The following is a 72,089-nucleotide window of genomic DNA, read 5'->3' as shown; positions in this document are numbered from 1 at the left end:
CCTGGGAGAGAGAGACAATGAGAGAGGGAGAGAGAGAGCGAGGGAGGGAGGGAAGGAGGGATGCATACACAGAAGGGTCTCTATTCGAAACGTTACCCATTCCTTCCCTCTAGTGGTGTTGCCCGCCCCGCTGAGTTCCTCCTGCACTTTTGTCTAACCCCCACAGATCCGCTGAGCTCCTCCAGCATTTTGTTTTCTTGATGAATAAAGGGAGTGTTTTGTACAATCAGCTTTGGGGAACTCTATGATACATTTCCCATCATTTTGTGAAAGAACATTTTCATTTTTAGCACTAAATTTCCTGTTACAACTTCTGTCTACTTCCTCATCTATCAAGAGGTCGTTGGGCCTCTCGAGTCTCTGCCACTTCAAATGTTATAGTGATAACGGTAGTAAAGAGAGGATACTCAATGCTAGCATTTATACAATCAGGCTTGTATACAAAAACAGGGATGTAATGCTGAGGCTCTATCAGGCGCTGGTCAGGCCGTATCTGGAATATGGTGAGCAATTTTGGGCCCAATATCTGAGGAAGGATGTGCTGGCTCTGGAGAGGATCCAGAGGAGGTTTACGAGAATGATCCCAGGAATGAGTAAGTTAACCTGTGATGGGAGTTTGTTGGCACTGGGCCTGTACTCGCTGGAGTTTAGAAGAATGATGGGGGACTGCATTGAAACGTACAGAATAGTGAAAGGCTGAGTTAGAGTGGATGTGGAGAGGATGTTTCCACCAGTGGGAGGTCATAGCCTCACAATTAAAGGACGTTCTTCTCCTCCTATTCCTTCTGACCTTATGATAGGAGCATAATTAGGCCATTTGGCCCATCAAGTCTACACTGCCATTCAATCAATCTTTCCCTCCCAACTCAATTCTCCTGCCTTCCCCCCATAACCCCTGACACCTGTACTAATTAAGAATCTATCTATCTCTACCTCAAAAGTATCCATTGACTTGGCCTTCTGTGGCACAGATTCACCACTGTTTGTCAGGCTCGAACTCTCGTGTGGACCGGACGTTATCTGGGCCGACCAATCACGCGGTCAAGAGGTCGGGCCTTCGTGTGCCGGTTTGAAAAGAGCGCCAAAGGGACGCTAGCAGTCAGTCAGTAAAGGTCGGGAGAGCAAGAGCAAGGACGACTGTTGGCTGAAACCTAAGATGGCGCGGCCGTCGTGGTAGGTCCGTGGAGATTGTGCGTTTTTTTAACTTGTATATTATTTTTCAATTTATTTTTAAGTACTAACACACTAGCACTAGTAATGTACAACTGGAAAACTCTTGTAAAACGAAACCTTAGCGTAACCGAAGATTTATTAGACACTGTATTCACCGATCCAGCGTGGCCGACGGAGATCAAAAGAGCACGCAGCGGCAACATCAATGGGAACGCGGCTCCGAGAAAAAGTCGGAGAAAACATCGAGGAAGGCGGGAGGGGGGGGAGATTCGGAATAGGCTGAGAGCCCAAGCCTTCCGTCCACCTCTGCCCATCATCCTTCAGGAGAACGTCCAGTCCCTGGAGAACAAGCTCAGGGAGAGGATCAGATTCCAGCGGGACAAAAGAGACTGCAACATCTTCTGTCTGACCGAGACATGGCTGACCCCGCTGGTGCTGGATCAGGTGATCTTCCCAACCGAGTCCTTCACTGTTTTCCGTGCGGACAGAATAGAAGAATCGGGGAAATCCAAGGGTGGAGGAGTTTGCTTCATGACCAACAATAACTGGTGCAACCCTAGAAATACCAAGACACTTTCTCGTTCCTGCTGACTATCTCATGCTATCCATTTTACCTTCCCCGGGAGTTCAGCCGTCTATATTCCACCGCATGCGGACGCCGACGTGGCACTATCGGCCCTACATGATGTGTTGTGTCGACAACAAAACAAGAACCCTGATGCGGCTGTGCTGGTGGCTGGAGATTTTAATAGGGCAAATCTCAAAAAGGTCATGCCTAACTTCTGCCAACACCTCACGTGTGTCACCAGGGAGGAAAGAACGTTGGACCACTGGTACACGCCATTCAGGAAAGGCTATAAGGCCGTTCCTCTCCCTCCTTTTGGAAAATCTCACCACGCTGCCATTTTCCTGCTGCCGGAGTATAAACAACGGATAGTATGGGAAACGGCGATGTCGAGGGACGTAAAGTGGTGGTCTGACCATTCAGAGGCTATGCTGCAAGCTGCACTGAGCGATGTCGACTGGAATATATTCCAAGCAAGTTCCAGAGACGTCAATGAGTTTGTGGAAGCGGTTACGGACTTCATTGCCACAATAGCCGATAACATCGTCCCCACGGTAAGGGTCAGTATCTTTCCTATTCAAAAACCCTGGGTGGACAGGTCTATTCGCGTTGCCTTGAATGCTCGCACCGCTGCTTACAACTCCGGCCTGGCATCCGGCAATATGGCCAACTACAAGGTAGAGTCTTACCGACTGCGAAGGGTAGTGAAGGACGCAAAAAGGAGGTACAGGGACAGGATGGAGTCGCTGATGGAGCAGCAGGACACCAGGCGCCTTTGGCAGGGGCTACGGACTATAACTAACTACCGGTGCAGCCCCCCCTCAACCGGAAGTGCCGGCACCTCCTAAGCTGATGACTTGAACTCCTGAGATGGGCAACATTACCCCTAGCTCGCCATCTAAAAACAACGCCGCCAGCGTGCTGGCTAGCGAGGCTGGAGGGGGATCCACCGCGGGGGACGTGCACGCATTCTCGGTGTCTGAGCACGATGTGAGGAGGGCGCTGACGCATATGAATACGAGGAAAGCTGGAGGCCCAGATGGTATATCTGGGCGAGTACTAAAGTCTTGTGTCACTCAGCTTGTTCCAGTCCTCACCACAATATTCAACCTCTCCTTGGCAAAGTCCGTGATCCCTGCATGCTTCAAAGGATCCATCATCGTACCAGTGCCAAAGAATGCCTCTCCAGCTTGTTTGAATGTCTATCGACCGGTAGCCCTCACCTCGGTGGTCATGAAATGCTTCGAGAGACTAATCAAGAACCACATCTGTGCCTTCCTCCCTTGCAATATGGACCCGCTTCAGTTCGCATACCGGTTCGAACAGATTCACAGATGATGCGGTCTCCCAGGTTCTGTACACCGCTCTATCGCATCTGGACAGCCAGAAGAGGGCCTATGTGAGGATGCTGTTCATTGATTTTAGTTCAGCTTTCAACTCAATAGTCCCCACCAGACTGGCTGAGAAGCTGCTGAAACTGGGGCTTAACATTCCCCTGTGTGCCTGGGTCCTGGACTTTCTCACCGCCAGGCCCCAAGTGGTCAGGATGGGGGAACACACATTCAGCCTCCTCACCCTGAACACAGGATCCCCCCAGGGTTGCGTCCTTAGCCCCCTACTGTACTCCCTGTACACACATGACTGTGCGGCCAGGTTCAGCTCCAACTCCATCATCAAGTTTGCTGATGACACTGTGGTGGTGGGCCTGATCTCCGACAACGATGAGAAGGCCTACCGGGGAGGAGGTGGCTGATCTGGCACTCTGGTGTCAGGACAACAGCCTCCTCTTGAATGTCACTAAAACAAAGGAGCTGATTGTAGACTTTAGAAGGGCTCAACATCCGAGGACGTACACGCCACTGGAGTTAAATGGGATTACTGTGGATAGGGTGGGCAGCTTTAAATACCTGGGAGTCACATCACAGAGGATCTGACATGGGCAACACACATTGCCGAACTGGTGAGTAAGACAAGGCAGTGCCTTTACCACCTCAGACAGTTGAGGAAATTTAGTCTCTCTAAGGATCCTTCAGTGCTTCTACTCTGGGGCTGTAGAAAGCATCTTGTCCGGGAACATCACAATCTGGTTTGGGAACAACTCTGCCCAGGACAGGAAGGCCCTGCAGAGAGTAGTGCGTTCGGCTGAACGCACTATGGGAACTACACTCAACCCCCTGCAGGACCTATACATCAGGAGGTGCAGATCCAGAGCCAGCAACATTATGGGGGACCTCTACCACCCCAGCAACGGACTGTTCCAGCTGCTACAGTCAGGCAAACACCTCCGCTGTCACGCTGTGAAAACAGAGAGGATGAGACGGAGTTTCTTCCCACAGGCCATCAGGACTGTTAACTCTCACATCACCAGGGACTAATTTAATTTACTGTATTAATTTATTTTTTGTGATAAAATCATTTTTTAAAATTCTGTTTTGTAGTTTAGCACAATCCGCAGGCATTGCCACTTTCATTTCACTGCACATCTTGTATATGTATGTGACAAATAGACTTGACTGGACTTGACTTGACTTGACTTGAAAGCAAGTAAGTGTTAATTGAAGGTAAAAAGTCAGTTTAAAAAGAGTGCCAAAGGGACGCTAGCAGGCAATCAGTGAAGCGCATACCTCCAAGCTCATCAGGAAGGCAGGAGAGAAGTGAGTACGTGGATTGGCTGCTCAATTAAATTAGATGTTTGGTAAATTGGCCAATTAGGCAATTTAGTGACTGATATAAACAAGGCTTTCACAAGGGGTGCAGCCCGGCCTGGGTGTGGCCCTGTCGAGGGAAGTGCGAGTCTTAAGTGCCCTGTGAGAAAAGTTCGAGTCTTTGGCTGCGAGGTTTTCTTTTGCTGCGAGGTTTTCTTTTGCTGCGAGGTTTTCTTTGGCTGCGAGGTTTTCTTTGGCTGCGAGGTTTTCTTTGGCTGCGAGGGTTTCTTTGGCTGCGAGTCTTCGGCGAGGGGGCTGAGGTGGGGAGGATACACTTGTTTTTGAGCCTGATTTGTTTTTTGACAATAAAGTAATGGCAGACAAGCTGGTGCAGTGTGTTTCCTGCACGATGTGGGAAGGTAGGGACACCGCTGGAGCTTCTGGGAGCTGCACCTGCAAGAACTGTGTCCGGGTGCAGCTCCTGAATGGACGTGTGGTGGAGTTGGAAAAGCAGCTGGATGACCTCAGGGCCATCTGGGAAAGTGAAAGTTTCCTGGACAGGACCTACTGTGAGGCTGTCACTCCAAGGGTACAGGTCGAGTGAAGGTGGGAGCCCATTTCAAGGGGGAGCGAACGTGGACTTCAGGAGACCCCAGTGGCTGTGCCTATTGCAAACAGGTACACCCTCTTGGGAGCTGTCGGGGCAGAAGACGCTTCCAGTCCGAGCGGCGGACAAGTTGGCGGCTCTAATCCAGGCAAGGAGACTTACCGGGGAGACCGAAGTCAGGAAGAGCCATAGTAGTGGGTGACCCCATTGTCTGGGGTACGGACAGGAGATTCTGTGGTGGCAGGCGGGACTTGAGGATGGTCTGTTGCCTCCCTGGTGCCAGGGTTCAAGACATCACGGAGCGGCTTTAGAACATCCTAGTGAGGGAAGGCGATCAACCGGAAGTAGTTGTGCATGTGGGCACGAACGACGTGGGGAGGAAGAGGAAGGAGATACTGCAATGTGAGTTTAGAGAGTTAGAAACAAGACTGAGAAGTAGGACGTCAAGCGTGGTTATCTCTGGACTGTTACCTGTACCTCGTGCTGGTGAGGGCAGGAACAGAGAGATCGGGGATATGAATGTATGGCTGAGGGGCTGGTGTAGGGAGCAGGAATTTAGATTTCTAGACCACTGGGATCTCTTCTGGGGTAGGGGTGACCTGTACAAAAGGGACGGGTTGCACCTTAACAGCAGGGGGACCAATATTCTGGCAGGCAGGTTTGCTAGTGCTACACGTGTGGCTTTAAACTAAGTAGTGGGGGGGAGGGGTTGACAAATTGGGAATAAGAAGATGGAGTTAAAGGGGAAGCGAATACAGGAGAAATTGCAAAGGACTCTCGAATAAATGAGAAGGGAAGTTCTAGATGGGATAAGAGAGTAAGGTCAGGGCCAATTGTGACCGGTGTGAGAGGGGAGGGGAGTTAAAGTGTTGTATTTAAATGCGCAAAGTATGAAAAATAAAGTAGATGAGCTTGAGGCTCAGTTAGACATTGGCAAGTATGATGTTGTGGGAATCACAGGGACATGGCTACAAGAGGACCAGGGCTGGGAACTGAATATTCAGGGGTACACAACATATAGAAAAGACAGACAGGTGGGGAGAGGGGGTGGGGTTGCTCTGTTGGTAAGGAATGATATTCACTCCCTTGCAAGGGGTGACATAGAATCAGGAGATGTAGAATCAGTATGGATAGAAATGAGGAATTGTAAGGGTTAAAAGACCCTAATGGGAGTTATCTACAGGGCCCCAAACAGTAGCCTCGACATAGGGTGCAAGTTGAATCAGGAGCTAAAATTGGCATGTGGCAAATGTAATGCTACGGTGGTTATGGGAGATTTCAACATGCAGGTAGACTGGGAAAATCAGGTTGGTAATGGACGCCAGGAAAGAGAGTTTGTGGAGTGCCTCCGAGATGGATTCTTAGAACAGCTTGTACTGGAGCCTACCAGGGAGAAGGCAATTCTGGATTTAGTGTTGTATAATGAACCTGATCTGATAAGGGGACCCAAGGTGAAAAGCCATTAGGATGCAGTGATCATAATATGATAAGTTTTACTCAACAAATTAAGAGGGAGAAGGGAAAATAGGAAGTGTCAGTATTGCAGTATAGCAAAGGGGATTAGACAATAGGTGCAGGAGGAGGCCATTCGGCCCTTCGAGCCAGCACCGCCATTCAATGTGATCATGGCTGAACATTCTCAATCAGTACCCCGTTCCTTCCTTCTCCCCATACCCCCTGACTCCACTTTCCTTAAGAGCTCTATCCAGCTCTCTCTTAAATGCATTCAGAGAATTGGCCTCCACTGCCTTCTGAGGCACAGAATTCCACAGATTCACAACTGTCTGACTGAAAACGTTTTTCCTCATCTCAGTTCTAAATGGCCTACCCCTTATTCTTAAACTGTGGCCCCTTGTTCTGGACTCCCCCAACATTGGGAACATGTTTCCTGCCTCTAACGTGTCCAACCCCTTAATAATCTTATACGTTTCGATAAGATCTCCTCTCATCCTTCTAAATTCCTGTGTATACAAGCCTAGTCGCTCCAGTCTTTCAACATATGATAGTCCCGCCATTCTGGGAATTAACCTAGTAAACCTACGCTGCACGCCCTCAATAGCAAGAATATCCTTCCTCAAATTTGGAGACACAACTGCACACAGTACTCCAGGTGCGGTCTCACTAGGGCCCTGTACAACTGCAGAAGGACCTCTTTGCTCCTATACTCAACTCCTCTTGTTATGAAGGCCAACATTCCATTGGCTTTCTTCACTGCCTGCTGTACCTGCATACTTCCTTTCAGTGACTGATGCACTAGGACACCCAGATCTCGTTGTACGTCCCCTGTTCCTAACTTGACACCATTCAGATAATACTCTGCCTTCCTATTCTTACCACTAAAGTGGATAACCTCGCACTTATCCACATTAAACTGCATCTGCCATGCATCCGCCCACTCACACAACCTGTCCAAGTCACCCTGCAACCTCATAGCATCTTCCTCACAGTTCACACTACCACCCAGCTTTGTATCATCTGCAAATTGGCTAATGGTACTTTTAATCCCTTCATCCAAGTCATTAATGTATATTGTAAATAGCTGCGGTCCCAGCACCGAGCCTTGCGGTACCCCACGAGTTACTGCCTGCCATTCTGAAAGGGACCCATTTATCCCCACTCTTTGCTTTCTGTCTGTCAATCAATTTTCTACCCATGTCAGTACCCTACCTCCAATACCATGTGCTCTAATTTTGCCCACTAATCTCCTATGTGGAACCTTGTCAAAGGCTTTCTGAAAGTCAAGGTACACCACATCCACCGGCTCTCCCCGTCAATTTTCCTGCTTACATCCTCAAAGAATTCCAGAAGATTAGTCAAGCGTGATTTCCCCTTCGTAAATCCATGCTGACTCGGAACAATCCTGTTACTACTATCCAAATGTTCCGCAATTTCGTCTTTTATAATTGACTCCAGCATCTTCCCCACCACTGATGTCAGACTAACTGGTCTATAATTTCCCGTTTTCTCTCTCCCTCCTTTCTTAAAAAGTGAGACAACATTAGCTACCCTCCAATCCACAGGAACTGATCCTGAATCTATAGAACATTGGAAAATGATCACCAATGCGTCCACAATTTCTAGCGCCACCTCCTTAAGTACTCTGGGAATCAGACCATCAGGCCCTGAGAATTTATCAGCCTTCAGTCCCATCAGTCTACCCAACACCATTTCCTGCCTAATGTGGATTTCCTTCAGTTCCTCTGTCACCCTAGGTTCTCTGCCCACTAGAACATCTGGGAGATTGCTTGTATCTTCCTTAGTGAAGACAGATCCAAAGTACCGGTTCAACTCGTCTGCCATTTCCTTGTTTCCCATAATAAATTCCCCCGCTTCTGTCTTCAAGGGACCCACATTTGCCTTGACTATTTTTTTCCTCTTCACATACCTAAAAAAGCTTTTACTATCCTCCTTTATATTATTGGCTAGTTTACCCTTGTACCTTATCTTTTCTTAGAGGATTACAGAGGCATGAGGCAGGAGCTGGCCAGATTTGACTGGAAGGAGGCCCTAGCAGGGATGACGGTGGAACGGCAATGGCAGGTATTATCATATCATATCATATATCTACAGCCGGAAACAGGCCTTTTCGGCCCTCCAAGTCCGTGCCGCCCAGTGATCCCCGTACATTAACACTATCCTACACCCACTAGGGACAATTTTTACATTTACCCAGCCAATTAACCTACATACCTGTACGTCTTTGGAGTGTGGGAGGAAACCGAAGATCTCGGAGAAAACCCACGCAGGTCACGGGGAGAACGTACAAACTCCTTACAGTGCAGCACCCGTAGTCAGGATCGAACCTGTGTCTCCGGCGCTGCATTCGCTGTAAAGCAGCAACTCTACCGCTGCGCTACCGTGCCTGGGAACAATGCAGAAGTTGCAGGATCAATTTATCCCAAAGAGGAGAAAAAATTCTAAGGGGAGTAAGAGGCACCCATGGCTGACAAGGGCAGTCAAGGACAGCATAAAAATAAAAGAGAAGTATATCATAGCAAAGAAGAGTGGGAAGCCAGAGGATTGTGACTCTTTTAAAGAGCAACAGAAGATAACTAAAAAGGCAATACGGGGAGAAAAGACGGGGATCTTATCGAAACATGTAAGATTATTAAAGGGTTGGACACGTTAGAGGCAGGAAACATGTTCCCAATGTTGGGGGAGTCCAGAACCAGGGACCACAGTTTAAGAATAAAGGCTAGGCCATTTAGTACGGAGATGAGGAAAAACGTTTTCAGTCAGAGAGTTGTAAATCTGTGGAATTCACTGCCGATTCTCTGAATGCATTCAAGAGAGAGCTAGATAGAGCTCTTAAGGATAGTGGAGTCAGGGGTTATGGGGAGAAGGCAGGAACGGGGTACTGATTGAGAATGATCAGCCATGATCACATTGAATGGTGGTGCTGGCTCGAAGGGCCGAATGGCCTACTCCTGCACCTATTGTCTATTGTGCCAGGAGAATAAAGAATTTGGCAATTGGAGATTAAACTCGGGCAGACGTGGGTGAGCGACGGAACTGTATTCGGGTGATGATTAAACAGAGTGTTTACATGACGTGTGGACCTCCTCAGTGGTGACCCCGTTGATCCAAAACGGCTTATTTTGGATTATTGGCATGTTTGCAGCCGGCAACCTAGACCAGCAGAATGCAGTTTTGGTTAAACTCCCCATTTACTGGACATCACAGCCCCAAGTGTGGTTCAAGCAGGCTGAGGCCCAGTTCCACATTCGACAGATCGCTGCCGATGCTACAAAATATTACCACGTGGTCAGTGCACTGGACCAGGACACCACCGGGTGCCTAATCAATTACCTTCGCCAGCCACCAGCTGCAGACACGTACAAGGGCCTCAACGCGCTCCTTTTACGCACTTTTGGTCTCGGCCTCCGCGACAGGGCCGACAAACTTTTGCACATGGACGGCCTCGGCGACCACAAGCCGTCTGTGCTCATGAGCGAAATGTTCGCCTTGCTGAACGGCCACGCGCCCTGCCTCCTGTTCAAACAGATTTTCCTCGAACAAATGCCTGATCACATTCGCCTGCTCCTCGCGGACGAGGATTTCACCGTCCCCCGCCGGGTAGCTGCCCGTGCAGATGTGCTTTGGCAGGTGAAACAGCCGGGTGGCGCCACCATCAACGGGGTGGTGGCGCGGCCTCGGCGGGTCAAGCGGCCGGTCCCAGCCTCCACCGAAGGTGCACCGGAGAAGCTGGACACGAGCGATGCCAGCAAAAGTACGTGGTGCTACGACCACCAAAGGTGGGGTTCCGAGGCACGCAGATGCTGACCACCCTGCGCACATTCTAGGAAACGCCTCGCCGGCCGCCAGTAGTGGCTACTGTGGCCGGCCAGAGGTATCGCCTCCTCTACACCTGGGACCGTCATTCAGGGCGGCGTTTTCTGGTGGACACGGGAGCGGAGGTCAGCGTTTTGCCCCCATCGGGAACCGACACTGTCTCGGGAGCCGTCTCGCTCTCAGATACCTCATCGGGAGCAGCCCCGCTCTCTGATACCTCCGCTGCGAAGTGTCCACGTGCCCTCACTGCCACTGGATCGCCCGCTTTGCTGTGCCAGTGAACATCCCCTCTGACAGAGGTGTGCAGTTCACCTCCGAGTTGTGGTCAGCAGTTGCCCGGCTGTTTGGCGCTCAGCTGCACCACACTACAGCCCACCACCCGCAAGCCAACAGCCTAGTGGAGCGTTTTCACCGGCACCTGAAGACATCCTTAAAGGCACAGGTCGCGGGCCCGGACTGGATGGACGAGTTGCCGTGGGTACTGCTGGGAATACGCACTGCCCCGAAGGAGGATCTGGCAATTTCCTCAGCCGAGCTGTTGTACGGCGCCCCGCTTACTGTCCCAGGGGATTTCATCCCAGCAGCACGTGGACATCAGGAACCATCCTTGACCATGCTGACGTGCCTCCGGGATATGGTGGGCACGCTCTCTGCCTTCCCGATGTCCCGCCACGGACTCGCCCTCAAGTGCGAACCACCGGCCCTCACAAACTGCCAGTATGTTTTCGTTCGCCGCGATTCCCACCGTACGCCGCTGCAAAGGGCTTACGAGGGACCCCATCCAGGTACTGCAGCACGGCACCACGACTTGTGTCATCAACATGGGCGGCAGACACGAGACTGTCTCCGTGGACCGTCTTAAGCCGGCACACTTGGACGTTGACCATCCAGTGCAGGTGGCACAACCCCGCCACGCAGGGCGTCCACCGTCACGACCGCACCCGCCCTCATCTCTGCCAGCAGAGACCCTGAACACAGGAGACGCGTACATGCGACCAGGCCGCCTCACTCGTCAGCCTACCCGCCTCCAGTACTCTGGTTTGGGGGGAGGGGGGTCATGTAGCGGGCCAAGCCAATTTGGTATCGAACCTTCGTTTGTCAGGCAGGACTCTCATGCGGACCGGGCGTGATCTGGGCCGAACAGCCACACGGTCAGAGGGTCGGGCATTCGTGTGCCAGGAGAACAAAGGATTTGGCAATTGGAGTTTGAACTCGGGCACGTGCGGGTGAGCGACGGAACTCGGGCACGTGCGGGTGAGCGACGGAACTCTGGCACGTGCAGGTGTGCGACGGAACGTGGGCACGTGTGGGTGAGCGACGGAACGCGGGCACGTGCAGGTGAGCGACGGAACGTGGGCATGCGCGAGTAAGCGACGGAACTCGGGCATGCGCGGGTGAGCTACGGAACGCGGCATGCACGGGTGAACGACGGAACTATTCGGTTAATGATTAAACAGAGTGTTTACACGACGAGTGGACCTCCTCAACATCTTCGATTTAAACCAGCAACTGCAGTTCTTTCCTACAATTCTTGAATCAGTGCCGTCTTGTCCAAATGAGCAACCTAACCATGGCACAGTGGAACAGGAGACTGTCACACCCGTTAGATTAAATAGCTCCAATTTGCCTGGGAGGGGTGGAGGGGAGGGAGTTACAGAGAGGGGTGTAGAGACCGGAGGGGAGGGGTTTACAGAGACAGGGAGAGGGTTGTAGGGGCCGGCGGGGAGGGTTTGGGGTATAGGGGCCAGAGGGAGGATTATAAAGAGAGGGAGGTGTGTAAAGGCCAGAGGGACGGGGGTTACATAGACTGGTGGGGTGCAGTGGCTGGAGGGGAGGGAAGGAGGTTACAGAAATGGGGGGATGTAGGGGTGGAATGGGAGTGGGTTACAGAGACGGGGAGAGTGGTGTAGGGGCCCGAGGGGAGGGGGTTACAGAGACGGGGAGAGGTGTGAAGGGGAGCCGAGGGGGTTACAGAGACTGGGAGAGTGGTGTAGGGTCCGAAGGGGAGGGGAGGGGGTTACTGAGACGGGGAGAGGGGTGAAGGGGCCGGAGGGGTTACAGAGACTGGGAGAGTGGTGTAGGGGCCGAAGGGGAGGGGAGGGGGTTACTGAGACGGGGAGAGGGGTGAAGGGGTCGGAGGGGAGGGGGTTACAGAGACGGGAAGAGGGGTGAAGGGGCCGGAGGGGAGGGGGTTACAGAGACGGGGAGAGGGGTTACAGAGACGGGGAGAGGGGTGTAGGTGCCGGATGGATGGGAGGGTGTTACAGAGTTTTTTTTTTGTTTTTTTTTTGTTTTTTTTTTTGTTTTTTTTATTTATTAGAGGTTAAATACATCAATGTACTTCACATATATCTTGTTACAGTCATTGTACCCCATAATTTTATGGCTTTTAAAGAAAAATAGTAGAAAGAAAGAGAGAAAGAGAGAGAAAAAAAAAATAAAAATAAAAATAAAAATAAAAATAAATAAAAATAAATAAATAAATAAATTATCACGCAAAAGGAATCCACCAACTCGATAGTTTTCCGTCCCCCCCTACCAAGGCCCGAGGTACTCCTCCACCCTATCTTTGTAATAATTCTATAAATGCAGACCACGTCTGATAGAAGCGTTCTGATTTTCCTTCCAGGCGGAGTCTCATATCTTCCAGATGTAGTGTTTCAAACATAGTTGAAATCCACATATTTAATGTTGGTATAGGAGCATTTTTCCAGAATTTTAAGATTAATTTTTTTCCTATTATTAAACCGTAATCAAATAAATTCTTTTGATACGCATTTAATTCCGAACTACCTTCTGTCATTCCGAAAATAATCCATTCTGGCTTTGGTGTCATTTTTATTTTAAACACTTTTGTGAAAATTTCAAAAATTTCAGTCCAAAACTTTTGAATTTTTGTACAAAAGATGAATGAGCTTCTTGACAATGGCATTTATCACAAATTGGTGAAACGTTAGGGAAAAATTTATTTAATTTAGTTTTTGAGTAGTATAATCTATGTATGATTTTAAATTGTATTAAAGTATGTCTTACGTTAATTGAGCATTTGTGCACATTTAATAAGTATTGTTTCCACCTTTCAGTGGAAATTTTTATGCTTATTTCGTTTTCCCACTCACCTCTAATACCTTCCGTTGTTGGTATTACTGCATTTAGTATAATATTATATATATGTGAAATTAAATTTGGTGATTCCGCCTTTGTATTCATTACTTCATCTAGTAAGTCTGATGGGACGTTGTGAAATTCATGCGCATGTTTTTTCAAATAATCACATATTTGGAAATATTTAAAATACTGATTGCTACCCAGATTGTATTTTAGTTGTAATTGTTTAAATGATAATAGTTTTCCCGTATCATACAAGTCTCCCAAAGTTTTAATTCCTGCTCTTTCCCAATGTATGAATGCTTTGTCTATAATCGAGGGTTTAAACAAAGGGTTTTTAGCAATAGGAGATAGGAGAGATAAGTTTCTTAATTTTAAATTGTGTTTTATTTGTTTCCAAATTCTGATTGTACTATGTATAATTGGGTTTTTGTTGTAGTTTGTGTTATTCACCGTCATTGGTGAAAGAAGGATTGCACCAATATTAAATGGGGAGCAATCCTCTTTTTCCATAATGATCCATTCCGGTTGATGAAGAGCGTTATCCAACAATTGAATCATGTTTCTAATATTTACCGACCAATAATAATACATAAAATTAGGGAGTGCTAATCCCCCTACTACTTTGGGTTTATTCAGGTGTGATCTTTGTATTCTATGGGTCTTATAATCCCAAATAAAATTTGTAATATCTGAGTCCAATTTTTTAAAAAACTTTTTGGGTAAATATAGTGGGATTGATTGGAACAAGTATAGAATTTGAGGTAGAAAAATCATTTTTATGGCATTTATTCGACCTATTAAAGACATCGGGAGGGTTTTCCAGAATTTAATTAAATTATGTAATTTCTTAAGTATAGGGTTATAGTTTGCTTTAAACATGTCTTGGTATCTTCTAGTAATTTCAATGCCCAAGTATTTAAATTTTCCCCCCGCTATTTTAAAAGGAAATTGTACGAGATGTATAGAATCTTTCGGTTTTATTGACATGATTTCACTTTTACTCCAGTTTATTCTGTAACCTGAAAATGAACCGAAATCCTCAATTAAATTTAAAATATTGGGTATAGTGATATGAGGCTTTGTGATGTACAAAAGTACATCATCAGCGTATAATGATATTTTATTGTCTGAATATTTTGTCTTATATCCATGGATATTCGGATGAGTTCTAATACTTTCCGCTAATGGTTCAATTATGAGGGCAAATAACAATGGTGATAATGAACAACCTTGTCTATTACCCCTTGACAGTTGAAATTTCGTGGATAAAATATTATTAGTTAATATTCTTGCCGTTGGCTTATTATATATTAATTTAATCCATTGAATGAAATTCTCTCCCAGTTGAAATTTTTGCAATACCTTAACCATATACTTCCATTCAACCTGATCGAATGCTTTCTCCGCATCCAGCAAAATAATTGCGAGATTTGGATCATTAGTTTGGTGTGAGTGCATTATATTAAGCAATCGTCTCAAATTATTAAATGAATGTCTCTTAGGGATAAACCCCGTTTGATCTGGATGTATTAGTTTAGTGGCGTACTTATTTAATCTTCTTGCTAATATTTTTGCTAATATTTTTTGATCTGTATTTAACAACGCGATAGCTCTATAAGATCCAGGTTCTTCCTCATCTTTATCTTTCTTAAGTATTAATGTGATCGTAGATTCAGCTAATGTATCAGGTAATATTTGTTCTCTGAAAGCGTGTGTGTACATTTTCTGTAGACAAGGACTAAATATATCGTAAAAACTTTTATAGAATTCATTACTAAATCCATCGGGACCTGGTGTTTTTCCATTTTTTAATAAGAATATTGTTTCTTCTATTTCCTTATTTGAGATTTGTGCTCCCAATTCCTCTTGTTCCTGCAATTCTAATTTGGGAAGATTGCAATTATCCAGAAACTCATTGATTGCATTGGTGTCCGTTGTCGTTTTGGATGTATACAAATTCTCATAGAATTGCACAAATCTTTTATTAATTTCATTCGGTAATGTTAATACTTCCCCTTTGTCTGATTTAATCTTTGAAATCGAGTGTTCCTTTTCTCGTTTTTTTAATTGGCGTGCGAGAAGTTTGTGAGGCTTCTCCCCAAATTCAAACTGTTCCTGTCTTGTAATTTGGAGTAATCTTATAACTTTCTCTGATAGTAATTTATTTAATTTGAATTTTAGTATTAATATTTTATTGTGTTTATCCATCGACGGGTCTTTAGCATTATCTATATCCAATTGTCTAATTTGTTCCTGTAGCTGCCGTTGTTCACTCTTATTTTTTTTTATTTTTTTTTTATTCTGAAAAGCTTGGTATGAGATTATAACACCAGGGGAGGGGGTTACTGAGACGGGGAGAGGGGTGAAGGGGTCGGAGGGGAGGGGGTTACAGAGACGGGAAGAGGGGTGAAGGGGCCGGAGGGGAGGGGGTTACAGAGACGGGGAGAGGGGTTACAGAGACGGGGAGAGGGGTGTAGGTGCCGGATGGATGGGAGGGTGTTACAGAGTTGAGGAGTGTAGGGGTCAGAGAGGAGGGGGTTACAGAGACAGAGAGGAGTGCAGGGGTCAGAGGGGAGGGGGTTACAGAGTCATAGTAGTGGAGGAGGTCACAGAGATGGGGACGAGTGCCTGCCCATTTTCCGGGGTTACGTCCGTACGCGGGTAGCACTGGAGAGGAACCAGGCACTGTCCATGGGCATTCTGGGGGATTTCCGGGACCGCTGGGCACCGCGGGGGGTGGAATGCATCCTGGACAAGGAATGTAACCTAGTTGTATAGTAGTTCATTTAGTATATTTGTTTGTCTTGTATTCTGATGGTGGGTTCTGTTTTGTTTTATTGTATTGTAAATATGATTTTTAATAATTGAATACATTTTTTGATATCAATTGAAAAAACTAAGTCGAAGTCATGCCCCATCAGGGATGAAAAGGGTTAACTGTTTGCTGATAAAGAAATACTTCCTTATTTTACTTCCGTTTCTTGATGTAAATTTTCCCCTCCACACATTCTTGTTCTCCACACAGTGACGGCCGCTGAAGACAAGGACACTGGCCCGCTGATAGATTGTCAGTCGATACTCCAGAGACAAGCAGCGGACAGAACCCAGGTACCCGTGTCTGTTAGCTCGTTCCCACGATCAAACACCTGTTTAGTTGAGTTGTGATTTTGTACAGAGTCTGATCACTGAAAGACTTGTGTATTAAGGTAACTGCACCGAAGATAGACACAAAGCGCTGGAGTAACTCAGCGGGACAGGCAGCATCTCTGGAGATTAGATTAGTTTAGTGGCAGCATCTCTGGAGTTTAGATTAGCTTAGATTAGTTTTCTTGTTATTGAGCGAGTGCAGTATAAGTTCACCGGGTCTGACGAAGGGTCCCGACCTGAAACATCACCCATTCCTTCTTTCTAGAGAAGCTGCCTGTCCCGCTGAGTTACTCCAGCATTTTGGGTCTACCTTCGATTTAAACCAGCATCTGCAGTTCTTTCCAACACATTTTTAACCAGGTTAATTCCCAGGATGGTGGGACTGACATGTGATGAAAGAATGGGTCGACTGGGCTTGTAATCGCAGGAATTTTAAAAGGATGTGAGGGAATCTTATGGAAACATTTAAAATTTTGAAGGGATTGGACAACGAAAAGCTTTTGTTGCGTGCTAACAACAAAAGGGGAGTGTTTGCTAGTGCTGTCGGTGAGGATTTAAACTAATGTGGCAGGGGGATGGGAGCATGAGCAGAGAGAGAGGGATGTAAATCGAGGGTAGAAGCAATAGGTAGCAAGGTGAAAAGTAAAAGTGGCAGGCAGACAAATCCAGGGCAAAAATCAAAAAGGGCCACTTTTCAACATAATTGTATAAGGGGTAAGAGTGTTGTAAAAACAAGCCTGAATGCTTTGTGTCTCAATGCAAAGAGCATTCATGATAAGGTGGATGAGTTGAATGTGCAGATAGTTATTAATGAATATGATATAGTTGGGATTACGGAGACATGGCTCCAGGGTGACCAAGGCTGGGAGCTGAACATCCAGGGATATTCAATATTCAGGAGGGATAGACAGAAAGGAAAAGGAGGTGGGGTAGCGTTGCTGGTTAGAGAGGAGATTAACGCAATAGAAAGGAAGGACATTAGCTTGGAGGATGTGGAATCGATATGGGTAGAGCTGCAAAACACTAAGGGGCAGAAAACGCTAGTGGGAGTTGTATACAGGCCACCTAACAGTAGTAGTAGTTGGGGATGGCATCAAACAGGAAATTAGAAATGCGTGCAACAAAGGTAAAACAGTTATAATGGGTGACTTCAATCTACATATAGATTGGGTGAATCCAATTGGCAGAGGTGCTGAGGAAGAGGATTTCTTGGAATGTATGCGGGATAGTTTTCTAAACCAACATGTAGAGGAACCAACGAGAGAGCAGGCTATTCTAGACTGGGTATTGAGTAATGAGGAAGGGTTAGTTAGCAGTCTTGATGTGCGTGGCCCCTTGGGCAAGAGTGACCATAATATGGTTGAGTTCCTCATTAGGATGGAGAGTGACATAGTTAATTCAGAAACAACGGTTCTGAACTTAGAGAAAGGTAACTTTGAGGGTATGAGATGTAAATTGGCCAAGATAGACTGGCAATTGATTCTTAAAGGGTTGACGGTGGATATGCAATGGAAGGCATTTAAAGACCGCATGGATGAACTACAACAATTGTTCATCCCAGTTTGGCAAAAGAATAAATCAGGGAAGGTAGTGCATCTGTGGCTAACAAAGGAAATTAGGGATAGTATCAAAATAAAAGATGAAGCATACAAATTAGCAAGAAAAAGCAGCCTACCAGAGGACTGGGAGAAATTCAGTCCATCAGAGGAGGACAAAGGGCTTAATTAGGAAAGGGAAAATAAATTATGAAAGAAAACTGGCAGGGAACATAAAAACTGACTGCAAAAGCTTTTATAGATATGTGAAGAGAAAAAGATTAGTTAAAACAAATGTAGGTCCCTTACAGTCAGAAACAGGTGAATTGATCATGGGGATAATTTTTCAAAACTCTTTAGATTCTGGAGTAGTTCCTGAGGATTGGAGGGTAGCTAATGTAACCCCACTTTTCAAAAAGGGAGGGAGAGAGAAAACGGGGAATTACAGACCAGTTAGTCTAACATCGGTAGTGGGGGAAATGCTAGAGTCAGTTATTAATGATGGGATAGCAGCACATTTGGAAAGTGGTGAAATCATTGGACAAAGTCAGCATGGATTTATGAAAGGTAAATCATGTCTGACGAATCTTATAGAATTTTTCGAGGATGAAACTAGTAGAGTGGATAAGGGAGAACCAGTGGATGTGTTATATCTGGACTTCCAGAAGGCTTTCGACAAGGTCCCACATAAGAGATTAGTAACCAAACTTAAAGCACATGGTATTGTGGGTTCAGTATTGATGTGGATAGAGAACTGGCTGGCAGACAGGAAGCAAAGAGTAGGAATAAACGGGCCCTTTTCAGAATGGCAGGCAGTGACTAGTGGGGTACCGCAAGGCTCAGTGCTGGGACCCTAGCTATTTACAATATATATTAATGATTTGGACGAGGGAATTGAATGCAACATCTCCAAGTTTGCGGATGACACGAAGCTGGGGGGCATTGTTAGCTGTGAGGAGGATGCTAGGAGGCTGCAAGGTGACTTGGATAGGTTAGGTGAGTGGGCAAATGCATGGCAGATGCAGTATAATGTGGATAAATGTGAGGTTATCCACTTTGGTGGCAAGAACAGGAAAGCAGACTATTATCTGAATGGTGGCCGATTAGGAAAAGGGGAGATGCAACGAGACCTGGGTGTCGTGGTACACCAGTCATTGAAAGTAGGCATGCAGGTGCAGCAGGCAGTGAAGAAAGCGAATGGTATGTTGGCATTCATCCCCAGCGAGGGGATTTGAATATGGGATTAGGGAAGTTCTGCTACAGTTGTACAGGGCATTGGTGAGACCACACCTGGAGTATTGCGTACAGTTTTGGTCTCCTAATCTGAGGAAAGACATTCTTGCCATAGAAGGAGTACAGAGAAGGTTCACCAGATTGATTCCTGGGATGCAGGACTTTCATATGAAGAAAGACTGGATAGACTCCGAGAGCAGAGCAAGGACGCCCGTTGGCTGAGCAGTAAAGTAAGTGCTAATCACAGTTGAACAGGCAGTTTAAAAAGAGCGCCAAAAGGAAGCTAGTAGTCAATTTGAAAAGTCCGGGAGCAGAGCAAGGACGCCCGTTGGCTGAGCAGTAAAGTAAGTGCTAATCACAGTTGAACAGGCAGTTTAAAAAGAGCGCCAAAAGGAAGCTAGTAGTCAATTTGAAAAGTCCGGGAGCAGAGCAAGGACGCCCGTTGGCTGAGCAGTAAAGTAAGTGCTAATCACAGTTGAACAGGCAGTTTAAAAAGAGCGCCAAAAGGAAGCTAGTAGTCAATTTGAAAAGTCCGGGAGCAGAGCAAGGACGCCCGTTGGCTGAGCAGTAAAGTAAGTGCTAATCACAGTTGAACAGGCAGTTTAAAAAGAGCGCCAAAAGGAAGCTAGTAGTCAATTTGAAAAGTCCGGGAGCAGAGCAAGGACGCCCGTTGGCTGAGCAGTAAAGTAAGTGCTAATCACAGTTGAACAGGCAGTTTAAAAAGAGCGCCAAAAGGAAGCTAGTAGTCAATTTGAAAAGTCCGGGAGCAGAGCAAGGACGCCCGTTGGCTGAGCAGTAAAGTAAGTGCTAGTTTAAGTGAGAAGTCAGGTAAATTGGACAATCAGGCAATTTAATTGGTGATATAAGCAATACTTGCAAAAGGGTGCAGCCCTGTTCAGGTGCAGCCCAGTGAGAAAAGTGCGAGTCTTTGGCTGCGAGTCTTGGGCGAGGAGGCTGAGGTGAGGAGGATACGATTGTTTTAAGCCAGAGCTGGTTATAGGCACAAGGTGATGGCGGAAAAGTTGGTGCAGTGTGTTTCCTGCAGGATGTGGGAAGACAGGGACGTCGCTGGAGCTTCTGGGAGCTACACCTGCAAGAACTGTGTCCAGGTGCAGCTCCTGAAGGGACGTGTGGTGGAGTTGGAGAGGCAGTTGGATGACCTCAGGGCCATCCGAGAATGCGAGAGTTTCCTCGACAGGACCTATTGTGAGGCTGTCACGCCAAGGGTCCAGGTCGAGCGAAGGTGGGAGACTGTTTCAGGTGGGAGTGGACGTGGACTACAGGAGACCCCAGTGGCTGTGCCTATTGCAAATAGGTATACCCTCTTGGGAACTGTCGGGGCAGAAGACGTTTCCAGTCCGAGTGGCGGACCTGTTGGCAAGGATACTCGACAGGGGAGACCGAAGTCTGGAAGAGCCGTAGTGGTCGGTGACTCCATAGTCCGAGGGACAGACAGAAGATTCTGTGGCAGCAGGAGGGACTTGAGGATGGTCTGTTGCCTCCCTGGTGCCAGGGTTCAACACATCACAGACCGGCTTCAGAAAATCCTAGTGAGGGAAGGCGATCAACCTGAAGTCGTTGTGCACGTGGGCACGAATGACGTCGGGCGGAAGAGGAAGGAGGTGCTACAGCGGGAGTTTAGAGAGTTGGGAAAAGCACTGAGAAGTAGGACGTCGAAGGTAGTTATCTCTGGACTGCTACCGGTACCTCGTGCTGGTGAGACCAGGAACAGAGAGATAGAGGGTATGAATTTATGGCTGAGGGGCTGGTGCAGAGAGCAGGGATTTAGATTTCTGGACCACTGGGATCTCTTCTGGGCTAGGGGTGACTTGTACAAAAGGGACGGGTTGCATCTTAACAGCAGGGGGACAAACATTCTGGCAGGCAGGTTTGCTAGTGTGACACCTGTGGCTTTAAACTAAGTAGTGGGGGGGGAGGGGTTAACAAATTGTGAATATGAAGATGAGGTAAAAGGGAATACAGGAGATATTGCAAAAGACTCTCGGAAGAATGGGAACAGAAGTTCTAGAGCGGAAAAGAAATTAAGGGCAGGGCCAATTGTGAACGATGTGAGAGAGGAGGTAAATACAGAAGTTAAAGTGTTGTACTTAAATGCGCGTAGTATAAAAAATAAAGTGGATGAGCTTGAGGCTCAGTTAGTCATGGGCAAGTATGATGTTGTAGGGATCACTGAGACATGGTTACAAGAGGACCAGGGCTGGGAACTGAATATTCAGGGGTACACAACGTATAGAAAAGACAGACAGGTGGGCAGAGGGGGTGGGGTTGCTCTGATGGTAAGGAATGATATTCATTCCCTTGCAAGGGGTGACATAGAATCAGGAGATGTTGAATCAGTATGGATAGAAATGAGAAATTGTAAGGGTAAAAAGACCCTAATGGGAGTTATCTATAGGCCCCCAAACAGTAGCCTCGACATAGGGTGCAAGTTGAATCAGGAGATAAAATTGGCGTGTCACAAATGTAATGCTACGGTGGTTATGGGAGATTTCAACATGCAGGTAGACTGGGAAAATCAGGTTGGAAATGGACCCCAGGAAAGAGAGTTTGTAGAGTGCCTTCGAGATGGATTCTTAGAACAGCTTGTACTGGAGCCTACCAGGGAGAAGGCAATTCTGGATTTAGTGTTGTGTAATGATCCTGATCTGATAAGGGGACTAGAGGTAAAAGAGCCATTAGGAGGCAGTGATCACATGATAAGTTTTACTCTGCAAATGGAAAGGCAGAAGGGAAAATCGGAAGTGTCGGTATTACAGTATAGCAAAGGGGATTACAGAGGCATGAGGCAGGAGCTGGCCAAAATTGATTGGAAGGAGGCCCTAGCAGGGAAGACGGTAGAACAGCAATGGCAGGTATTCCTGGGAATAATGCAGAGGTTGCAGGATCAATTTATTCCAAAGAGGTGGAAAGACTCTAAGGGGAGTAAGAGACACCTGTGGCTGACAAGGGAAGTCAGGGACAGCATAAAAATTAAGGAGAGGAAGTATAACATAGCAAAGAAGAGTGGGAAGACAGAGGATTGGGACTCTTTTAAAGAGCAACAAAAGTTAACTAAAAAGGCAATACGGGGAGAAAAGATGAGGTACGAGGGTAAACTAGCCAATAATATAAAGGAGGATAGCAAAAGTTTTTTTAGGTACGTGAAGAGGAAAAAAATAGTCAAGGCAAATGTGGGTCCCTTGAAGACAGAAGCAGGGGAATTTATTATGGGGAACAAAGAAATGGCAGACGAGTTAAACCGTTACTTTGGATCTGTCTTCACTGAGGAAGATGCACACAATCTCCCAAATGTTCTAGGGGCCGGAGAACCTAGGGTGATGGAGGAACTGAAGGAAATCCACATTAGGCAGGAAATGGTTTTGGGTAGACTGATGGGACTGAAGGCTGATAAATCCCCAGGGCCTGATGGTCTGCATCCCAGAGTACTTAAGGAGGTGGCTCTAGAAATAGTGGAAGCATTAGAGATCATTTTTCAATGTTTTATAGATTCAGGATCAGTTCCTGTGGATTGGAGGATAGCAAATGTTATCCCACTTTTTAAGAAAGGAGGGAGAGAGAAAACGGGTAATTATAGACCAGTTAGTCTGACATCAGTGGTGGGGAAGATGCTGGAGTCAATTATAAAAGACGAAATTGCTGAGCATTTGGATAGCAGTAACGGGATCATTCCGAGTCAGCATGGATTTACGAAGGGGAAATCATGCTTGACAAATCTACTGGAATTTTTTGAGGATGTAACTAGGAAAATTGACAAGGGAGAGTCAGTGGATGTGGTGTACCTCGACTTTCAGAAAGCCTTCGACAAGGTCCCACATAGGAGATTAGTGGGCAAAATTAGGGCACATGGTATTGGGGGTAGGGTACTGACATGGATAGAAAATTGGTTGACAGACAGAAAGCAAAGAGTGGGGATAAATGGGTCCCTTTCGGAATGGCAGGCAGTGACCAGTGGGGTACCGCAAGGTTCGGTGCTGGGACCCCAGCTATTTACGATATACATTAATGACTTAGACGAAGGGATTAAAAGTACCATTAGCAAATTTGCAGATGATACTAAGTTGGGGGGTAGTGTGAATTGTGAGGAAGATGCAATAAGGCTGCAGGGTGACTTGGACAGGTTGTGTGAGTGGGCGGATACATGGCAGATGCAGTTTAATGTAGATAAGTGTGAGGTTATTCACTTTGGAAGTAAGAATAGAAAGGCAGATAATTATCTGAATGGTGTCAAGTTAGGAGGAGGGGGAGTTCAACGAGATCTGGGTGTCCTCGTGCATCAGTCAATGAAAGGAAGCATGCAGGTACAGCAGGCAGTGAAGAAAGCCAATGGAATGTTGGCCTTCGTAACAAGAGGAGTTGAGTATAGGAGCAAAGAGGTCCTTCTACAGTTGTACCGGGCCCTGGTGAGACCGCACCTGGAGTACTGTGTGCAGTTTTGGTCTCCAAATTTGAGGAAGGATATTCTTGCTATGGAGGGCGTGCAGCGTAGGTTCACTAGGTTAATTCCCGGAATGGCGGGACTGTCGTATGTTGAAAGGCTGGAGCGATTGGGCTTGTATACACTGGAATTTAGAAGGATGAGGGGGGATCTTATTGAAACATATAAGATAATTAGGGGATTGGACACATTAGAGGCAGATAACATGTTCCCAATGTTGGGGGAGTCCAGAACAAGGGGCCACAGTTTGAGAATAAGGGATAGGCCATTTAGAACGGAGATGAGGAAGAACTTTTTCAGTCAGAGAGTGGTGAAGGTGTGGAATTCTCTGCCTCAGAAGGCAGTGGAGGCCAGTTCGTTGGATGCTTTCAAGAGGGAGCTGGATAGAGCTCTTAAGGATAGCGGAGTGAGGGGGTATGGGGAGAAGGCAGGAACGGGGTACTGATTGAGTGATCAGCCATGATCGCATTGAATGGCGGTGCTGGCTCGAAGAGCTGAATGGCCTACTCCTGCACCTATTGTCTATTGTCTACTCGCTGGAATTTAGAAGATTGAGGGGGGATCTTATAGAAACTTACAAAATTCTTAAGGGGTTGGACAGGCTAGATGCAGGAAGATTGTTCCCGATGTTGGGGAAGTCCAGAACAAGGGGTCACAGTTTAAGGATAAGGGGGAAGTGTTTTAGGACCGAGATGAGAACGTTTTTTTTCACACAGAGAGTGGTGAATCTGTGGAATTCTCTGCCACAGAGGGTAGTTGAGGCCAGTTCAGTGGCTATATTTAAGAGGGAGTTAGATGTGGCCCTTGTGGCTAAGGGGATCAGGGGGTATGGAGAGAAGGCAGGTACGGGATACTGAGTTGGATGATCAGCCATGATCATATTGAATGGCGGTGCAGGCTCGAAGGGCTGAATGGCCTACTCCTGCACCTATTTTCTATGTTTCTATGTTTCTAACCAGTCAGTGGAAAGACAACACATGATTACAATCGATGATAGACACAAAATGCTGGAGTAACTCAGTGGGACAGGCAGCATCTCTGGAAAGAAGAAGGGTCTCAATCCTTAATGTCACCCATACCTTCTATCCGGAGATGCTGCCTGTCCCCGCTGAGTTACGCAGCATTTTGTGTCTATCTACCGTTTAAACCAGCATCTGCAGTTCCTTCCTACACATGATTACAATTGTTCCATTTACAGTGTACAGATACATGATAAGGGAATAACGTTTAGTGCAAGGTAAAGCCAGCAAAGTCTGATCAAGGACAGTCCGAGGGTCATCAAACAGGTAGTTAGTAGCTCAGCACTGCTCTCTGGTTGTGGTAGGATTATTCAGTTGGAAGGAGATGAGGAGGAATATCTTTAGTCAGAAGGTGATGAATCTGAGGAGGCAAAGTCAGTGGATGTATTTAAGGCAGAGATAGATGGATTCTTGATTAGTATGGATGTCAGAGGTTATGGGGAGTAGGCAGGAGAATGGGGTTAGGAGGGAGAGATAGATCAATCATGATTGAATGGCGGTGTAGACTTGATGGGCCGAAAGGCCTAATTCTGCTCCTATCATTTATGACCTTATATGGTACGACTTGCCTGGGCTGCAGGCAAACACTGAATCCTGGTACACGTGGTAATTGTATAACCGTACCAATAGATGGGCTAAAAAAGGGCTGGCATGGACGTGGTGGGCCGAAGAGCCTGTTGCTGTGTGGATGGAACTGTTCCCCAACCAAGCTGCGATGCATCCTGATAAAATGCTTTCTAACGGGCCCTTCGGGGAGTGGAGTGGGGAGACTGCTTTGTGTGATGGACTGGGTGATATTCACGTTGGGGGCACGGTGGTGCAAACAGTAGAGTTGTTGCCTCACAGCACCAGAGACCCGGGTTCGATCCTGATTGCGGGTGCTTGTCTGTACAGAGTTTGCCTGTTTACATTTTGTTTTGTGCTGCTGCAAGTAAGAATTTCATTGTACTATCTGGGACATGTGACAATAAAACATTCTTGAATCTGGGCTCTGGACCTGTTTGGGTTTCCTCTGGTTTCCTCCCACATTCCAAAGACGTGCAGGTTTCTAGGCTAATCGGCTTGCCAAAATTGTAAATTGTCCCTAGTTGGTGTCGGATAGTGCTAGTGTGCGTGGATCGTTGGTCAGCATGGACTCGGTGGGCCGAAGGGCCTGGGTTCCATGCTGTATCGCTAAACTAAACACAGAACTAGTGTGTGAACGGGTGATCGCTTGTCGGCGTGGGCCGAGGGGGCCTGTTTCCGCACCGTATCTCTAAACTAAGCTGTCAGTAATTTCTTGTGGCTTTGGGCAGAGTTGCTGCCAAACCAGGATGTGATGCAACCCAACAGTGTTCTTTCACAGTTCAATAGACAATAGACAATAGACAATAGGTGCAGGAGTAGGCCATTCAGCCCTTCGAGCCAGCACCGCCATTCAATGCGATCATGGCTGATCACTCTCAATCAGTACCCCGTTCCTGCCTTCTCCCCATACCCCCTCACTCCGCTATCCTTAAGAGCTCTATCCAGCTCTCTCTTGAAAGCATCCAACGAACTGGCCTCCACTGCCTTCTGAGGCAGAGAATTCCACACCTTCACCACCCTCTGACTGAAAAAGTTCTTCCTCATCTCCGTTCTAAATGGCCTACCCCTTATTCTTAAACTGTGGCCCCTTGTTCTGGACTCCCCCAACATTGGGAACATGTTATCTGCCTCTAATGTGTCCAATCCCCTAATTATCTTATATGTTTCAATAAGATCCCCCCTCATCCTTCTAAATTCCAGTGTATACAAGCCCAATCGCTCCAGCCTTTCAACATACGACAGCCCCGCCATTCCGGGAATTAACCTAGTGAACCTACGCTGCACGCCCTCCATAGCAAGAATATCCTTCCTCAAATCTGGAGACCAAAACTGCACACAGTACTCCAGGTGCGGTCTCACCAGGGCCCGGTACAACTGTAGAAGGACCTCTTTGCTCCTATACTCAATTCCTCTTGTTACGAAGGCCAACATTCCATTGGCTTTCTTCACTGCCTGCTGTACCTGCATGCTTCCTTTCATTGACTGATGCACTAGGACACCCAGATCTCGTTGAACTCCCCCTCCTCCTAACTTGACACCATTCAGATAATAATCTGCCTTTCTATTCTTACTTCCAAAGTGAATAACCTCACACTTATCTACATTAAACTGCATCTGCCATGTATCCGCCCACTCACACAACCTGTCTAAGTCACCCTGCAGCCTTATTGCATCTTCCTCACAATTCACACAACCCCCCAACTTAGTATCATCTGCAAATTTGCTAATGGTACTTTTAATCCCTTTGTCTAAGTCATTAATGTATATCGTAAATAGCTGGGGTCCCAGCACCGAACCTTGCGGTACCCCACTGGTCACTGCCTGCCATTCCGAAAGGGACCCATTTATCCCCACTCTTTGCTTTCTGTCTGTCAACCAATTTTCTATCCATGTCAGTACCCCACCCCCAATACCATGTGCCCTAATTTTGCCCACTAATCTCCTATGTGGGACCTTGTCGAAGGCTTTCTGAAAGTCGAGGTACACCACATCCACTGACTCTCCCTTGTCAATTTTCCTAGTTACATCCTCAAAAAATTCCAGTAAATTTGTCAAGCATGATTTCCCCTTCGTAAATCCATGCTGACTCGGAATGATCCCGTTACTGCTATCCAAATGCTCAGCAATTTCGTCTTTTATAATTGACTCCAGCATCTTCCCCACCACTGATGTCAGACTAACTGGTCTATAATTACCCGTTTTCTCTCTCCCTCCTTTCTTAAAAAGTGGGATAACATTTGCTATCCTCCAATCCACGAACTGATCCTGAATCTATAGAACATTGAAAAATGATCTCCAGTGCTTCCACTATTTCTAGAGCCACCTCCTTAAGTACTCTGGGATGCAGACCATCAGGCCCTGGGGATCTATCAGCCTTCAGTCCCATCAGTCTACCCAAAACCATTTCCTGCCTAATGTGGATTTCCTTCAGTTCCTCCATCACCCTAGGTTCTCCGGCCCCTAGAACATTTGGGAGATTGTGTGTATCTTCCTCAGTGAAGACAGATCCAAAGTAACGGTTTAGCTCGTCTGCCATTTCTTTGTTCCCCATAATAAATTCCCCTGCTTCTGTCTTCAAGGGACCCACATTTGCCTTGACTATTTTTTTCCTCTTCACGTACCTAAAAAAACTTTTGCTATCCTCCTTTATATTATTGGCTAGTTTACCCTCGTACCTCATCTTTTCTCCCCGTATTGCCTTTTTAGTTAACTTTTGTTGCTCTTTAAAAGAGTCCCAATCCTCTGTCTTCCCACTCTTCTTTGCTATGTTATACTTCCTCTCCTTAATTTTTATGCTGTCCCTGACTTCCCTTGTCAGCCACAGGTGTCTCTTACTCCCCTTAGAGTCTTTCCACCTCTTTGGAATAAATTGATCCTGCAACCTCTGCATTATTCCCAGGAATACCTGCCATTGCTGTTCTACCGTCTTCCCTGCTAGGGCCTCCTTCCAATCAATTTTGGCCAGCTCCTGCCTCATGCCTCTGTAATCCTCTTTGCTATACTGTAATACCGACACTTCCGATTTTCCCTTCTGCCTTTCCATTTGCAGAGTAAAACTTATCATGTTGTGATCACTGCCTCCTAATGGCTCTTTTACCTCTAGTCCCCTTATCAGATCAGGATCATTACACAACACTAAATCCAGAATTGCCTTCTCCCTGGTAGGCTCCAGTACAAGCTGTTCTAAGAATCCATCTCGAAGGCACTCTACAAACTCTCTTTCCTGGGATCCATTTCCAACCTGATTTTCCCAGTCTACCTGCATGTTGAAATCTCCCATAACCACCGTAGCATTACATTTGTGACACGCCAATTTTATCTCCTGATTCAACTTGCACCCTATGTCGAGGCTACTGTTTGGGGCCTATAGATAACTCCCATTAGGGTCTTTTTACCCTTACAATTTCTCATTTCTATCCATACTGATTCTACATCTCCTGATTCTATGTCACCCCTTGCAAGGGAATGAATATCATTCCTTACCATCAGAGCAACCCCACCCCCTCTGCCCACCTGTCTGTCTTTTCTATACATTGTGTACCCCTGAATATTCAGTTCCCAGCCCTGGTCCTCTTGTAGCCATGTCTCAGTGATCCCTACAACATCATACTTGCCCATGACTAACTGAGCCTCAAGCTCATCCACTTTATTTTTTATACTACGCGCATTTAAGTACAACACTTTAACTTCTGTATTTACCTCCCCTCTCACATCGTTCACAATTGGCCCTGCCCTTAATTTCTTTTCCCCTCTAGAACTTCTGTTCCCATTCTTCCGAGAGTCTTTTGCAATATCTCCTGTATTCCCTTTTACCTCATCTTCATATTCACAATTTGTTAACCCCTCCCCCCCACTACTTAGTTTAAAGCCACAGGTGTCACACTAGCAAACCTCCCTGCCAGAATGTTTGTCCCCCTGCTGTTAAGATGCAACCCGTCCCTTTTGTACAAGTCACCCCTAGCCCAGAAGAGATCCCAGTGGTCCAGAAATCTAAATCCCTGCTCTCTGCACCAGCCCCTCAGCCATAAATTCATACCCTCTATCTCTCTGTTCCTGGCCTCACCAGCACGAGGTACCAGTAGCAGTCCAGAGATAACCACCTTCGACGTCCTACTTCTCAGTGTTTTTCCCAACTCTCTAAACTCCCGCTGTAGCACCTCCTTCCTCTTCCGCCCGACGTCATTCGTGCCCACGTGCACAACGACTTCAGGTTGATCGCCTTCCCTCACTCGGATTTTCTGAAGCCGGTCCGTGATGTGTTGAACCCTGGCACCAGGGAGGCAACAGACCATCCTCAAGTCCCTCCTGCTGCCACAGAATCTTCTGTCCGTCCCTCGGACTATGGAGTCACCGACCACTACGGCTCTTCCAGACTTCGGTCTCCCCTGTCGAGTATCCTTGCCAACAGGTCCGCCACTCGGACTGGAAACGTCTTCTGCCCCGACAGTTCCCAAGAGGGTATACCTATTTGCAATAGGCACAGCCACTGGGGTCTCCTGTAGTCCACGTCCACGTCCACTCCCCCCTGAGAAGTTGCTGTGAGTCACTGGAGTCATGTGGAGAAGTTGCTGTGAGTCACTGGAGAAATGCCCAACTTCCTTCATCTTTTGGGCAAGATGAGACATGAGTGTGCTTTATTGACCACAGCTTCAATGTAGCTGATGCAGCTGTTGGTGATATTTAGAGTCATAAGTGAGAGGAGCAGAATTAGGCCATTCGGCCCATCAAGTCCACTCTGCCATTCAATCATGTCTGATCATCTCTCCCTCCTAACCCCATTCTCCTGCCTTCTCCCCATAACCCCCGACACCTGTACTAATCAAGAATCTATCTATCTCTGCCTTAAAAATATCCATTGACTTGGCCTCCACAGCCTTCTGTGGCAAAGAATTCCACAGATTCACCACCCTCTGGCTAAAGAAATTCCTCCTCATCTCCTTCGTAAAGGAAAGTCTAATTCTGAGGCTGTGCCCTCTGGTCCTAGACTCTCCCACTCTATCCAAGCCTTTCACTATTCGGTACGTTTCAATGAGGTTACCCCTTATTCTTCTAAACTCCAGCGAATACAGGCCCTGTGCCAACAAACGCTCATCATATGTTAAAGCAATCATTCTCATAAACCTCTGGACCCTCTCCAGTACATCCCTCGTCATATATAGGGCCTAAAACTGCTCCCAAAACTCCATATGCGATCTGACCAGCATGTTATAAAGCCTCAGCATTTAATCATTTTATGGTCACTACCTCCGAACGGTTCTTTTACCATAATCACCCACCAGTTTAAATTTCATTTGGAATATTTTGGAGGACCAAGAACCAAGAACCACCCTGATCAAATCTGGTTCATTACACAATAGTTTTAGTTCATAGTTTTAGTTTTAGAAATACAGAGTGGAAACAGGCCCTTCGGCCCACTGAGTCTGCGCCGACCATCGATCGCCCATTCACACACTAGTTCTATGTTGAGTTTAGAGATACAAAGTGCAAACAGGCCCTTCGGCCCACCGAGTCCGCTCTGACCAGCAAGTCCACTCCGCCATTCAATCTATCTTTCCCTCTCGACCCCATTCTCCTTCCTTCTCACCATAAACCCTGACACCTGTACTAATCAAGAATCTGTCAATCTCTGCCTTAAAACCACCTATTGATGGTTTCCACAGCGGTCTGTGGCAATGAATTCCACAGATTCCCCACCCTCTGGCTAAAAAAAATCCTCATCTCAATAGACAATAAACAATAGGTGCAGGAGTAGGCCATTTGGCCCTTCGAGCCAGCACCGCCATTCAATGTGATCATGGCTGATCATCCACAATCAGTTCCTGCATTCTCCCCATACCCCCTGAATCCGCTATCATTAAGAGCTCTATCTAACTCTTGAAAGCATCCAGAGAATTGGCCTCCGCTGCCTTCTGAGGCAGAGAATTCCACAGATTTACAACTCTCTGACTGAAAAAGTTTTTCCTAATTTCTGTTTTAAATGGCCTACCCCTTATTCTTAAGCTGTAGCCCCTGGTTCTGGACTCCCCCAACATCGGAAACATGTTTCCTGCCTCTAGCGTGTCCAATCCCTTAATAATCTTATATGTTTGAATAAATATCATCCAGTTTAAAAACAAATATAAACACATGATTTTTTCTAGGTACAGTGAGGAGTGGGATTAACAGTCACCAGGGGTCTACATATAATAACACATCATTATTTATCTATATGAACATATAAGGGTGTATGAGTATTTTTGTATTAATATTTGACTTATTATACGGGTGGGTGACTATATTTGTATTTATGTTTTGTATGTAAATGGTCGGGTATATGTATATATATGATTGGCCTAATGTATGTATATATATATCAGATGTAGTTAATATAGACATTATTGTGTAAATAGGTATATTCATATGACTGTAGGGGTGAGTGAGTATATATGTAGTTATATATGTATTTTAGGTATTAGTTATTATAGGTAATACTTGATAAATATTGATTAGGGAATGGGGGTAGGAATAAATAAGTTCACACTTCCTACTCCTTTTCGCACATGTAAAGACGTTAAGTAATGGATGAAATTCTTTGTATTTCTTCTGTTTTTTTGTTTATTTTGTTTTTTAATTGATGTCTTTTAACATGTACGAAATAAAATGATAGAATTAGAATTAGAATTAGATCCCCTCTCCTCCTTCTAAATTCCAGTGTGTACAAGCCCAGTCGCTCCAGTTTTTCAAGATACGACAGTCCCGCCATTCCGGGAATTAACCTGGTGAACCTTCGCTGCACTTCCTCAATAGCAAGAATGTCCTTCGTCAAATTTGGAGACCAAAACTGCACACTGTACTCCAGGTACGGTCTCACTAGGGCCCTCACTAGGGACCTCTTTGCTTCTATACTCAAATCATCTTGTCATGAAGGCGAACATCCCATTAGCTTTCTTCAGTGCCTGCTGTACCTGCATGCTTACTTTCAGTGACTAATGAACAAGGACACCCAGATCTCTTTGTACTTTCCCTTTTCCTAACTTGACACTGTTCAGATAATAATCTGCCTTCCTGTTCTTACCACCAAAGTGGATAACCTCACATTTATCCACATTAAACTGCATCTACCATGCATCCGCCCACTCCTTCCTAAAGGTAGTGTAAGATTCCAAGAAAGCAGATGTGGCTGATAGTTCCTCTGTCCCTCTCTTCCCCTCCCCTTCCCAGTTCTCCCTCTATCTTCCTGTCTCCACCTATATCCTTCCTTTGTCCCACCCCCTGACATCAGTCTGAAGAAGGGTCTCGACCCGAAACGTCACCCATTCCTTCTCTCCTGAGATGCTGCCTGACCTGCTGAGTTACTCCAGCATTTTGTGAAATAAATACCTTCCTAAAGGTACTTCCTTTTATTCTCAGGCAGTGCCCTCTGGTCTGACACTGTCCCACTAAAATTATTCACTGACTTGGCATCCACAGCCTTCTGTGGCAAAGAATGCCACAGATTCACCACCCTCTGGCTACAGAAATTCCTCCTCATCTCCTTCCTAAAAGGAACGTCCTTTAATTCTGAGGCTCTGACCTCTCCCACTAGTGGAAACATCCTCTCCACATCCGCTCTCTCCAGGACTTTCACTATTTGGTACGTTTCAATGAGGTCCCCCCTGATCCTTCGCAGCTCCAGCGAGTGCAGGCCCAGTGCCGTCAAACGCTCATCATACGTGAGCCCACTCATTCCCCAGGATCGTTCTCGTAAACCTCCTCTGGACCCTCTCCAATGCCAGCACATCCTCCCTCAGATATGGGGCCTAAAACTCTTCACAATGTTTACTGGTGGGGGGGGGGCAGGAATTTCAGCAACCTCATAGAGTCACAGAGCAGGGAAACAGGCCTTTCGGCCTATCTCGTCCATGCTGACCAAGAACCCCCATCCAAACTAGTCACTTTTTCCTGCATTTGGCCCGTATCCCACTAAAGTTTCCTCTCCATGTACCTGCGCAAGTGTCTTTTAAGCAGCATGGTGGCACCGCGGTAAAGTTGCTGCCTCACAGCGCCAGAGACCCGGGTTCGATCCTGACTATGGGTGCTATCTGTACGGAGTTTGTACGTTGTCCCCGTGACCTGCGTGGGTTTTCTCCGGGACCTCCGGTTTCCACCCACACTCCAGGTTTGTAGGTTAATTGGCTTGGTCTAATTATAAATCGTCCCTAGCGTGTGTAGGGTAGCGTTAGTGTGCGGGGATCGCTGGTCGGCGCGGACTTGTTGGGCCGAAGGACCTGTTTCCACGCTGTATCTCTAAACTAAACACAGAACTAGTGTGTGAATGGGTGAGCGATAGTCAGCGTGGACTCGGTGGACCGAAGGACCTGTTTCCACGCTGTATCGCCAAACTAAACGTAGAACTAGTGTGTGAACGGGAGATCGATGGTCAGCGTGGACTCGGTGGGCCAGTTTCCGCGCTGTATATAATAAGCATAGAACTGGAGTGTGAACGGGTGATCGGTCGGCATGGACTCGGTGGGCTGAAGGGCCTGTTTTCGTGCTGTATCTCTTAACTGAACTAAACTAAACTGAATGTTGCTATTGTACTTGCCTCAACTACTTCCTCCGGCAGCTAGTTCCACAAACCCACACGACCCCTCATCAACCTCTATATGAATAGTCTCTTACTTCCACGTTAGTAATGATCAGCTTAGAGCCCCACGCTGTTCCTCAGACATCTTCCCTAATTCATGTACCGGGCACCTTGTGGAACGTAACCACATGGCAGACCAGTAGCCGTTGATGCCAGTTAAGTTTAGTTTTCTAGTTTAAAGATACATCGTGGAAACAGGCCCTTCAGCCCACCGAGTCCGTGCCGACCAGCGATCGCCCGTTCACACACTAGTTCTGTGTTTAGTTTAGAGATACAGCGTGGAAACAGGCCCATCGGCCCACTGAATCCGTGCCGACCACTGACCAAAGCTATCTTACACACACTTGGGACACAAATTAACCTACGACTTTGGAGTGTGGAATGAAACCGGAGATCCCGGAGAAAACCCACGCAGGTCACAGGGAGACCGTGCAAACTCCGTACAGACAGCACCTGTACTCAGGATCGAAGTCGGGTCTTGGCGCTGTGAGGCAGCAACTCTCCCGTTGCGTCACTGTGCGCCATCATGTTACTTGGCAAAGATTAGCGGGAAGTCTAACCATTGGGAAGCTTTAAAAAGCCAACGGAAGGCAACGAGGTTGCTCGTAAGGTCATGTGATAGGAGCAGAATTAGGCCATTCGGCCCATTAAATCATGGCTGATCTGTCACTCCTAACTCCATTCTCTTGCCTTCTCCCCATAAACCCTGATATCCGTACTAATGTTTTTGTATGGCTGTATGGTAATTCAAATTTCATTGTACCTCAATTGGTACATGTGACAATAAACTGACCTTGAAACCTTGACTTGGCCTTCTGTGGCAAAGAATTCCAGATTCGCCACCCTCTGATTAAAGAAATTCCACCTCATGGCCACAGTTTAAAAATAAGGGGTAGACCATTTAGACCGGAGATGAGGAAAAACTTTTTCAGTCAGAGAGTTGTAAATCTGTGGAATTCTCTGCCTCAGAAAGCAGTTCTCAGAACCAGAGGGTGAAGGGGTGACCGTTGGTCGGCATGGACTTGGTGGGCCGAAGGGCCTGTTTTCGCACTGTATCTCTTAACTGAACTAAATGTTGCTATTGTACTTGCCTCAACTACTTCCTCCGGCAGCTTGTTCCACAAACCCACACGACCCCTCATCAACCTCTGTATGAATAGCCTCTTACTTCCACATTAGTAATGATCAGCTTAGAGCCCCACGCTGTTCCTCAGACATCTTCCCTAATGCATGTACCAGGCACCTTGTGGAACGTACCCACATGGCAGACCAGTAGCCGTTGATGTCAGTTGAGTTTAATTTTCTAGTTTAGAGATACAGCGTGGAAACAGGCCCTTCGGCCCACCGAGTCCGTGCCTACCAGTGACCAACGCTTTCCTACACACACTTGGGACAAATTACCCGTACGTCTTGGGAGCGTGGAATGAAACCGGAGATCCCGGAGAAAACCCATGCAGGTCACAGGGAGAACGTACAAACTCCGTACAGACAGCACCTGTAGTCGGGATCGAAGTCGGGTCTCTGGCGTTGTGAGGCACCAACTCTACTGATGCGCCACTGTGCGCCATCATGTTACTTGGCAAAGATTGGAGAAGGCAGGAACGGGGTACTGATTGAGAGTGATCAGCCATGATCGCATTGAATGGCGGTGCTGGCAAGAAGGGCTGAATGGCCTACTCCTGCACCTATTGTCTATTGTCTATTAGCGGGAAGTCTAACCATTGGGAAGCTTTAAAAAGCCAACGGAAGGCAACTAAACATAGCACAAAAAGTAAGGAAATTTGTGTTTGGTAGATTATTTCTTTGTTGTAACAATGCTTCTTGGCAATAAATCTTATACCGTTGGAAAGCCTGTTTATTTCCCTTTTAAATGGTGCCACATTTGTAAGGAACATGCATTTGTGGGATGAGCAGCAGAGCTGAGTATATGGGTTGCGCCCATGAAAAATTTGCCAAATCTTCTCTGCCAATGCCAAACAGCTTATTCTGCCATTGACTCTTGTTCGGTGTTGTTTGGTGGATTGGATGATTGAAGTCTGAAGAAACAAGACATATTGGCAATTTAACAATTTATTCATTTAATAAACAGGAGCCACAGTAGCGTGTGGAAGAACCATACACAGCCATAACAGCCTGGCACCTCCTCCTCATGCTGGTCACCAGCCTGGTCACACACTGTTGTGGGATGGCATCCCATTCTTGTCAGCACCTGGGGGTACCAGAAGCTCAAAACAAGAGTCAATAGCAACAGCAGAATAAGCTGTTTGGCATTGGCAGAGAAGATTTGGCAAATTTTTCATGGGTGCAACCCATATACTCAGCTCTGCTGCTCATCCCACAAATGCATGTTCCTTACAAATGTGGCACCATTTAAAAGGGAAATAAACAGGCTTTCCAACGGTATAAGATTTATTGCCAAGAAGCATTGTTACAACAAAGAAATAATCTACCAAACACAAATTTCCTTACTTTTTGTGCTATGTTTATATTGCTCATATGTTCATAAGTGATGGGAGCAGAATTAGGCCATTCGGCCCATTAAATCATGGCTGATCTGTCACTCCTAACCCCCTTCTCCTGCCTTCTTCCCAGAACCCCTGACACCTGTACTAATTTATTAGTATGGCTGTATGGTAATTTAAATTTCATTGTACCTCAATTGGTACATGTGACAATAAACTGACCTTGAAACCTTGACTTGGCCTCCACATCCTTCTGTGGCAAAGAATTCCACAGATTCGCCACCCTCTGACTAAAGAAATTCCTCCTCATGTCCTTCATAAAAGAACGTCCTTTAATTCTGAGGCTGTGACCTCTCCCACTATTCGAAATATCCTGTCCCATCCACTCTCTCCAAGCCTTTCACTATTCAGTAAGTTTCAATGATGTTCCCCTCATTCTTCTAAACTCCAGCGAGCACAGGCCCAGTGCCGACAAACGCTCATCATATGCAAACCCACTCATTCCTGGGATCGTTCTTGTAAACCTCCTCTGGATCCTCTCCAGAGCCAGCACATCCTTCCTCAGATACGGGGCTCAAATGCCGGAGATGCAATTGTTTTCCAGATGGTATCTCTGGTCGCTCTGTGGCCTAACATCATGGAGCTGGAGGCCTTGCTCGGGACTAACTTTGAGCCCCACCATGGGGCCGAGGACTTTCCATCAGAGCCTGTGATCCTTTGCCTGGGATCGACGCTCTAACCACGGCCTGCAGACTTCAACATCGAGGAGCTCATAGTCTCGGGTAGAGACCGATGTCGGGAAGCTCCAAGCCGCAGAAGGTTGGACCAGCCCCGACCCAGGGTCAGATCGCCCGGCATGGAGAGCTGAGATCACTACTTCCCCCCCCCCCCCCCCCCCATTGGCCGCCACTCCCGTGACTCGGACTGGTCCCGCCCCCCCCCTCCTCCGAGCGGCAACCCTCCCCCAACTGCGCACGCAAGGATCCGGCGGCCATCTTACGTAAGTATTAGATCAACGGGCCCCAACTGCGCAGGCACGGACCCGTTGGGTTCCCATTGTGACGTCAAACATGGAGGTAGCCAATCAGGATGTGCCGGACCCCACGTGGGGGGAGGTGGTAGAGCCAATCAAATTTCTGAAAGTTTAAAAAGTGATCTTTTAAAGTTTAAAAGGTGGATAACTTTTAAAATATAGCAACCATTTGAACCGCAGGCCAATGGTGAGTAAGTTGGGCCTAAAATTGTTGCGCTATCGTGTACCATTTTGGCTGTATTTCGGGTACGTACGGACAAACAAACAAGATGAGAGTTTTAATAATACACTAGAGCAAGTGGACCAGTTGGGCCCAAACCTCTCCTGTATTGGTGCAGCACCCTCTCTTTCCCCCCACCCTCCCCTCCACACCGCTCCCTCCCTCCCTCCTTCCTCCACCCCTGGCCCCCTCCTACCCTCCCCTCCCCTCCCACTCCCTCCACCCCCCTCCCTCTTCCTCTTCCCCCTTCTCCTCCCCCTCAACCTCCATCCCCCTCAACCCCCCTTATCCTCCCTCCTCCCCCCTCCCTCCCTCGGATATAGATTTAAAGTTTAAAATGTGAATAAATTTTAAAATATAGCACCGATTTCACTGAAACTTCTTCTATTTGCACAAAAAGGAACAACGGTGAGTAAGGTGGGCCTAAAATTGTTGCGCTATCGTGTACCGTTTTGGCTGTAGTTCAGGAACAAACAAACAAATAAACGAGTTTTAGTATATAGATAGATAGATAGATTGGTCGCTGGAGTTTTACTGCAATTACTTTCTCTTCCAGACCAGGAGATCGGGACACTGACGGGATCTCTGGGATCGGACGATGATCGGGAGATCGTTCTTCCTCCTGACCCTTCTCCAAGGTACCATCAGCAGCAACTCAGGTGTTTTCTGGCGAGGGGGCTTTTACTGGTCGGTGACTAGCGGAGTTCCGCAAGGTTCGGAGCTGGGACCGCTACGATCGTTTCGCTGAACACCTTCGCTCAGTCCGCCTGGACCAACCCGATCTCCCGGTTGCCAAACACTTTAACTCCCCCTCCTATTCCCACACTGTCCTTTGTCCTGGCCTCCTCCACTGTCAGAGTGAGGCCCAGCGCAAATTGGAGGAACAGCATTTCATATTTCGCTTGGGCAGCTTACAACCCAGTGGTATGAATATTCAGTAGGAAAGAACTGCAGATGCTGGTTTAAATCGAAGGTAGACACAGAATGCTGGAGTAACTCAGTGGGACAGGCAGCATCTCTGGAGAGAAGGAATGGGTGATGTTTCGGGTCGAGACCTTTCTTCAGACTGTAGAAGGGTTTCGACCCGAAATGTCACCCATTCTTCATCACTGTGGGTGGGGGTAGTGAGGAGGGAGCTCCGTGCTGTGGGAGGGGTGGTGAGGAGGGAGTGCCGTGCTGTGGGAGGGGTGGTGAGGAGGGAGTGCCGTGCTGTGGGAGGGGTGGTGAGGAGGGAGTGCCGTGCTGTGGGAGGGGTGGTGAGGAGGGAGTGCCGTGCTGTGGGAGGGGTGGTGAGGAGGGAGTGCCGTGCTGTGGGAGGGGTGGTGAGGAGGGAGTGCCGTGCTGTGGGAGGGGCAGTGAGGAGGGAGTGCCGTGCTGTGGGAGGGGTGGTGAGGAGGGAGTGCCGGGCTGTGGGAGGGGCGGTGAGGAGGGAGCGCCGTGCTGTGGGAGGGGTGGTGAGGAGGGAGCTCCGTGCTGTGGGAGGGACGGTGAGGAGGGAGCTCCGTGCTGTGGGAGGGGCAGTGAGGAGGGAGCGTGGCGCGGTGGGAGGGGTGGTGAGGAGAGAGTGATACAATGTGGGAGGGGCGGTGAGGAGGGAGAGCCACACTAAATGGAGGGGTGGTGAGGGAGCGCAAGATGTGCACCAGCTTCTCTTTCTCACCGAGCAAACAGCTAACAATCTGAAAGGTCACAACCTGAAACGTCCCCCATTCCTTTTCTCCAGAGATGCTGCCTGCCCCGCTGAGTTGCTCCAACATTTTGTGTCTATAAACAGCTAATAATGGTCTATTTCCTTTATCATCGTTCCTTTTTTGCAAAAAATTCATTTATTTGTTCTATATCTCTCCACATCACCGTCTATGTATCCCATTTCCCTTTCCTCTGACTCCAGTCTGAAGAAGGGTCTCGACCCTTGCAGATGATACTAAGATGGGGGGTAGTGTGAATTGTGAGGAAGATGCAATAAGGCTGCAGGGTGACTTAGACAGGTTGTGTGAGTGGGCGGATACATGGCAGATGCAGTTTAATGTAGATAAGTGTGAGGTTATTCACTTTGGAAGTAAGAATAGAAAGGCAGATTATTATCTGAATGGTGTTAAGTTAGGAGGAGGGGGAGTTCAACGAGATCTGGGTGTCCCAGTGCATCAGTCAATGAAAGGAAGCATGCAGGTACAGCAGGCAGTGAAGAAAGCCAATGGAATGTTGGCCTTCGTAACAAGAGGAGTTGAGTATAGGAGCAAAGAGGTCCTTCTACAGTTGTACCGGGCCCTGGTGAGACCGCACCTGGAGTACTTTGTGCAGTTTTGGTCTCCAAATTTGAGGAAGGATATTCTTGCTATGGAGGGCGTGCAGCGTAGGTTCACTAGGTTAATTCCCGGAATGGCGGGACTGTCGTATGTTGAAAGGCTGGAGCGATTGGGCTTGTATACACTGGAATTTAGAAGGATGAGGGGGGATCTTATTGAAACATATAAGATAATTAGGGGATTGGACACATTAGAGGCAGGAAACATGTTCCCAATGTTGGGGGAGTCCAGAACAAGGGGCCACAGTTTAAGAATAAGGGGTAGGCCATTTAGAACAGAGATGAGGAAGAACTTTTTCAGTCAGAGAGTGGTGAAGGTGTGGAATTCTCTGCCTCAGAAGGCAGTGGAGGCCAGTTCGTTGGATGCTTTCAAGAGAGAGCTGGATAGAGCTCTTAAGGATAGTGGAGTGAGGGGGTATGGGGAGAAGGCAGGAACGGGGTACTGATTGAGAGTGATCAGCCATGATCGCATTGAATGGCGGTGCTGGCTCGAAGGGCTGAATGGCCTACTCCTGCACCTATTGTCTATTGTCTATTGACCCAAAACGTCACCCGTTCCTTCTCTCCAGAGAGGCTGCCTGTCCCACTGAGGTACTCCAGCACTTTGTGTCTATCTTCAGTTTAAACCAGGATCTGCAGTTCCCTCCTGCACGGTACTAAAGATTGTTCCTTCTCTCCTCAGCCGAGGTGTCGGGACAGCTGTGGCCTGCGGACAATCCAGGACATGTGACAGCGCAGAATGGTTTGTGTGCACGGATTCCGTGTCACTACACTTACCCGCCGACTCAATGGAATAAAGATCGGACGGGAATCTGGTATAACAGTGAGCGGCAGAGCGATGACGCTTCTGTAGCCTTCCACTCCAGGAATCCCAGTCTAGAATCATCAAAGTTTCGCCATCGGACCCGGCTGTCTGGAGATCTGAGAGACAAGGACTGTTCCCTGGTTATAGACAACATCACACAGGATGACAATGGTCCCTACTTTTTCAGAGTTGAATTCACTGACGGATGGCGTGTCAACTACCTCCCTGTAACACGGCTCAATGTTATTGGTAAGTGCTCTGTATAATCACTCAACATCAGATGCTCAGCAGTGAGTGGGGAATAACATGAACTGTACACGTTCCCTGTTCACACACACACACACACACACACACCGCAGCATCAGGAGCCTCGGCTCATTTCTGACCATTACGATACCTCCAGTTTTTGCGCTATTATTAGGTTTGCATTGCCCATATACACTGATGAGCCAAAACATTATGACCACCTGCCTAATATGCTGTTGGTCCTCCGTGTGCCGCCAAAACAGCGCCGACCTGCCGAGGCATGGAGTCTACAAGCCCCCTGAAGGAGTCCTGTGGTATCTGGCACCAAAACATTAGCAGCAGATCCTTCAAATCCTGTAAGATGCGAGGTGGAGCCGCCGTGGATCGGACTTGTCGATCCGGCACATCCCACAGATGCTCAATCGGATTGAGATCTGGAGAATTTGGAGGCCAGGGCAACACCGTGAACACTTCATCATGTTCCTCAAACCATTCCCGAACAATGTGTGCAGTTTTGCTGGGCGCATTATCCTGCTGAAAGATGCCACTGCCATCAGGGAATACCATTGCCATGAAGCGGTGTACCTGGTCTGCAATGATGTGTAGGTAGGTGACACGTGTCAAAATGACGTCCACCATGAATGGCTGGACCCAGGGTTTCCCAGCAGAACATTGCCCAGAGCATCACACTCCCTTCACCGGCTTGTCGTCTTCCCACAGTGCATCAGGATGCCATCACTGCCCTCGCGCATCGATGAGCTTTGGGCGCCCAACACCCTGTTGCCGGTTTGTGGTTTGTCCCTCCTCGGACCACTGTAGGTCGGTACTCACCACTACTGACCGGGAGCACCCCACAAGCCTGGCTGTTTCGCAGATGCTCTGACCCAGTCGTCCGGCCATAACAATTTGGCCCTTGTCAAAGTCACTCGGGTCTTTACTCCTGCCCATTTCTCCTGCATCCAACACGTCAACTTCAAGAACTGACTGTTCACTTGCTGCCTAATATATCCCACCCCTTGACAGATGCCATTGTAACAAGATAATCAATGTTATTCACTTCACCTGTCAGTGGTCATAATGTTTTGGCTGATCGGTGTACATTGCTAACAGTGATTTTATCTACACTTCTCGTTGCCTCGGTAAAGCAGCCAATATAAACAAGTACCACTCACAACCCGGTCATTCTCTCTTCTCCCTACTCCCATCGGGCATCAGATACAAAAGCTGAAAGCACATCACACCAGATTCAGAAAAAGCTCCTTCCCTGCTGTTATCACACACTTGGTTGCACCTCTTATAAGCCAGGGACAAAAGACCTACCTTCCAATCTACTTCATTGCAGCCCTTGCACTTTTTTCATCTGCACTTTCTCTGTTGCTGTGGCATTATATTCGGTGCCCTCTTTATTTTCTCTTCTGCACATCTTGTTTTCCTCATGAATGGTTTAATCTGCTTGCGTAGCACAAAACATAGCTTTTCACTGTATCTTAGTACACATAACAATAAAAACCAGTACTAATACTAAATGTGCATTCCTCTGGCCTTTGCAGGTTTTTCTAGCTTCTTTGTAAACTCATCTCCACCCTTGACGAAGTTATATACAGCATGGAAACAGGCCCTTCTGCCCATCTACTCCATACCAACCATGTTGGCATTCTCGGCTAGTCCCAATGCCCATATTTGGCCCCCACCCTCTGAACCCTTCCTGTCCATATGCATTCCCTACAGTAGCAAGGACCTTATTTCCCCACGTTTCTCTTAGGAACGTTATTAGCCATTGGATTTATCAGTGACTGTCTTATCCTAAGGTAGACACAAAAAGGTGGAGTAACTCAGTGGGTCAGGCAGCATCTCTGGTGAATGTGGACAGGTACAAGGTGTTGGAGTAACTAAGCTGGTCAGGCAGCATCTCTGGAGAATGTGGACAGGTACAAACTGCTGGAGTAAGTCAGCGGGTCAGGCAGTATCTCTGGAGAAAAGGAATAGGTGACATTTTGGGTCGAGACCCTTCAGATTGAGAGTGGAGAGAAGGAAACGAGAGGTATAGACAGTGAAGTAGAGAGATATAGAACAAATGGATGAAAGATGCGCAAATAAATAACGGTGATAAAGGGAACAGGCCATTGTTAGCTGTTTATTGTTGGAAGGAACTGCAGATGCTGGTTTAAAGATCAATACAAAATGCTGGAGTAACTCAGCGGGACAGGCAGCATCACTGGATAGAAGGAATGGGTGACGTTTCGGATCGAGACCCTTCAAACTGAAGTCAGGGGTGAGGGAGATACATAGATAAGGAAGTCTGAGGTGAAAACAGGACAAAGGATGGAGATTGAGGAAAATGTACAACAGATCATTGTTAGCGGGGAGAAGGTAAAAACAGAGCAAGCAGAGATAAAATGTAGTCGGAGATAGGCTCGTCGAAGAACTGGGAAGGGGGAGGGATGGAGTGAGAGAGAATACAAGGGTTACTTGAAGTCAGAGAGGTCAATGTTCATACCACTGGGCTGTGAGCTGCCCAAGTGAAATATGAGGTGCTGTTCCTCCAATTTGCGTTTGGCCTCACTCTGACAATGGAGGAGGCCCAGGACAGAAAGGTCAGTATGAGAAGGGGAAATAGTGTTTAACAACCGGGAGATCAGGTAGGTTCAGGCGGACTGAGGGAAGGTGTTCAGCGAAATGATTGGCCAGTCTATGTTTGGTCTCCTTACAGCCCTCAGTGGAGAATCCTGCCCCCATCTACCTGATCACAGGCCATCATGACATTACTGATCCCTGGCCTTTTCAACTTCCCCTGACCATTGTTCCTCCCTGTTCATGGATCATCCTTGTGAATGTCCATTTACTTGTGGGACTGGGATAGGGGTGCCAACTATAGCACTCCCAAATACGAGACAAGGAGACGTCACCGCCCCGCGCCGCACGTGACCTCACTCAGCCAGCGGCCATGTGCTCACGCTCAACCAATGGCGGCCGCCCGGGGCGGGAGGCGGGTTGCTACGCAACCTCCATTAGAGGGTGCCTGGGCCTCCGGGCCTACACTGTCCGGGCCTGCACTGTCCAGGCCTGCACTCTCCGGGCCTGCACTGTCCGGGCCTGCACTGTCCGGGCCTGCACTGTCTGGGCCTACACTGTCCGGGCCTACACTGTTCCTCGAGCCTAATACGGGACAAGGGCAGTCTTGTATGGGAAAAGCCAATTTAGCCCAAAATACGGGATGTCCCGGCTAATATGGGACAGTTGGCAACCCAAGACTGGGATTTCGATGTGAACCGATGCATCTAATGATATTTACCTAAAAGTATCCGTTTCTCTGTGTTAGTTTTCACAGATAAACCCACGATATTCCCTGCTAAAATGGTGGCAGGTCAGCCTGTGAACGTGACCTGCTCCTTCAACATCCCGTGTAATGGAACGACACCCAACTTAACCTGGGTCACCCCTGCTGATATACCATCGTCAGCCTCACACAGCAAAACTCAGCGGGATGACACGCTGACATATACTTCTGTTCTGTCCCTGACCCCAGCGCCCAAACATCACGGGCAAGACCTCACCTGCAAAGTCAGTTACCCAACTGTCTCATCCGAGCAGAAACTCACACTGACTGTGCAATGTAAGTATGGAGATCGTTTATTGTGCAGGAACAGCAATCATCTATTCGCAGTGCTGGTACATAAGGTCATAGATGATAGGAGCAGAATTAGACCATACGGCCCATCAAGTAATTTGTGGGTGGCACGGTGGCACAGCAGTAGAGTTGCTGCTACTTACAGCAAATGCAGCGTCAGGGACCCAGGTTCGATCCCGACTGCGGGTGCTGTCTGTACGGAGTTTGTACGTTCTACCTGCGACCTGCGACCTGCTTGGGTTTTCTCCGAGATCTTCGGTTTCCTCCCACACTCGAAAGATGTGAAGGTTTGTAGGTTAATTGGCTTGGTAAATGTAAAAATTGTCCCTAGTTTGTGTAGGATAGTGGATAGGATATTGTGTAGGATATGCGGGGATCGCTGGTCGGCGCGGACTCAGTGGGCTGAAGGGCCTGTTTCCGCGCTGTATCTCGAAACTAAACAAAGAACTAGTGTGTGAACGGGTGAGCGATGGTCAGCGTGGACATGGTGGGCCGAAGAGCCCGTTTCCGCGCTGTATCTCAAGTCTGAAGTCTTTCATAATCCAAGGATCATTGAAAGTGCCGCAAAACTGGTTGCTAAATTTTATCTTTTTGCAGATGCCCCCCATAATCTCTCCATCACTTCCCCCAATAACATGAACAGTTCCTGGGTCAGTGTGAAGGAAGGAAACTCTGCAGCGATCCTCTGCTCCGTCCAGAGTTTACCAGCATCTAACCTGACGTGGCGACATCTCGGTGCCACGCTGAACACAACACGTTCCAGCAACGAACTGTGGATGGAGTTCCCTCAGCTGGCACTGCGGGACGCTGGGGTCTATCAGTGTGTGGCACAGAATGAACACGGGACAAGAGAGAGGGATGTGACCCTCACTGTAGAATGTGAATACACACACACTGACACAACTCTATAACGACAGATGGATTATTGGGCCATCACAGATGATGGAGTTCCACACACACACACACACGCACACGCACACGCACACACACTCTCCCTCTCTCACACACGCACACACACACACTCTCCCTCTCTCACACACGCACACACACACACACTCTCCCTCTCTCACACACACACACACACTCACTCTCACACACACACACACACTCACTCTCTCACACACGCACACACACACACACACACTCACTCTCTCACACACACACACACACACACTCTCCCTCTCTCTAAACTCTAAGCAGAGTATTACCTGAATGGTGACCAATTAGGAAAAGGGGAGATGCAACGTGACCTGGGTGTCATGGTGCATCAGTCATTGAAAGCAAGCATGCAGGTGCAGCAGGCAGTGAAGAAAGCGAATGGTATGTTGGCATTCATAGCAAGAGGATTTGAGTATAGGAGCAGGGAGGTACTGCTGCAGTTGTACAGGGCCTTAGTGAGACTGCACCTGGAGTATTGTGTACAGTTTTGGTCTCCTAATCTGAGGAAAGACATTCTAGCCTTGGAGGGAGTACAGAGAAGGTTCACCAGATTCATCCCTGGAATGGCAGGACTTTCATATGAAGAAAGACTGGATAGACTAGGCTTATACTCGCTGGAATTTAGAAGACTGAGGGGGGATCTTATTGAAACATATAAAATTCTTAAGGGGTTGGAGAGGCTAGATGCGGGAAGATTGTTCCCGATGTTGGGGAAGTTCAGAACCAGGGATCACAGCTTAATAATAATAATATTCATTTATTGTCATTGCAACGAGTACAACGAAATTAAAAAATAGCCAATCCTGACGGTGCGTACAAACATATATGCAATAAATGCAAAAACAATAAATACATAAATACAATTAAATACAATTATATTAAGTACAAGATTTTTTAACGGTGTTGCCTAGTGCAAAGGTAGTGTTCAGTTCTCGTATGGCCCTGGGGTAAAAACTGTTCTTAAGTCTGTTTGTTCGGGATTTGATCGACCTGAAACGTCGACCAGAGGGCAGATGAACAAACAGACGGTGGCCGGGGTGGGATGGATCTTTTATTATTTTGCCTGCTCTACTGAGGCAGCGTAGGCTGAACAGGTGCTCCAGGGAGGGCAGTGAGCAGCCGATGATTTTCTGGGCCGTCGTGATGACCCTCTGAAGGGCCTTCCTGTCCTTTTCTGAGCAGCTGGCATACCATGTGGTTATACAGTATGCCAGCACACTCTCGATGGAGCAGCGATAGAAGGACAACATGAGCTTCTCCTGCAGGTTGGTTTTCCTGAGGATCCTCAGGAAGTGGAGTCTCTGCTGTGCCTTCTTTACTGTGGTGATGGTGTTGGTAGACCAGGTGAGATCCTCTGCGATGTGCGTACCCAGGAACCTGAAAGCTGGTACCCTTTCCACACAGACCCCATTGATGTAGAGTGGGTCGTAATCTCCACTGGTTTTTCTAAAGTCAATTATAAGTTCCTTTGTTTTGGAGGAGTTCAGGACCAGATTGTTCACTGAACACCATGCTGCCAGCCTTTGGATTTCATCCTTATAGGCTGTCTCATCTCCTTCTGAGATGAGTCCAACCACAGTCGTGTCATCCGCGAACTTGATGATGGTGTTGGTGGGATGGGTAGGGGCGCAGTCGTGAGTGTAGAGGGAGTAGAGGATGGGGCTCAACACACAGCCCTGTGGTGAGCCGGTGCTCAGTGTAATGGTGGAGGAGAGGTGAGGGCCTATTTTGACTGTCTGGGGGCGGTTGGTCAGGAAGTCCTTGATCCATTGGCAGATGGTTTGGGAAAATCCAAGGTCGGAAAGTTTGGTGACCAGTCTGCTCGGGATGACCGTGTTAAAGGCAGAGCTGAAGTCGAGGAAGAGCATCCTCACATAGCTCCCCTGGTGTTCAAGGTGGGTCAGTGCAGTGTGAAGAGCAGTGTCGATGGCATCCCCTGTAGACCTATTTGCTCTGTAGGCAAACTGGTGTGGGTCGAAGGTGGGTGGGAGGCTGGCTTTGATGTGCTGCAGGACCAGTCTCTCGAAGCACTTTGTGATGACCGGTGTGAGTGCTACCGGACGGTAGTCGTTAAGACCGCTGATGACAGACTTTTTCGGCAGTGGGATGATTATGGCGGACTTCAGGCAGGGAGGGATGGTGGATTTTAAAAGGGACAGGTTGAAGATTTTTGTGAAGACCTCAGATAATTGGTCTGCACGTTCCCTCAGCACTCTGCCCGTCACACCATCGGGGCCTGCAGCTTTCCTGGGATTCACTGCTCTGAGCACGCGCTTAACATCATACTCCTGCACAGTGAAGGTGTTGCTGTCAGGTGCTGGAGAGGGTGTAATGTCTGCCACTGTAGCTTTCACCTCGAAACGAGCAAAGAAACAGTTAAGTTCCTCAGCCAGCGAGCCGTCGGCAGTCGTGCGGTTGCTGGTCTTGTAGTTGGTGATGTGCTGGATGCCTTGCCATACCCGCCGTGGGTCATTGTTGGAAAAGTGGTCCTCAATCTTCCTCTTGTAGGACGCTTTGGCATCCTTGATGCCTCTCTTCAGGTTGGTTCTAGCAGCACTGTATAGAGCTCTGTCACTAGACCTGAAGGCGGTGTTACGGTCCTTGAGGAGAGACCTGACATCCTTTGTCATCCAGGGTTTTTGATTGGGGTACAACCGGATGCGTTTGTCGACGGTGACATTGTCAACACAGTTTTGGATGTAGCCAAGTACAGTTGATGTGTACTCCTCCAAGTCCTGATCCTCAAAAATATCCCAGTTGGTCCTTTCGAAGCAATCCTGCAGCTGCGAGGAAGCTCCTTCAGGCCATGTCTTGACAGTCTTTATGGTGACTGGAGCTTTCCTCCTGAGTGGGGTGTATGCTGGAGTTAGGAATATGGACAGGTGATCTGACTGCCCCAGGTGTGGTAGTGGTGCTGACCTGAAACCCTTCTTAATATTTGAGTAAACCTTGTCTAGTGTGTTTTTCCCCCTGGTAGCACATCTTATGTGTTGTTCAAGTTTCGGGAGAACTGACTTTAGGTCTGCATGGTTGAAGTCCCCGGCTATGATGTGGGCTGCTTCTGGATATGTGCTCTGTTGTGAGTTTATTGCACCGAGCAGGTAGCCTAAAGCTGTGCTAGCGTTAGCATTCGGTGGGATGTAGACTGCTGTTACTATAACCCCTGTAAATTCGCGAGGAAGGTAAAAAGGCCTGCATTTAACTGTTAGGGACTCCAGATCAGGAGAACAGTGGTTATCTATGATTTGGATGTTAGTGCACCAGCTGTTGTGCACATAAATGCATAACCCCCCCCCCCCTTGCTCTTACCGGAGTCGATGTTTCTGTCCCAACGAAACGCTGTACGCCCGGCTAGCTCAATGGCTCCGTCTGGGATAAGTGGATGAAGCCATGTCTCTGTTACTAAGAGAATGCAACAGTCCTCCACGAGTTTGTTTGCTGATACCTGTAGTTTTAGTTCGTCCATTTTGTTGATGATGGATCTGGCGTTGGTGAGGAACATGCTGGGTAGCGGTGGTTTGTGTGGCTGTCTCTTTAGCTTGGCAAGTATACCGGACCGGCATCCTCGCTTTTGCTTCCTGTTTCTCCTCCGCCTGCGACGCCTGTTCGCGCCGACAACTATCCACGGAGCGCCCGGTGTCCTGGCTATCTCTTCCGGTATATTTCGCGGGTGTGGAAATTCGCGCACAAGGTCCCGATTGCACTGGAATCCGATGATCAGAAGGTCCTTTCGGTTGTAGGTAGGATTTGCCTGATTTTCCTGGTTTGCATGACTAAACTTGACTAACAGACATAACACAGATAACACACATAAAACGCACCGAAAGGGAGAGCTGTGAGCCGCTGCGTCCGTGCGCGCCGCCATCAAGGATAAGGGGGAAGTCTTTTAGGACCGAGATGTGAACGGTTTTTTTCACACAGAGAGTGGTGAATCTGTGGAATTCTCTGCCACAGAAGGTAGTTGAGGCCAGTTCATTAGCTATATTTAAGAGGGATTTAGATGGCCCTTGTGGCTAAAGGGATCAGGGGGTATGGAGAGAAGGCAGGTACAGGCTACTGAGTTGGATGATCAGCCATGATCATATTGAATGGCGGTGCGTACAGGCTCGAAGGGCCGAATGGCCTACTCCTGCACCTATTTTCTATGTTTCTCACTCACACACACACACACACACACACACTCTCTCCCCCTCTCTCTCTCTCACACACACACACACCCACACTCTCCTCTCTCACACACACACACTCACCCTCTCACTCACCCTCTCACACACACTCTCTCACACACACTCTCCCTTTCTCTCACACACACTCACTCTCTCTGTCACATACACACTCACTCTCACTCACACACTCTCACACTCACTCTCTCCCCCTCTCTCACATAGACACACACACACTCTCACACTCACTCGCTCTCCCCCTCTCCCCCTCTCGCACACACACACTCATTCCCACACACTCTCACACACTCACTCCCTCTCCCTCTCTCTCACACACACTGTCTCACTCACTCTCTCTCACACACACACACTCACTCTCCCTCTCACACTCACTCAAACACACACCCTCTCTCTCACACACACACTCTCTCACTCACACACACTCACTCACACACACTCGCTCACACACACTCACTCACACACCTACACTCTCACACACCTACACTCTCACACACACTCTGACACACACTCTCACACACACACTCTCACACACACTCACTCACACACATACACGCTCACTCACATACACACTCACTCTCCCTCTCTCTCACACACACACATTCTTAGTTTATAGATACACATCGCGGAAACAGGCCCTTCCACCCACCGAGCCCGCGCCAACCAGCGATCCCCGCACACTAACACCATCCCACACACGCTAGGGATAATTTTTACATTTACCAAGCCAATTAACCTACAAACGTGTACATCTTTGGAGTGTGAGAGGAAACTGAAGATCTCAGAGAAAACCCACGTAGGTTACGGGGAGAACGTACAGACCGCACCCGTGGTCAGGATCGAACCTGGGTCTCCGGCGCTACAAGCACTGTAAGGCAGCAACTCTACCGCTGCACCACCGTGCAGCCCCATGTTACCTGTCCAAATGGTTCTGAAATGTTGCGGTAGTCCCAGCCTCAACTACCTCCTCCGGCAGCTCATTCCGTACACCCACCACCCTCTGCGTGAAAAAAGTTACCCTTCAGGTTCCTATTAAATCTTCTCTTCCGCTCTCATCTTAAACCTATGTCCTCCGGTCCTTGATTCACCTACTCTGGGCAAGAGGCTCTGTGCGTCTACCCGATCTATTCCTTTCATGATTTTGTACACCTCTATAAGATCGCCCTTCATCCTCCTGCGCTCCAGGGAATAGAATCCGAGCCTGTTCAACCTCTCCCTATTGTCTGAAGAAGGGTCTCGACCCAAAATGTCACCATTCCTTCTCTCCAGAGATGCTGCCTGTCCCGCTAAGTTACTCCAGCTTTTTGTGTCTACACGATTACAATAGTGCCGTCCACAGTGTACGCATACAAGATAAGGGAATAACGTTGAGTGCAAGAAAAAGCCAGTAAAGTCCGATCAAAGATAGTAAAATAGTAGTTCAGGACTGCTCTCTGGTTGTGGTAGGATCATTCAGTTGCCTGTTAACAGCTGGGAAAGAAACTGTCCCTGAATCTGGAGGTGTGCGTTTTCAAACTTCTGTACCTCTTGCCTGATGGGAGAGGGGAGAAGAGGGAGTGACCGGGGGTGAGACTGGTCCTTGATTATGCAGCTGGCCTTGCCAAGGCAGCGTGAGGTGTAGATGGAGTCAACCGGCCAACATGCCCCATCTACACTAGTCCCATCTGCCCGCGTTTGGCCCATATCCCTCCAAACCTGTCCTATCCATGTACCTGTCCAAATGTTCCTTAAACGTTGGGATAGTCCCAGACTCAACCACCTCCTCCGGCAGCTCGTTCCATACACCCACCAACCTCTGTGTGGAAAAAAGTAACCCATCAGGTTCCATTAAATCTTTTCACCTTCAGTCTCTGTCCTCTGGTCCTCGATTCCCCTAATCTGGGCAAGAATCTCTGTACGTCTACCCGATCAATTCCCTCCATGATTTTGTACAGCTCTGTAAGATCACCCCTCATCCTCCTGCACTCCAAGGAATAGAATCCCAGCCTGCCCAGAAAGACTGGGCTTGTATTCACTGGAGTTTAGAAGGATGAGAGGGGATCTTATAGAGACGTATAAAATTATGAAAGGACTGGACAAGCTAGATGCAAGAAAAATGTTCCCAATGTTGGGGTCCAGAACCAGGGGCCACACACACAGTCTAAGAATAAAAGGGAGGTCATTTAAAAGTGAGGTGAGAAGAAACTTTTTCACCCAGAGAGTTGTGAATTTGTGGAATTCTCTGCCACAGAGGGCAGTGGAGGCCAAATCACTGGATGGATTTAAGAGAGAGTTGGATAGAGCTCTAGGGGCTAGTGGAATCAAGGGATATGGGGAGAAGGCAGGCACAGGTTACTGATTGTGGATGATCAGATGTGATCACAATGAATGGCGGTGCTGGCTCGAAGGGCCAAATGGCCTCCTGCACCTATTTTCTATGTTTCTATGCCCCAACCTCTCCCTGTAGCTCAGGCTTTCAATCCTGAAAGACAAGGGAAGGTGACGTTTCAGGTGAGGGACGTCTTTTATTTACTGTCGTCCTCATGATTATCATTGCCTGTATAGCTCGTTATCACCTACCCCAGAGCCAACAATGGACCATTGTGCGCTCCACATTTTACCTGATCAACGTTGCTTTCGCATATCTTTCATTCATTTGTGCCGTCTATATCTCTCGTTTCCCAGTCCCCGGCTCTCAGTTTGAAGAAGGGTCTCGACCCGAAACGCCACCTATTCCTTTTCTCCGGAGACCCTGACTGACCCGCTGGGTTACTCCAGCACTTTGTACCTGTCCACGTTCTCCAGAGACGCTGACTGACCCGCTGAGATACTCCAGCACTTTGTACCTGTCCACGTTCTCCAGAGACGCTGACTGACCCGCTGAGTTACTCCAGCACTTTGTACCTGTCCACGTTCTCCAGAGACGCTGACTGACCCGCTGAGTTACTCCAGCACTTTGTACCTGTCCACGTTCTCCAGAGACGCTGACTGACCCGCTGAGTTACTCCAGCACTTTGTACCTGTCCACGTTCTCCAGAGATGCTGACTGATCCGCTGAGTTACTCCAGCACTTTGTACCAGTCCACATTCTCCAGAGACGCTGACTAACCCGCTGAGTTACTCCAGCACTTTGTACCTGTCCACGTTCTCCAGAGACGCTGACTGACCCGTTGAGTTACTGCAGCACTTTGTACTCAGCCCATCTGGCCAATCGATCAAGATCCTGCTGCAATCTTTCACAAGATTGCAGTTCTGCCACATCCTGCTCCCTCTCTGTGATGCCTCCTGCTCTCCGATCTGACATTCATTGTTCTTTATCTCTCTACACCATCGTCTTTATCTCTCGTTTACCTTCTCCCTCACCAGTCTAAAGAAGGGCCTCGACCCGAAACGTCCTCTGGTCCTCGATTCCCCTACTCTGGGCAAGAGTTTAATACAGAGAAATGTGAGGTGTTGCATTTTGGGACGTCTAACAAGAGCAGGATTTACACAGTGAATGTTAGGCCTCTGGGGAGCGTTGTGGAGCAGAGGGATCCAGGAGTGCAGGTGCATGGTTCCTTGAAGGTTGAGTTGCAGGTAGATAAGGTGGTCACAAAGGCTTTTGTAACATTGGCCTCCATCAGTCAGAGTATCGAGTAGAGAAGTTGGCAGATCATGTTGCAGTTGTATAAGACGTTGGTGAGATCGCATTTAGAATATTGTGTAAAGTTCTGGGCACCATGTTGTAGGAAAGATATTGTCAAGCTTGAAAGGGTTCAGAGAATATTTACGAGGATGTTGCCAGGACTAGAAGGTGTGAGCTATAGGGAGCGGTTGAGTTGGCTGGGTCTCTATTCCTTGGAGCGCAGGAGGATGAGGGGGGATCTTATAGAAGCATATAAGATCACGAGGGGAATAGATCGGGTAGATGCACAGAGTCTCTTGCCGAGAGTAGGGGAATCGTGGACCAGAGGACATAGATATAAGGTGAAGGGGAAAAGATTGAATAGGAATCTGAGGGGTGACTTTTTCATACAAAGGGTAGTTGGTGTATTGAACAAGCTGCCAGAGGATGTAGTTGAGGCAGGGACTATCCCAACGTTTAAGAAACAGTTGGACAGGTACATGGATAGGACAGGTTTGGAGGGATATGGGTCAATGCGGGCAGGTGGGACAAGTGCAGATGGGGCCTGTTGGCTGGTGTGGGCAAAAGGGCCTGTTTCCACACTATCACCCTAAGACTCTAACTCTCGTCAGAAAGAGGAGAACTTCCTCAAACTAGACATACCTTGCGGAGATTTCACAGTGGAGCAGACGAAATGTGTAGGAAGGAACTGCAGACGCTGGTTTAAACCGAAGATAGACACAAAATGCTGGAGTAACTCAGCGGGTCAGGCAGCATCTCTGCAGAACGTGGACAGGTACAAAGTGCCGGAGTAACTCAGGGGGTCAGGCAGCATCTCCACAGAACCTGGACAGATACAAAGTGCCGGAGTAACTCAGTGGATCGGGCAGCATCTTTGGAGAGAAGGAATGGGTGACGTTTCGGGTCGAGACCCTTCGTCAGACTGGTTACATTTGTATTTCAATCGAGCCATTTACAGTGTATTGATACATAATAAGGGAATAACGTTTAGTGCAAGGTAAAGCCAGCAAAGTCCAATCAAGGATAGTCCGAGGGTCACGAATGAGGTGGATAGTAGTTCAGGACAGCTCTCTGGTTGTGGTAGGATGGTTCAAAGTGTTCAAGGTTTATAGACACAAAGTGCTGGAGTAACTCAGTGGGACAGATAGCTTCTCTGGGGAATGTAGACAGGTACAAAGTGCTGGAGTAACTCAGCGGGTCAGGCAGCATCTCTGTGGAGAACATGGACAGGTACAAAGTGCTGGAGTAACTCAGCGGGTCAGACAGCATCTCTGGAGAACGTGGACAGGTACATAGTGCTGGAGTAACTCAGTGGGCCAGGCAGCATCTGTGGAGAGAAGGAATGGGTGACTTTTAGAAACATAGAAACATGGAAAATAGGTGCAGGAGGAGGCCATTTGGCACTTTGAGCCAGCACCGCCATTCATTGTGATCATGGCTGATCATCAACAATCAGTAACCTGTGCCTGCTTTCTCCCCATATGCCTTGATTCCACTAGCCCCTAGAGCTCTATCGTAAGGGCCTGTCCCACTTAGGCGATTTTAAGGCGACTGCCAGTGACTAGGCTGTCGCCGACAGTTCGCCAGGGTGTCGCGTGCATGATCGTGAGGAGTCTTCCAAGAATCGTAGTGGATCTCAGCGCGTCGCTGGGAAATCATCCAGAGTGAAATTTCTCGGCCACAGCTGGCTTGCCGCCAGGTACCGTTGCTTATTGCGGGCGCTGTCGCATGCTGTCCCCAGGTTTGCTAGTTTCTCCTAGATGCATTTAGAAGCACATAATATTAAAATCATTTCAAGTAAAGTCATTTCAAGATACCATAAGATACTTGTGTTTAACCAATTTATTTACTGTCAGGACATTTGACAGGTAGATTGGAGGCGACAGTTTCACGGTCAGGTAAGCGTGGGAATTTTCGCAATGTTTATGGCCATCAGCGATCACATTTAAAGTAGGCTCCCAACCCAGATATGCAACCCAGAAACCAGATATGCATCTCCCGTACATTTTCAAAGAATGCTCACACACTTTTCACAAAAATCCATGTAACCACTTTTAAAATTAAATTTCTTAATACCTCCATTAGTAAACTGGAAGTCAATCCAGTTTATGTCTTGTCACCGTGAAGCTTGGTTTTTAAGTAACCCATACAAGATATTATAGTTGAAAACTCTCAAATACTTACCGACTTGTCAGTGATTTCAGCGAAAATTAGGACGCCGGAGAAGCATTAACAGCGTGGGAATTTCGCGATGTTTCCAAAGACGGTGTAATCTCGACCTGACTCAGCATTGTCGTGGTCATTGACGTCGGATAAAATAAAATGTTGGCGTCCTGCTACGACTTTGACAGTCGCCTAAAAAATTACCTAAGTGGGACATGCCCTTAACTCTCTTTTAAATTAATCCAGTGAATTGGCCTCCACTGCCTTCTGTGGCAGAGAATTCCACAAATTTCAGGGTGAAGAAAGTTTTTTCTCACCTTAGTTTTAAATGGCCACCCCTTTGTTCTTAGACTTTGTGGCCCCTGGTTCTGGACTCCCCCAACATTGGGAACATTTTTCCTGCATCTAGCTGGTCCAGTCCTTTTATAATTTTATACGTCTCCATATGATACATAGAAACATAGAAAATAGGTGCCATTTGGCCCTCCGAGCCTGCACTGCCATTCAATATGATCATGGCTGATCATCCAGCTCAGTAACCTGTACCTGCCTTCTCTCCATACCCCCTGATCCCTTTAGTCACAAGGGCCACATCTAGCTCCCTCTTAAATATAGCCAATGAACTGGCCTCAACTACCTTCTTTGGCAGAGAATTCCACAGACTCACCACTCTCTGTGTGAAGAAAAGTTTTCTCATCTCGGTCCTAAAAGACTTCCCCCTTATCCTTAAACTGTGACCCCTTGTTTTGGACTTCCCCAACATCGGGAACAATCTTCCTGCATCTAGCCTCTCAAACCCCTTAAGAATTTTATATGCTTCTATAAGATCCCCCCTCAGTCTTCTAAATTCCAGCGAGTATAAGCCTAGTCTATCCAGTCTTTCTTCATATGAAAGTCCTGCCATCCCAGGGATCAATCTGGTGAACCTTCTCTGTACTCCCTCTAAGGCTAGAATGTCTTTCCTCAGATTAGGAGACCAAAACTGTACACAATACTCCAGGTGCGGTCTCACCAAGGCCCTGTACAACTGCAGCAGAACCTCCCTGCTCCTATACTCAAATCCTCTTGCTATGAATGCTAACATACCATTCGCTTTCTTTACTGCCTGCTGCACCTGCATGCTTGCTTTCAATGACTGGTGCACCATGACACCCAGGTCACGTTGCATCTCCCCTTTTCCTAATTGGCCACCATTCAGGTAATACTCTGCTTTCCTGTTCTTGCCGCCAAAGTGGATAACCTCACATTTATCCACATTATATTGCATCTGCCATGCATTTGCCCACTCGCCTAATCCTTCTCATCCTTCTAAATTCCAGTGAATACAAGCCCAGTCTTTCCAATCTTTCCTCATATGACAGTCCCGCCAACCCGGGGATTACCCTGGTGAACCTACGCTCCACTCCCTCAATAGCAAGAAATGTCCTTCCTCAAATTAGGAGACCAAAACTGCGCACAATACTCCAGATGTGGTCACACCAGGGCCCTATATAGGTCAAGACCCTTCTTCAGACTGGTTACATTCGTCCTTCATCTTTTCTCTCCATATTCTCCTGGTTGGCATGTGGAATTCTGCCGTGTTAACTCAAGTTTAAACCGTTCGCCTTTAGACGCGCCGCAGAATCTCTCCATCACTTCCCCCAGCAACGTGAACAATTACGGGGTCAGTGTAAAGGAAGGAAACTCTGCAGCGATCCTATGCTCCGTCCAGAGTTTCCCAGCGTCCAACCTGACCTGGCGACATCTCGGTGTCACGCTGAGCACAACACATTCCAGCAACGAGCTGTGGTTGAAAATCCTTCGGGTGACACCGCGGGACGCTGGGGACTATTAGTGTGTGGCGGAGAATGAACACGGGACAGGGGAGGGGACTGTGACCCTCGTCGTAGAATGTGAGTAGACACACGGTCATGTCTCTCTGAACATCAATGAGCAGTTAGTGGAATATATCATGTATTGCAGGGACATTATTGTACATCTGCCTCTCTCCCACACTCTCTCCCCTATTGTAAGATGAAGAGGCTTAAATAATACTGGACCAAGTGGACCCGTTGGGCCCATTCCTCACAGAGGGGGAACAGGGAAAGGGAGAGGGTGTCACTGAGTGAGCCGTGGACCCAAAGCCTCTCCTGTATTGGTGTAGCACTCTCAACCCCCCCCCCCCACTCAATCCCCCTTAACCCCCCTCCTCCTCTCACAGACCCACTCCATCCCCTCTACCCCACCCCCACTTTCCCCTCCCCTGCCCCCATCCCCATTCCCCCCAGCCCTGCCTCCACCCTATTCCCCCCTCCTCACCGCTATTCACCCCTCCACTCGGCCCCCCTCCTCCCCCCACACCCACTTTCCCTGCCCGCACCCCACTGTCGCCCCCATCCCAATCATCCCTCCTCCCCACCCACTCTCCCCCACCCCCACTCTGCCCTCCTCCCCAGCCCCACTCTGCCCTCCTCCCCAGCCCCACTCTGCCCTCCTCCCCAGCCCCACTCTGCCCTCCTCCCCAGCCCTACTCTCCCCCTCCCCCTCACCCCCACCCCCACTCTCTCCTCCCACCCTCCCCCTCCCTCCCACTCTCTCCTCCCCTACCCCCACTCTGCCCTCCTCCCCAGCCCCACTCTGCCCTCCTCCCCAGCCCCACTCTGCCCTCCTCCCTAGCCCCACTCTGCCCTCCTCCCCAGCCCCACTCTCCCCCTCCCCCTCACCCTCACCCCCACCCCCACTCTCTCCTCCCACCCTCCCCCTCCCCCCCACCTCTCTCCTCCCCTACCCCCACTCTCACTTTCCCCCACCCACCTTTCCCCACAATCCCCCTTTCCCCCATTCTCTCCTCCTCCAGCCCCATTCTCACTGTCGCCCACCCCCCCTTTCCCCACCACCCGCCCTCTTTCCTCCTCCACTCTCTCCTTCCCCACCCCCTCCTCCCCCAGTCTCTCCTCCCCCCACCCTCACCCCCCTCCTACCCCCACCCTTCCCTCCACCCACTCGGCCCCCACGTCCACTCCCCTCCATGGAGCTGTTGGTGGCGAAAGCCATTTACCGAGCGTACAGGGAGGAGGAGGGAGTGCCGGACTACTCGAGGCTAGCAGAATCAAGGCGAATGGGGATAAGTTGGGCACAGGTTACTGATTGTGGATGATCTGCCATGATCACAATGAATGGCGGTGCTGGCTCGAAGGGCCAAATGGCCTCCTCCTGCACCTATTTTCTATGTTTCTATAAAGGAACAGCAGGAAGTGAAGAAAGCTAATGGCATGTTGACCTTCATAACGAGAGAATTTCAGTATAGGTTCTTCTGCAGTTGTACAGGGCCCTGGTAAGACCGGACCTGGAGTATTGTGTACAGCTTTGGTATCCTAATTTGAGGAAGGACATCCTTGTAATTGAGGCAGTGCAGCGTAGGTTCACGAGATTGATCCCTGGGATGGCGGGACTGTCATATGAGGATAGATTGAAAAGACTAGGCTTGTATTCACTGGTTTAGAAGGATGAGAGGGGACCTTATAGAGACATAAAATTATAAAATGACTGCACAAGCTAGATGCAGGAAAAATGTTCCCAATGTTTTGGGAGTCCAGAACCCGGGGCCACTGTCTTAGAATAAAGGGGAGGCCATTTAAAACTGAGGTGAGAAGGAACAGTTTTACCCAGAGAGTTGTAAATTTGTGGAATTCTCTGCCACAGAGGGCAGTGGAGGCCAAATCACTGGATGGATTTAAGAGAGAGTTAGATAGAGCTCTGGGGGCTAGTGGAATCAAAGGATATGGGGAGAAGGCAGGCACGGGTTACTGATTGTGGATGATCAGACATGATCACAATGAATGGCGAGCTGGCTTGAAGGGCTGAATGGCCTCCTCCTGCATCTATTTTTATGTTTCTATGTTCTAGGCCATTGTTAGTTGTTTGTTGGGTGAAAATGAGAAGCTTGTGCGACTTGGGTGGGAGAGGGATAGAGAGAGAGAGGGAATGCCGGGGCTACCTGAGGTGAGAGAAATCAATATTCATACCACTGGGCTGTACGCTGCCCAAGTGAAATTATGAGATGCTGCTCCTCCAATTTGCATTTTGCCTGTTCAGTTGTAGTCACCTTGCTACAGGAAAGACGTCATTAAGCTGGAAAGAGTGCAGAGAAGATTTTCTCTGGAGCACAGGAGACTGAGGGGTGGGTGATCTTAGAGAGGAGAATTAAGATAGGGTGATCAAGAACCAGAAGGTAGAAGGGAATAAATTAATAGGAACCTGAGGGGCAACTTTTTAACAGAAAGGGTGGTTGGTATCTGGGAACGAACTGCCAGAGGATGTAGTTGAAGTTGTTCAATAACAACATTTGGACAGGTACATGGATAGGAAAGGTTCAGAGATAAATGGACCAAATGGGACTTGCTTAGATGAGATGTGCCGAAGGGCCTGTTTGGGCAGAGTGTGAGGAAGAGCAGAACTGGAGGCCATCAGCAGTAAACAGCCGTTGGGACCTCAGAGGGACATGGCTTTGCTCAGGGAGAGGTGAGTGGTGGACTCACTGCTCTCGGTGCGGGTTGAGGGCACAGTAGAAGTAGATTTAGAGGGAGGTGGGACATTCTGAGAGATGAGGAAAGTAGGGACAGCAGGACAAGACGGGCCGAATGGCCTGTTATGTAATTCCAGTGTAATCCAATGGAGAGCTGCATGCTGGAGAATCTCTTTCGCTGCTTGGTCTGGGGTTAAGTTGTGGTGTCTGTGTCTCGGAGCTGGGCTTTCACCGACTCCTTTCTCCACCCCTCAGTATGTGGCTGTGACAGGACTGGGAAATACGTCGTGGCCGTGATTGTTCTTGCCGTCGTCATCACCGCCGCAATCTTCTGGGCAGCGCGATGTCGCGGCAAACGAGGTCAGAGACGATCTGGAAAATGTCCGAATGTCTTCACTGGCATTTACTCATGAGAGAGAGAGAGCGAGAGAGCGAGAGAGGGAGAGAGAGAGGTGGTACCCACTGCGTCAGCCTGAAATCAGGGCCCTCTCCAACTTGGGGTGCCAACTATCTCACTCCCAAATAAGGGACAAGGTGACGTCACCGCCCCGCGCCACGCGTGACCTCACCCAGCCAGTGGCCACGTGCTCCCGCTCCATCAATAGCGGCCGTCCGTGACGGAAGGCGGGTTGCTATGGAACCATCGTTAGGTGGCGCCTGGGCCTCCGGACCTACACTGTCCGGACCTACACTGTCCAGACCTATAGCGGCCCAGGCGCCTACACTGTCCGGGCCTACACTGTCCAGGCATACAGTGTCCGGGCCTACACTGTCCAGGCATACAGTGTCCGGGCCTACAGCGTCCGGGCCTACAGCGTCCGGGCCTACAGCGTCCGGGCCTACAGTTTCCGGGCCTACAGCGCCCCCCGGTCCTAACACGGGACAAGGGCGGTCCCGTACGGGACAAACCAATTTTGCCCAAAATACGGGATGTCCCTGCTAATACAGGACAGTTGGCAACCCTACACATAACCCCCCTCCCCATTGCTACCACTGTGTTTGGAAGAGGGGCAGCACAGATTGCCCAAGTATCCTGGAGCTGATATTTATACCTCATCCACATCAGCATAAACAACATCATCTGGGAACAATCTCAGTGCTGCCCACAATCCCATTCACTCTCATTGTCCACAAGCCCCATGGGCACAAACCCATCCCCATTCACTCCACACTCCCCATGGTAACAAACCCATCCCCATTCACTCCACACTCCCCATGGTAATAAACCCATCCCCATTCACTCCACACTCCCCATGGTAACAAACCCATCCCCATTCACTCCACACTCCCCATGGTAACAAACCCATCCCCATTCACTCCACACTCCCCATGGTAACAAACCCATCCCCATTCACTCCACACTCCCCATGGTAACAAACCCATCCCCATTCACTCCACACTTCCCACAAACGCAAACCCATCCCCATTCACTCCCTCCACACTCCCCATGGACACAAACCCCTCCCCATTCACTCCCCACTCCCCATGGACTGAAAATGCCACCCCATTCCCTCTCACTATCCACACTCCCAAGGGACCCATCTCCTCCCCATTCCCTCCCACTACACTGCACATGGACTGAAACTCTCTCCCGCTCCCCACACTCCCAATGGACCCAACCTCCTTCCCATTCCCTCCCACCACCCACAACTTCCCATTCTCTCCCTCTGCCCACACACTCCACAGACCCGAACCCTTCCCTATTCCCTCCCCCACACTCCCCAAGCACCGGCGGTCACGGTGGCTTAGCGGTAGAGTTGCTGCCTTACAGTGAATGCAGCGCCGGAGACCCGGGTTCAATCCCAACTGTAGGTACTCTCTGTGCGGAGTTTGTACGTTCTCCCCGTGACCTGCATGGGTTCGCTCCGTGATCTTCGGTTTCTTCCCACACTCCAAAGACGTGCAGGTTTGTAGGTAAATTGGTTTGGTAAATGTAAAAATTTGTCACTAGTGTGTATAGGATAGTGTTAATGTGTGGGGATCGCTGGTCGTTAATGGACCCGATGGGCCGAAGGGCCTGTTTCTGCGCTGTATCTCTAAACTAAACCCAAACTCCTCCCCAAACTCTAGCCACTGCTCATCAAACCAAACTCATCAGGAATTTTCTCACTCTGAATAATTACAGTGGGAGAAAAGGTGAATAAGGTCATGTGATAGGAGTAGAAATAGGCCATTTGGCCCATCAAGTCTACTCTGCCATTCAATCATGGCTGATCTATCCCTCCTAACCCCATTTTCCTGCCTTCTCCCCGTAACCTCTGACACCCGCACTGATCAATGGGAAGAGACATGGAAAGGAGGAGAAATATGGAAATGGAAGGTGTGTGTCAGAGAATTAATGTGGGAGGGAGGGAGGGGATGAGGGAGGGAGGGAGGGAGGGATTGAGGCGCGATGGTGTGAAAGAGGTTGAATGAGGAAGATGGATACGGGGAAAGAATGATGAAAAGAATGAGGAAGAGTGAGAGGGAGAGAGAAGGATGAATGAAGGAATTCCAGAAGAAAGAGAGATCGGAGACAGGCAAAGAGGAAAGTGAGCGGTCTGAATGAAATTTTGTCTTCCAGAAAGTTCCGTGGCACAGCCGAAGGAGCAGAGAGCTGAAGATGGGCCGGTGGAGTCGCCCTATCAGGTTGGCACTGTTGTGGCAAAGAGGCAGGTCGACGTTTGTCTCCTTGTTGTCCCTCCACACCAGCACTGCCCCTCAGATACTAACTCCATGACCGCGGCCATCTGCACCTCACGCTGCCTCGGCAAGGCCAGCAGCATAATCAAGGACCAGTCTCACCCCGGCCACTCCCTCTTCTCCCCTCTCCCATCGGGCAAGAGGTACAGAAGTGTGAAAACGCACTCCTCCTGATTCAGGGACAGTTTCTTCCCGGCTGTTATCAGGCAACTGAACCATCCTACCACAACCAGAGAGCAGTCCTGAACTACTATCTACCTCATTGGTGACCCTCGGAGTATCCTTGCTGGCTTTACCTTGCACTAAACATTATTCCCTTATCATGCGTCTATACACAGTAAATGGCTCGATTGTCATCATGCATTGTCTTTCCGCTGACTGGTTAGCACGAAACAAAAGCCTTTCACCGTACCTCAGTACTCGTGACAATAAACTAAACTGAACTAAATTCTCTCCCCCCTCCCAGTGTCGGGCACCAACCACCTCCCCCACTCCTGCCCACCGAACCCACGCCTCCCAAATCACCGTCCCCACCCCCCCGTCACCGTCTGCCCCAGGATACTGACCCCCGCACCCACCACCACCACACTGAATCCTTACGTCACATCCCACTCTGCCCACTGAGACTGGCCCACGGTGTTCATAAGTGATGGGAGCAGAATTAGTCCATTCGGCCCATCAAGTCCACTCTGCCGTTCAGTCATGGCTGATCTATGTCTCACTCCTAACCCCATTCTCCTGCCTTCTCCCCGTAACCCCTGACACCTGCACTAGTCAAGAAATAATTTAATATGTCCACTGACTTGGCCTCCACAGCCGTCTGAGGCAATTATTCCCACAGATTCACCACCCTCTGACAAAAGAAATTCCTCCTCATCTCGTTCCTGAAGGAACGTCCTTTAATTATGAGGCTGTGGCCTCTGGTCCCAGACTCCCCCACTAGTGGAAACATCCTCGTACCCCACTCCCCCGCTCCGTCCCGTTCCACGTACTGAACATCACCAACCCTGTCCCTGCCCCACTCCCCCGCGGCTAGAACATTATCCTGTGCCTCCACACCCCAACATTCACTCCCCTGTAAACCTCCCCCCCCCCCCTTAGCTCAGTGAAAGTCCATCCACCCCCAGACTGTGTAACCAACTCTGTCCCCTACACCCCTCCCTGTCTCTGTAACTCCCTCCCCTCCGGCCCCTACACCCCTCCCTGTCTCTGTAACCCCCTCCCCTCCGGCCCCTACACCCCTCCCTGTCTCTGTAACCCCCTCCCCTCCGGCCCCTCCACCCCTCCCTGTCTCTGTAACTCCGTCCCCGACACCGTGGGCTGTTTATTCTGTTCCTGTAACCGGTGTTTCTCTCCTCACAGGAGCTGCGTCTCGGCGAGCGGGATCTGTACAGTGACCTCAACCTCAGATACAAATGAGCCGCTGCTCAACCCCTCTCAGTGTGTACCCTGCCTCCGCCCACTTTTTCTGTTGTTTCTCTCTGCCCATCTCTCTCTCTCTCTCTCTCTCTCTGTCTCTCTCTCTCTCTCTCTCTCTTCCCTCACTTTCTCCAACCAACCTCCCTTCCATTGACTTAAGGAGACGAACAGGGAAAGTTTTCTTTACACAGAGAGTGGGTGTCCAGAACGTGCTGTCAGGGGGCACGGTGACGCAGCGGTAGAGTCGCTGCCTTACAGCGAATGCAGCGCCGGAGACCCGGCTTCGATCACAACTAAGGGGGCTGTCTGTACGGAGTTTGTACGTTCTCCCCGTGACCTGTGTAGGTTCTCTCCGGTTTACTCCGACACTCCAAAGACGTACAGGTTTGTAGGTTAATTGCTTGGTAAATGTAAAAAGTGTCCCTAGCGTGTGTATGATAGTGTTAGTGTGTGGGGATCGCTGGTCGGCGTGAACTCGGTGGGCCGAAGGGCCTGTTTCTGCGCTGTATCTATAAACTAAATTAAGCTAAAAGGTGGTGGTGGAAGCAGACACCAGTAGTGACATTTAAGAAGCTTTTTACGTGGATATGGAGGGATACGAGTTGTTCAGGTAGAGATTAGTTTAACTTGGTATCATGTTCAGCACGGGCATTGTGGGCCAAAGGGCCTGTTCCTGTGCGGCACTGTTTTACGTTCTATGACTGCTTGCGTCTCCACAGACGCTGCCTGATCCGCTGAGAGTTGCAGCATTTAGTGTTTTTATTTCAGATTTCCAGAGTCTGCAGTTTGTTGATGTCTGATTTGCATCTTATTCAGAGTTTAATCCCCAGCTGGGCTACACAAGTGGCCCACAGACCGTACCCCATCCAGCAGCGCTCCCTGTTCACACACGGGACGCCAGCCAACACCGCAGAGCCTCAGTGACCCAGATACTGACCCATCGGGGTGACCGAGAAATCCGTGCCGGGTTATAGCAGTTTCACTGTGTGTGGGAGGGGAAAGGGGCAAGTCAAGAATTTAGGGCCAGAATGATATGCAAAGTGGCACAGAGTCAGAGAGCATCGTTACTGCTCCCTCCTCCTCTCCCCCGTGTACTGTCACTCCCACTCCCCCTCTCCCCTGTGCACTGTTACCCCCACTCCCCCTCTCCCCCTGTTCTGTTACTCACTGCCCCTCTCCCCCTGTACTGTTATTGTGGGAAGAACTGACCTGTTGTGTCTTGTGATGAACATGGGCAGCACGGTACTGTGGGAATAGAGCGGCACGGTGGCTCGGCGGTAGAGTTGCTGCCTCACAGCTTACTTCTGCGGTGAGGAAGAGACCGTGTACCATTTGTACTTGCAGTGTGAGAGGTTGCAGCCCGTGTTCGAGTGTCTAAAGGGGCTGCTCCCCAAGTTTTGGCTCCATTTTAGTCCTGTGCTCCTGATATTTGGGCACCCGGTACAGAGGGGGGGAGGGTCGGGAGGGACGGTGGGGTCTCCCTGTCGGTCTGCTCCTGGGCCTGACCAAGTTGGCCATTTGCGGGTCCAGGCAGCGGTAGTCGACGGCCGCACCGGGGTCGGCTGCCTGCCCCTCTTCCGGGCCAACGTCCGTGCCCGCGTGTCCCTGGAGAGGGAACACGTGGTGTCCACGGGGCCGCTGGAGGCCTTCCATGAACGCTGGTTGCCGCGGGACGTCGAGTGTATTATTGATAAAGTTGGCAATGTATTAGTTTGATGTTTGTTTGTAAACTGCCAATATCGGCAGCCTTTGATCGTGTGTTTGTTTTGTTTTCTGAATAAAGGCTTTTGTATATATTTTTAAAAAGAGACCCAGGTTTGATCCTGACTACAGGTGCTGTCTGTACGGGGTTTATACGCTCTCTCCGTGACCGCGTGGGTTTTCTCCGGGTGCTCCGGTTTCCTCCCACACTCCAAAAACGTGCAGGTTTGTAGGTTAACTGGCTGCAGTAAATTGCCCCTCATGGTGTAGGATAGTGCTTGTGTGTGGGGAGATACATGGTGATCGCTGGTCAGCGTGGACTCGTTGAGACAAAGGGCCTGTTTCCACGCTCCATCTCTAAAGCCTAAAATAAAGATAATAATAATAATAATAATGCATTACATTTACATAGCGCTTTTCAAACACTCAAAGACGCTTTACAGGGATTTCTAGAACATAGAGAAGTGAATAGATAAATAAGTAAACGAACAGAGAAAGGAGACCGAAGGTGAGGTGACCTTCAGTGGTTGAAGGCAGTGCTGAAGAGGTGACTTCAGTGATGTTTTGAATGTGGTGAGTGAGGAGGAGTCTCTGACGTTTTGTGGTAGTGAGTTCCATAGGGTGGGAGCAGCGATGGAGAAAGCCCTGTCCCCCCAGGATCTGAGTTTGGTCCGGATGTGGGGGGGATAGGAGATTGGGAGTAGCAGAGCGGAGGGTGCAGGTGGGAGTGTGCCTGTGGAGGAGGTCAGTCAGGTAGGATGGGGCCAGGTTATGGAGGGCTTTGTAGGTCATGAGGAAGATTTGTACTGGATTCTCTGGGGGATGGGGAGCCAGTGGAGTTTGTAAAGGACAGGGGTGATATGGTCACGGATCGGGGAGTGGGTGAGTAGACGGGCAGCGGAGTTTTGAATGTATTGAAGTTTACTGATGATTTTTGAGGGTGAGCCATAGAGGAGGCTGTTGCAGTAGTCCAGACGGGAGGTGATGAAGGCGTGGATGAGGGTTTCTGCAGCTGTGGAGGAGAGGGATGGACGGAGACGGGCGATGTTTTTGAGGTGGAAGAAGGCTGTCTTTGTGATGTGTTTGTCGAAGGAGAGGGTTTGATCAAAGATGATTCCAAGATTCCGGATGTGAGGTGAGGTGGATACTGGGAGACCATCAATATTGAGGATGAAGTTTTGGGTGGATTTGGTGAGTGTTTTTGGACCAATGATGATGATTTCAGATTTGTTGCAGTTGAGTTTGAGGAAATTTGATTGAAGCCAAGATTTTATTTCAGTGATGCAGTTTGTCAGGGTAGAGTGTGTGGTGGGGGAGATTGACTTGGTGGAGATGAGGAGCTGGATATCATCGGCAAAGCAGTGGAAGTGAAGCTTCCTATTAGTGCAAGAATAAACTGTTTAAATGTTGGGATAGTCCCTGCCTCAACTACCTCCGGCCAGGATAGTCCCTGCCTCAACCACACATCCATGGGCTGAATGGCCTAATTCTGCTCCTATCACTTATGACCTTTGTCAGCTTGACGGCAGTTGAATCCAATCCCCTCCATTAGAGTCGGAAGACGGGTCCCGACCCGAAACGTCACCTATCCATGTCCCCCACAGATGCTGCCTGACCCGCTGAGTTACTCCGGCGCTGTGTATTTTATTTGTAATCCAGCATCTGCAGTTCCTTGTGTCTTCCCTCCATTTCCTGACGCTGCCCTCGCCCTCCCTCCCGACCGCACTCACCGGGGTCCCACACACACGCACTCGTCGCCCACCGCGGGAACCTCACGGCGGCCGGAGGAGCAGGGACCAGGTCACAAGCGCATCGGACACAGACAGACTGGGGAAACAGCTTGCATGAGCCGCGTGTGTATTGATGCAGCGCTGCAGAGGGTGAAGCCGGCCGGCTGAACAAAGAGCATAAATACTGGACGGTGCATGTGTGCAGGCGCTGCAGCGGCAGGGGTGGAGAGCCGAGCGCTGGGAAGGTTTGGTGATGAGGCAGGAGGGGATTACACAGTGACCAGCGCCGTGCGTCCACTGAGCCGCTGCACTTCCCATCAGCAACAACAGGGAACATGATGCACGGAGCTCCCAGGAGTTGATGCAACCGCCATTAAACATACTCCAATCACATTGATTCACAACACAATTACTTTAATAACATGAGAATAACATGAACAGATTTAGCCGGGACAACGCGGGTGCTGGTCAATCGCCTCACACAGAAATATTTTAAATACAACGCAGAATAATACAAATTAAAACACATTTCGGGTCTCAAACCTCCGCTAAATAAATTACATCAACCAACACAACCAACGATTCAATTTACAAACTCACCTTCTGCTTATACTTCGAACAACACTTTAAACATTCAAACTCCAGTGTCAGCATTTTACTGATCACCGCTTCAAGAAATCTCACAGGAATAAAGTGAAACCTGCAGGGACCAGCAGTTTGATCAAAGTAACCGGAGCAATGAGCCCACGGCACAGAACGGTTCTCCTGACTTGCGGCAACAATAAAAGTGGCTGCTGTATCAATCACCATGTTGATGAACTCAGTGCGAGAACCAGACTGCATCACAACAGCACAGTCAGAATATCCCAGTGGGGGCAGTCTATCCCAGTCGGAAGATGCAGTCTGGAGAGGGTAGGACATGCGGCAATGATACCCGTCCCTGGTCCCCAATTCACACAGGGAGTGGGAACCACGGACCCATCCCTTATACCCCAGACTTCTCCACACAAAGTATCACCATAAAGAGGGAAATACAGCAAGTGCCAATATTGATACTGACTGGAAACATAAATAATTATTCAACGTAATTCAAAAGGAAATAATTGAAATAATATTAAATAAAATAATATAAAGAAAATGATAACACTGACAATTGGTGACCTTTTACTGTTCTACACAGGCTCTCAGGTGAACAGTGAAAGCTGCTGTGTCCTTAAAAACATTCCCACACACGGGGCATGTTTCAATGCAGGTGTGAGCTTTCTGCTGATTGAGATAAGAAAAAATCTTCCCACAGACAGAACATGTGTACGGCCTCTCTCCGGTGTGGGTCCGCTGGTGTCGGTGGAGGCTCCCTGAGTGTACAAAGCTCTTCCCACAGACAGAACATGTGTACGGCCTCTCTCCGGTGTGGGTCCGCTGGTGTTGGTGGAGGTGCGCTGCCTGTGCAAAGCCCTTCCCACAGACAGAACATGTGTGCGGCCTCTCTCCGGTGTGGGTCCGCTGGTGAAGGTGGAGGTGCCCTGCCTGTACAAAGCTCTTCCCACAGACAGAACATGTGTGCGGCCTCTCTCCGGTGTGGGTCCGCTGGTGTTGGTGGAGGTTCCCTGCCAGTGCAAAGCCCTTCCCACAGACAGAACATGTGTGCGGCCTCTCTCCGGTGTGGGTCCGCTGGTGTTGGTGGAGGTTCCCTGCCAGTGCAAAGCCCTTCCCACAGACAGAACATGTGTACGGCCTCTCTCCGGTGTGGGTCCGCTGGTGTCGGTGGAGGTTCCCTGCCCGCGTGAAACACTTCCCACATTCTGCACATTCATGCCGTCTCTCCGTTATTCGTCCTGGAATATCACATGACTTCCCTATTGCCTTCCTTCCGTCAGATGGTGTGAACGGACTCTGCTCACGTTTACTTTGTGGATCAGTGTCCACTCTGGGGGAAGAAGGTTGACCAGCTGGCGTTGGTCTGGAGGCTTCAGGATGCCTTCTTAAGTGCCTTGTAAGGTACTTCGCCGTGGTGAATGCTATAGTGCAGTGAGGGCAGGGATGACAGTCTCCTTGGGTTACGCCGTCTACCGCTGGAGAAGGAAACAGAAATGATCACTTTCAGCAAAAAATCCACGCTCTGATTTGGAAGACAGATTAGTAAATGCTTCAGTGTTAATGGAGCTGCTCAGAGATGTTAATTGAAATAATTTACAGGCGTGACTAGTGAAAGATTGTGGGGAGGAGGGAGTTATCAATCACCAGATGATTCTGTTAAAGACTCGAGGGGGATGGATTCTGTCTTTGATATCCCCCAAGGAACAAGGTACACGTCAGTAAGTTTTTAAGAATTCTTCTAACCCAGTGTGATAACTGGCTTGTTAAAATGGGCAAGTGAAAAGCAAAGTGCAGATGTCAAATAACATCATGAGCTGGGAGTTGCTGAGGACGACAGCAGGGCAAAGGGGCTGACTGCATCTTTGTAAATGCTCAGTGATTCAGCGTGAGTTGCTCCAAGGATGTTTTGAATAAAATCAGTGCATCCACAAAGTTTTTGTGCTTCTGACACCAGAATGCGACATCATTCAGCACAATTCTCTGCACTTCACTATTCTGCAAATTTCTCATCCTTACTACAACTGCTGCTTTGTTTTTAATCATAGTTCTGACGTGCCACTTTAAACACCTGTAATTATTTTACAGTAAATTAGTTAAAGTTTGATTGTGTTGAACAATCCCTGTTCCAGGCGAACACTGGCCCTATCCCTGACCTCGATCTCCGTCACATTGACAAGTGCATCGGTACTACCTCCTGCACCCATCCAGAACTCATGGACTTCATTAACTTCACCACCAATTTCCATCCTGCACTCAAATTCACTTGGACCATCTTTGACACCACCCTCGCCTTTCTTGATCTCAGTCTCCATCACAGGCTGACATCTATTACAAACCCACTGACAGTCCACAACTACCTTGTCTACACTTCTTCCCACCCTGCTTCCTGCAAAGACTCCATCCCCTACTCCTAATTCCTCCGTCTACGCCACATCAAGATGAGGGGTTCTCTACCAGGACATCTGACATGTCCTCATTATTTAGGGAATGGAGGTTCCCCTCTCCCATCATAGATGAGGACCTCACTCGTGTTTCCTCGGTACCCCACAGCTCTGCCTTCCTCCCCTCTCCCTATTCGTAACAGAGACAGAGTCCCGCTAGTCCTTACCTTTTACCCCATCAGCCCTCGCATACAACACATAATCCTCCGACATTTTCGCCACCTCCAACGGTATCCCACCACGAGTCACGTCTTCCCATCTCCACCCCTTTCCGCCTTCCACAGAAACCGTTCCCTCCGCAACTCCCTGGTTAATTGGGCCCTTCCCACCCAAACCACCCCCTCCCCAAGTACCTTCCCCTGCAGGAGATGCAACATCTGCCCCAATACCTCCTCCTTCAAATCTGTCCAGGCACCCCAACAGTCCTTTCAGGTTGGGCAGAGGTTCACTTGCACCTCCTCCAACCTCATCTACTGTGTTCAAGATGTGGACTCTTATACATCGGCAAGACCAAACATCATTTTGCTGAACACCTTCACGCAGTCCGCCTGAACCTACCTGATCTCCTGGTTGCTAAACACTTTAATTCTCCTACCCATTCCCACACTGACCTTTCTGTCCTAGGTCTCCGCCATTGTTAAACGCAAATTGGAGGAACAGCATCGCATATTTTGCTTGGGAAGCTTGCAGCCCAGTGGTATGAATATTGATTTCTCTAACTTCAAGTAACCCCGGCATTCCCTTTCTCTCTAGCCGCTATTTAATTAAAAATGGCTGCCGTGTTGAACTGTATGAATATTTATAAACATCAAGAGAAAAATCATGACCATGGAATATAATTTTGCATTTAGTAATACCAAGCATGATGTAATGCAGAGTATGTTTAAAGGTAACGGTGCTGTTGTGCATGGAGTCAACTCCAAGAGAAGTGTTTTGAAGGATAAAAGTAACAGTCTATTATGTGAACTTATGAAGCATTTGTAACAAGGCAGATGAATTAAGACCATTGACATAGGTGCAGGAGTAAGCCATTCGGCCCTTCGAGCCAGCACCACCATTCAATGTGATCATGGCTAATCATCCACAATCAGTTCCCTGTTCCTGCCTTCTCCCCATATCCTTCGATTCCGCTAGCCCCAAGAGCTCTATCTAACTCTCTTTTGAATGCAGCCAGTGAATTGGCCTCCACTGCCTTTTGAGGCAGTGAATTCCACAAATTCACAACTCTATGGGTGAAAATGTTTTTCCTCATCTCGGTTCTAAATGGTCTACCCCTTATTCTTAAACTGTGGTCCCTGGTTTTGGACTCCCCCAACATCATAGAAACATCTAAAATAGGTGGAGGCCATTTGGCCCTTCGAGCCATTTGGCCCTTCACAGTGCTCATGGCTGATCATCCACAATCATTAACCTGTACCTGCCTTCTCCCCATATCTCTGGATTCCACTAGCTACCGAACTCTTAAATTCATTCA

General features: G+C 48.6%; 1 protein-coding gene and 1 pseudogene across 2 annotated transcripts in view; one reads left to right on the top strand and one right to left on the bottom strand.

Moving 5' to 3' along the window:
* Positions 1-38,267: 38,267 nt before the first annotated feature.
* Positions 38,268-64,146, top strand: LOC144612135 (sialic acid-binding Ig-like lectin 13; annotated as a pseudogene). Its single transcript, XR_013549628.1, has 8 exons — positions 38,268-38,308; positions 40,658-41,029; positions 44,346-44,639; positions 45,252-45,533; positions 57,152-57,433; positions 60,301-60,405; positions 62,609-62,673; positions 64,090-64,146. The product of XR_013549628.1 is annotated as a sialic acid-binding Ig-like lectin 13 (transcript).
* A 3,824-nt stretch (positions 64,147-67,970) lies between these two features.
* LOC144612133 (uncharacterized) overlaps positions 67,971-72,089 on the bottom strand; it is an 11,148-nt gene continuing 7,029 nt past the window's right edge. The window contains exon 4 of the mRNA XM_078431694.1: positions 67,971-69,649. Coding sequence (XP_078287820.1) covers positions 68,742-69,649 — 908 coding nt within the window. The 3' untranslated portion in view covers positions 67,971-68,741. The remainder of the gene's footprint in view (positions 69,650-72,089) is intronic.

This window comes from Rhinoraja longicauda, chromosome 43 (assembly GCF_053455715.1).
Source record: "Rhinoraja longicauda isolate Sanriku21f chromosome 43, sRhiLon1.1, whole genome shotgun sequence".
Taxonomy (NCBI): domain Eukaryota; kingdom Metazoa; phylum Chordata; class Chondrichthyes; order Rajiformes; family Arhynchobatidae; genus Rhinoraja; species Rhinoraja longicauda.
The sequence above is the reverse complement of the archived record's forward strand: the minus strand, read 5'-3'. Positions and strand labels throughout refer to the sequence as shown.